Source organism: Argopecten irradians, chromosome 7, assembly GCF_041381155.1.
Source record: "Argopecten irradians isolate NY chromosome 7, Ai_NY, whole genome shotgun sequence".
In the NCBI taxonomy this organism is placed as follows: Eukaryota; Metazoa; Mollusca; class Bivalvia; order Pectinida; family Pectinidae; genus Argopecten; species Argopecten irradians.
In genome coordinates, this window is record NC_091140.1 from 12,944,519 (window position 1) to 13,004,109 (window position 59,591).

At 34.2% G+C, this 59,591-nt stretch overlaps 2 protein-coding genes across 4 annotated transcripts; one reads left to right on the forward strand and one right to left on the reverse strand.

Moving 5' to 3' along the window:
* Window positions 1–16,593: 16,593 nt before the first annotated feature.
* On the reverse strand, window positions 16,594–31,242 carry LOC138327588 (microtubule-associated protein Jupiter-like). 2 transcript variants are annotated; one of them, XM_069273786.1, is made up of 6 exons: window positions 31,078–31,242; window positions 28,911–29,218; window positions 27,223–27,297; window positions 23,394–23,492; window positions 19,321–19,379; window positions 16,594–18,881 (listed from the first exon to the last, which is right to left on the reverse strand). In XM_069273786.1, exons 1-6 carry the CDS (start codon window positions 31,125–31,127, stop codon window positions 18,798–18,800), a joined length of 675 nt encoding a protein of 224 aa, XP_069129887.1. In that variant the 5' UTR covers window positions 31,128–31,242; the 3' UTR covers window positions 16,594–18,797. The 2 variants fall into 2 exon arrangements, with proteins under 2 accessions (XP_069129887.1, XP_069129888.1); XM_069273787.1 differs by lacking the exon at window positions 27,223–27,297.
* Window positions 31,243–31,637: 395 nt separating this feature from the next.
* LOC138327589 (protein cramped-like) lies at window positions 31,638–57,855 on the forward strand. Of its 2 annotated transcripts, none has more exons than XM_069273789.1 (20): window positions 31,638–31,690; window positions 33,186–33,421; window positions 34,254–34,354; window positions 34,901–35,054; window positions 35,757–35,828; window positions 36,056–36,104; window positions 36,721–36,756; window positions 37,139–37,188; window positions 37,629–37,831; window positions 38,337–38,484; window positions 41,649–42,277; window positions 42,626–42,820; window positions 43,311–43,433; window positions 43,832–44,093; window positions 44,644–44,723; window positions 45,179–45,365; window positions 46,134–46,202; window positions 48,911–49,032; window positions 50,371–50,526; window positions 52,603–57,855. In XM_069273789.1, the coding sequence occupies exons 2-20, from the start codon at window positions 33,187–33,189 to the stop codon at window positions 52,819–52,821; spliced, it is 3,090 nt and encodes a 1,029-aa protein (XP_069129890.1). In that variant the 5' UTR covers window positions 31,638–31,690; window position 33,186; the 3' UTR covers window positions 52,822–57,855. The 2 variants fall into 2 exon arrangements, with proteins under 2 accessions (XP_069129890.1, XP_069129889.1); XM_069273788.1 differs by lacking the exon at window positions 31,638–31,690 and adding an exon at window positions 32,430–32,853.
* Window positions 57,856–59,591: the final 1,736 nt, after the last annotated feature.

Sequence of the window (59,591 nt, forward strand, 5' to 3'; positions counted from 1 at the left end):
TCTAATAAAATTACCACGACAACCAACTGTCGCATGCTAATGTTCGCCTTAGCTACGCATAGAACTAATTTGTAATTCAAATTTGGATAATTTTTAAAGTCTGATACATAAAATGATCCGTATATAACCAATGACTTGCAAAACTCCAAAGATTGACTCATAAACATGGTTCTCTATGAAAAGGGACGATATTATCGTTACATCTGCTACATGATGCGATGACAATTCTGAATGGAGGCAGAAAAACTGATATAATAATTTAATTTGTAAACGATTCGACTATGAATGGTATCTCCCCCATCTATCTGTCGATGCACAGCCCTTGTGTATCACATCGCCATCCAGAGATCATTTACTCATCATACCTTTGATATTTCAACTACGGTCACGAGATCATGTTTGCAGACGTACCCGGATGTTATCTATCGGTATCTAGTCCTGGGCCCGGTTGTTGGTGATTAGCTTAATCAAATGATAATTGACATTTTCATTTTGCATTTGATGCAAAGCCCTTCATTGCAATTTCTCTAAAATGAAGATTTCTGTAAAGAATGGAATACCTCAAAATTTTATGAAAATTTCGTCAAGTTACTTTCTCTAGGCACGTTTTTTATCTTGATTTAAAAATAGACATAAAACTGTGAACAGCCTGATCACTCTTTGAACAACAGATGCGGCAACATGTATTAAATGCCGATACAGACAATGCAAATGGCGGTTTTATTATGAGACGTATCCATCTAATAAAAGTGACATGTCAATAACGCGATACCATCGTTTCTAATTAGTAAGTATGCAGTATAATTAAATCTTGCTTGTAACAAGCAATTCCATTGGCTTAAAAATCATCCCATTACGTAAAAACTGATATCGCCATTTATAACGTCGCATTTGATTGGTCGATACGGCAAGAGTTATAATTTCTATGAAAAAGGAGTCAATAAATCTTAAACTACAAGCAAAAACTTCAAATTATAAGAATTAACTTAAATATGTTTTATGTTATGGAGATATAACACAAATACATTAGTGTTCTTTCATCATAAACCACTTTGCGGTTTATTTAAAGTGCACTCCGAATTTGGTGTTATATCTCCATAACATAGAAAATATATTCAAGTTAATCCTTAATAAATACTTACATCCTCGAGTATACAAAACAATAAACAAGTATTAATCACAGGCTGACAGAAGCTCATTTTAAAAATCACAACGGGCTCGGGCCCAACGTCAAAACAAATACAGTGCACCGTTATTCAATCAAAGAATAAAATAGTATGTCTTTTTAATACATATGTTGCTGTATATAGAATCTTCAGTTTTGCTGTGACAAAGGTCATGGGTGGACATAACTATAGTACTATATATCCTGGAGTTCGAGGATGGTGCCTACAACGACAAACGTAGAAACAAGATGAAGAAATTCACTAAGGTCACTTGTACACTGCACCTAAAAAAGCCAAGATCAGTTGACCAATTTCTCTTTATGCGATAAACTTATACCTAAACTAATGTCTCGTGTACTTTAAAAAATAATCTATTTAGAAAAAACAAGGACTTTAAACAATATTACCAAAGTTCTCGAAGTGGACCAGATAATTTCCCCGGAGCAAACAAGACAAAGGAAAACAATTGATTTCTACATTTCATTCCATCTACCCATATGTCACCATTACGAATTACAACCGTGCACGCGCCGAACAAAACATATTTGGATGTCAATTGTTGTGCAGACGCAATGTATCAGAGCGATATAGGCTCGAGCGGGACGGTGCAATGAATGAAATACATTAGGCGTCAAACTTGACAGATATATAGGTATTTCTCGGCACATTTCCCCGGAGTAAACTGCAATCTGAAGATTTTATAGACTGGGGCCTGGTTGTTAAGACGGAGAATCGGCTTAAATTAATGTTCGATGCATGTTGAAATGCATTAAATTGCTTAAAATGAATTGTTGAATTGCGTTCTGTTTCACATTTTCTAAATTATATTATCTACGACTATGGATTTCAGATAAAACTACTATTGCTTTTTGAATGTCATGTTTCACTTGATTACATTTTATATGTCGTTTTCTTGTCAGTTGAGGAAAGTAAACAATTTAATTTTTGAACTTTCTACCTATGGTGTCAGCACCAGTTTGTTGGTGCATGAGTGTGACCGACATTGCTGAACCCTTCGATTTACAACATAGATACAATCCATACTGAAGTAACTAAACGTAAAAATAAGAAATAACAAATTCTACACAATCCACAATGAGGTATTCTTATCACTTGTCGCTTACAGTAACATGCGTTTTACTTCATTGCTTGAAACATCACTTTATTAGATCATCATTATAGGGGAAGGAAAAAACTTCTTTACCTCCCCAAACAATATGTTCGAGGGATATTGTATGGTCTTGGAACATGCTGTTTATAAAGAAGCAAAGCAAGATTCTGGAATTCAGGATAAGTAAGTTATTCATAATACCTATCTTCATTCGGAAATATGATTTGCCTTAAAAGTAGTATTCGCATTTACTATATGGTTCACATTGTCCTAACTGACCACTATAAGACATTAATGGCATTCTTATTTCTAATGTCTCCCCATCGTCGAGGACCAAAGGTTTATTATAGGACGTTAAGGTAACTTATTGCAATCAGGCGTGGGTATCTGGCAATGGTGTCCCATTAACCCACTAAAGAAGGCTACAGGTTCTGTCCAAGACACACCATAGCCTATAAAATGACAATTTGGATTCCTGATTACCGTTAAACATAGATGGGGTGTAACGACTGGTTTGTCCGTTCTCAGTAATATGTGACCCGGTATATATGCTGTTTGGTGTTGTGGTAGTATGCTTCAGTGATATAGAACTTAAAATAAGACAAGAATTCCACAATCACAAAAAGACAAAACAAAAACATACTGCAGTCTCCCAAAACTGACACAACGCATACAGGGAGAAGCCATCCATATTATCCCCGCCCGCACATGACAACCCATGCTTTCTGTAGCCTCCTATGAACCATGGCGACTTATTCTATCTGCGATGATTAACTCAACAGCCTACAACTATGAAAAGACACTGCATGGATTGCATGTAAAACATATTGCATGTTTAGATAGCGTTTTATTACCGAAAAGGCCTTCTAAAATTCAATCATTAAACAAGGTTTTTGCCAGATGACTGAAGTCTCTGTAATGGGGAAGGCGATGGGCAAGTTGCCCAGAATTATTTGTAAATACTTTGAAGTATGTAATTGACTCGGGGTTCATTTCCATGATAAATAACAAAATAAAAAATAAAACATTTATTTTATATTCGTCAGCCCGTTAAATTTAAAGATTATGAAATATTTTACGTCAAAAGTGTCATTCAATGTAAATTCAAAACCGCAATACACGACACAGTGAAATCGACATCAAACCAACCGAACTATTCTTGTGGACTTTAAATGTTTTACATCAACCTCCGTACCGACAGAATTTCATTAAAATATTTTTAATACAGGTAGTTTGTTTTTATTTCATTTTCATTTGAACTTTGTGGTATAGAAACTTGACTGATGGAAATAAACCCCCAGACGAATATGAACCAGTTCAGTGAATCCCATTGACGGAGACTTTCGGTATTAAAGCTGCCTACAGTTTATAGAGGTGTGTAGGTATAAGGTCACCAACTCCCCTGGTAGGGTGTGAGGAGGGGCGCCTACTCGGTTCAGTATGGTCAAACACATCAACACATAGATGTATCTGAAGTATGCGGTGGGCGGACATTCTTTCGTCGGAATGACAAAACGATTATGATATAATCGGATTGGGTAGGAGGGCACAATAGTAACGGAGCCAGTTTCAGCAGAAGTATCTTACTGTACTCAACATTTATATAGATTTGATAGCCTGTTTTGAAAATAAAATCCCAATACTGTCAACTGAAAATAGAATTCATCTATCAATCTATTTTTTGCTGAACTGAAAAATATTGGATGAAATATTGTCCTGATATCTTGTCACAGAGTGCAAACAGAAATACGAATATGTTTAGGCACCTTGTGAATTTGTCGGCATCGGAAAATTACAACTATATATTGTAGAAGGTTACTTCACGTGAAGAATGATATTTTAGTATTTCGGTTGAGTATGATGTGGATGTTGTTGACTTGTATTTTATGTCTTTTGGTATGCGTGTGTCTTGTCACAATAGACGTCTCTGGAAATGGACATCCATCTGAAACTTTCTTTTTCCTAATAGAATTACCATAAAACATATAAATCCATTTAAAATACTGAAGTTTCATCAAATCATTGTTTTAATGTTCGATTCATCGTTAGCTCTATTTTAAGGAGGAACGATGAAACTGGGCGCTGGGAATTTTGATATTTTTTAAATGACAAAACATGTCTTTGTTGTAGTTGTATTCTTATTCACATCTCTGTTTGGATTGCTATCCACTCCGTTACATGTAAGAACTGGATCTGATATAAAATGGCGAATGGTTTAGGTTCAATAACTAACAGAATGAGATTAACATGTAGAAGAGTAAACATTTGACGGGTCTGTTTTGATTGTTACGTATCCTCCGTCTTGTAGGAAAGTATAAAATACTGAGATACCAATAACGCCTTTTAAATACACATGCAGGTCGTTTGGTACAACAAGAGTTCAGCCATTTGTTTTCCCAGTTAACAATGTAGATGTTGTCTATATTTTAAACAGTATCATATCAGCGCTGTATGTACAATGTCATCAGTCATATTTGGGGCGTTTTCGGATATGAAAGCTGGATATTGGGGCAACGTCCTTCGTCTGACGGCTCGTATGTTGTGCTCGGGTATTTGTATATGATTTGACCTTCAGTAGGGTCAAACACATCTATAGCTCATAGATCGGAATTATATACTAGCTTACATATTGTCATTTTTTTTTAAATATCATTGTTACGTTTATGGGAATAACCTCGCATAAATCAAAAGTCGGGGGTTGAGTTACAAATATGTCGGGTTTTCCCTATTAAAAAGGTGGAAAACACAAATAAAAAATGCAAATAGCTATCCATCGATATCATAATATGTACCACCTTAAATTTTAAGGACATTCTGTTATTGTGCTTAAATATTGTTCACAGAAACGTTCCTGTATGTGGGAACAGCCTCGCACGAATCACAACAGGGCTATTAATGAACTTATAAATATGTCAGGGTTTTCACGTTTAAAACTTTTGGAGATACTAAATAAAGCTATCCGCTTTGTTGGTTGCTTCCTTAGACTAACGGCCAGGTTCATTTATAAACGTCCTCCAGTGTGTGTGGATTGTTACGTGTGTGAATTGTGTGTATGTTTTGGGAGACAGCAAGTACTATATTCATGTTGTAACTCTTTGACGATATGCAATAGTGGAACTCTTGCCCGAAAATAGAGATACGGCGATATTATACTTTGTGATTCTCTTCCACTCTAAATTCTCTTATTTTGTTTAGTAAATGCAATGACCTCGAGAGTTTCGGATGTTGGTTGTTTTGCTTCTAGTTCTTAACTAATTTGATTGGGTGTTCAGTTTCATAATGTTTCGTAGGGCAATTTGACTGAAACGTAATGTCGTAGGAATATTTGTTAAGACTTTTTCCATGCATTTTGCTAAGCCTTCGGGTAGGGCAATATAATTATACCTGCTGTCTTTTAATGGATGATCGAGAAAGCCACTAAATTTGGGATATTATTCATTTTCTTCCTGCATGATTTTCTTTTACCTTACTTTTCCGTTGACACCGCCTCACATTTTGAGCGCTCGCCTCCGTGAGGAAGGCTTTGTGTTCTGTCCCGTGGACGAGACACACCAAAGTCTATGGTAGTGTCTGCTCCTGCTTAGCGCTTGGCATACAGGGAGTGGAACGATTGGTTTGCCCGTTCTTAGAACAATGTGGCCGGTTGATGCGGGCTTGTCCTGTCTCTCTGGCGACATGCTTCAGTGAGACAGCAGTATAAAAAGAGTAACAACAAGAACATACTACGTTCAACAAAAAGCACAAAACACGCGAAACACGCAAAACACGCGAAACCATCCTTTAATAACCCTGTCTATTAATAGAAAGTTAATATAATCAAGCAACTAAGGATATTTTGGCCATTGCTGACAGATAAATAGGAGTACGAATATCACTCACTGTGTATATCTTTCAAAAAGGGAAAACTCATCATGAAATTGGCAAACGTGAGACGGAATCGTCGGGATAAAGAATAGAAGTATATAAGACCATTTTCAGTTGCCTCTCACTATGCATGCAAATGAAGACATATTGAAAATGTGCTACAATATAACGACGTATCGACTCTTATAAATGACTTCCATTTTTAATTAATTAATTATCAGCTTACAAAAACGTTTATTTTATAAAGATTTAAGTTGTGTAAATTCGCCAATTGACAAAAATAACCTATCTATCAGCATGACAAATTGGTTTTAAGAACTTTTTAAATGCATGGACAGGATAGCTACAGAAGACCTTAATGCGATTTCTTTCCTTGCGGTTATGTGAGGAAACTTTTGTTTATCTAAACGTTCCCTCTTAATGTTTATAAACCACAAGCAGATTTATTGCATTTATTTTTAGATATCTAAAATTTACATAATTAATTTGGTCATAGATTTGGGGATTTGTAAAAAGTGTCAACGTTCTAGATACGGCCTATTTTGATATATATTTATACATATGGCTTATAATTTAATTATGAAACGATGATGTCATAGATGACATCATCTAATGATGCAAAATTAAAACTGCAGGTGAGTTTTGGAACGAGGAAGTGTTTGGTGCATTTAAGCATTACGGTCATCGCCATCGTCATAACAATATGATGGGATTATATAAAGACAATGTCATTATCTGGTCTTATCAAATTGTACATTTACGACATGAAAGTGGAACAGTTTTTGGTGATTCATGCAGCAATATCCTATCAATTTGAAAGCCTAATGACATCATTAAATACTCCTTTTCATGTTAATTGGACATTAAAGTGTTATAAGCCAATACGTAAGGTTAAAATACCAGGTTTTACCTTGGTAAATTGGGGCCTTTTTCGCTCTAGTTTTTAATACTCAAAATAAAGTTATTGACATTACATAATCGTTAACAGCGATAATCGCAGGGATCTGAGAAATAGTCACGTTTATGCTTGGTAACATGCAAAGTCCAATTTTCAAATATTTTATTGACAAAGAGATGTTCACATGTCGAAAGGATTGGACATTAGGCATAGCCTATCATACAATCTTATAGTTCTTTCCATGAACATGCAAATCGTGACTTCAACCTAGCGTACAAAACTCTTTTGCAGGAGAAAGATTCTAAAAAGCAAGCTATGTTATATATGGAGATAACCCTCTTAAACTCTAAAATTAACATTAACATGCAAACAAATATTTTATGATGAACAATGAGCATAGCTAGTGATAGTCGTGGCTTACAAATCGTAGTCCGATGCAGTCACACTTCGTTTATGTGTCCGACATCTAAGGGGTGCAGACGGGTTATTGCCAGGCTTGGGTGGCCTTGCGGTATCATTCCCTTGTGTCTGGGGGTTATGGTTGATTTAGGATGTCGTAAAGTTAATCTCTCTGAGATAAGGTCAGAATCAATTTCCCTAATGTGTGTGGTTTGTGATGGTGGAGGGTTCCTGAAAGACAGCTGCATCACGGCGATACAATTTATTGTCTCACACAATCGTACTGTTTCAATCACATATATATTCCATTTCGGCAATAACAATTAGTTTTAAAATACTTGATCGTTCAATGAAATGGTTGGGAACATTTAAACGAATACAGCGGTTGCCGCAATTCGCCCTTATCTGGATTTATCTAAATCTTCCTCGTTTATGTTACCAAACATGTAGTGACACTGATGAGTGCACAATTTGAGTGTTACCGATGCATATTAAGAAAGAAACTAGATATTAATGCAATCGTTTCTGATTGGTGTTAAATGATGTTTATGTTTATTAAAGAATATATTTGTTATGAACATTTGGTATATTTGATTTTATTTCTTTTAAATCCAAACTTCAATGGTGTCAGTTGAGTATAATTTACATTTTCATTTATCAACAGATATGACATTATGATGGTCATGTGAACCAATCCTATTCAATGAACCAGGTGTTGATGGGAACTATAACCCCGAAATTATTTTAACTTTAAATAATGTTTTATTATATCTAATTCACACAGGGACGCTTATAAACGATCATAATTATATGAGTATCGTCCAAGGGATAGCTTCGTCATATATTAAATATTAATATCAATAAATATCTCAGATTCACACCTAACTCCCCCTTAAATCTTTAATAGCCCGAAAATGATTGATTCATGTTGGTTTAGTAATGTTCTTTTCGAATCGATGAAGCCAAGCGAGAAATATTGAATAAATATCCAGCATTTCAAAAGTTTGGGGAACTCGGAGAGTGAGTTTGTTAGCGCTTTAGTTTATCACAGTTCAGAGTTTCCGTGAACACCCATGGTGTTATGTTGTTGGCGCCGCGAGATTTCGATCTTTTTTGTATTTTATCGTCACAGATTTCATGGCTATTGGTCCAAGCCAAGCACCTTTTTCGGCGAATCTACATACCATAGTAATTTAATGTTCCGCGAGATAATTGAATAAAAGCCGTAATGATGTGATGTATTCTACACGGAAGGAGAGCGTCCGTAAGTGTCATATAATGATAAGACATAGGTTCGTTGACCCAGATTTCTGGACACGCCCCTCTGGACACGCCCCGCTACACGGGGGTACAGGGATCCGTACCAGAGGTTAGGGGTATATACTTATATCAGGGGCAAAGTACCTGTAAACTACACGATAATAACAGTCTATTTACCATATTGTTGTATTAGTGGTTTACACGTGCTTTGTTGTTTAAAAACAGAATTTAGGTCAAAATTATGTTTATATATGTAAGAAGGGAGGCGACTCCAAATGTATACCTTGGTGTTGGATGTTTTATATTGATATTTTAATCAAGAATAGGAAATGAGAACACAAAAAAAAAAAAAATTGTCACGCATTTGTCATGGAATTCCATGTAAGCTTTTTAACGTTCTGATATTTGTAAATAATGGATCTGTTGTTTTAAAACGCACCGAGTCTACGCCACTGCACGAATATACAACAGGAACTGCTCAAAAACGATTGTAGTTGACCAGTATGTACGTATTTTGACGTCAACAAATTTTAATGTTGATAAGACGATTTCCGGAAGTTGAGAAGGCATTCAATGAACAGAACATTTCATGTGATGCCGTTTTAAGTTTAATCTTAGTTCGGTCAGTTCATCAAATTCCTGAGCAAATACCGCTGAAATTTAAGCGAAATCCTTAGAAAGATAATTGTTAATAGAAATGAAATGGAGACTGCTTCAGGTGGCTATCATCAGTCCCCCATCATCATCTGTATAGTTTCGTACGCCCCATTTCCAAACAGTTGAGATGATATATGTCTGAACGGCAGACTTTATTTCTTAACAACAGGTGGCGCGCATCGCTAGTTCGAACAGATATGATAGGTGGCGCATCATACGTTTTTAAATACACGTTTCGTTATCATAACAAGGTTAACTGCCTAATTTACTGCAAACTGATTTACATATTTGCTTGCAGTACATGTACTTACACCCTCTTTGTAGTGATTATTTTACATTTTATTGACTTTATTATGTACATGTACCACATGTTTGATGTTTTATTTGTCAAAACAAAAAGGAAATCCAGCATTATGTTCATAAAGGGTAATTAATGTTATCACTGAAACATACATATAGCTTGGATATTGATGCGTTCATGAATACAAACTGCTTTTCAGAAATTCTTATTAATCAGCTTCCAAACATATTGCATGATTTCACAAGAAATAATATTGAAAAATTCTATCTAACCGATGGTCAGTGCTTTGCCTCTCATGTATACAAATATATTTCGTATACATGTACTTTATCAATAGAGATAGCTATACGTCAATACGTCATCCTCGTGAACATTTTAACAGCTATCTCGGGTAACATGACCTTACCGTAAAGGTGAAAGGGGGAAGTAGATGTCTAATTTAGATTGACAGGTGAGACCTTCAACAGGTGTAAATAATTATAGCAACAGGTTACACCGTCATTTCAAGCTCGATAAAATCGGTATTCTGGGGCACTGTCCGGGGCCCAGGAATTAAAAACACATTACAGATACCGATTACTAAGAAGGATTAATCCCCTGCTGGTTCGATATCCAACTTAATTCTTGCTAGATTTACACAATAAATTAATCTGTATGTAGTAATTACCGAAACGTTACTCCCTATGTAGTCCATTAAAAAGGTGATATAGCGATTCCTGCAGCTGGTAGTACATTTATATTGGAAAATGAAAGTACAGATTAACATCTTGTCTTTTAAATTCTATCTCAGTGATAATATACACAATCTAGATTCATGCCCTATATCAATCTTATTGAAATCTTGTTCTATTTATGACCGTGATAGCTATTATTAGATATAAATAGACATATTGGTTAACATCAAATACCATTTAAAACATTAAGATTAGATCTATACAGGTTACTTACCTAGGAAAGGTTGCTAACTTAAGTACAGAGTGTCGTATTGTTTGTGTGTGTGTGTGTGTGTTGTTTTTTTTTTTTTTTTTTTTTTTTGAAGTTCCCCGGTTTATAATGAAGACAGGCATGACAATGTTAAGGGTGAGAAACCGTAGAATAAAAATAATATAAAAAAATGATAATTTACCGTTTTCCTCAATATAAACAGTGAACATACATAGAAGCGATCACAAAATCAATTTAGAAGCCCGTAAGGAAATATGAAATTATACTGACATCCATGGATATATATATCCAAATGTGTATACAAAATTGAATGATTTCAGCAGTTTCTCCAACTACATGCAATGCAAAAAAATGTAATTACTACATGCGTTATACACAAGTGAAATATTGTTGAAATTGGTCATTTGTGACTTCATTTGTGACTTCAATAAAGTAGTCTTATAACGCAGGTGGTCTTTATACAAAGGTGACCATTAAGGCAGGTGTTGTCCAATATCAGTGAATGTAGTTTGGAAGCGATGTCAGTATGTATACTTAATATTCACATGATGTATAGCACTTCAGAACAACATTTGTACTTTACTTAAGGAGACGATGATGTATTGCTGTATGAATCAGCCAGCATCACGAGAAAGTTACTAATGACTTGAACACCGATAACGGTATCAGCTGATTACACTCCGATATAGGCTTTGATCGGCCGTAATGCATCCACTTTCATTCACAAGTATTTATAAACATGTTCTTTCATCAAGTGATAATTCACTCTCCTCAAGCCTTATTGGCCCCATCGGATAACAAGTTATCTAAAACTTCAACAGAGTACGTACGAGAAAGGGAGGTAATTCTGATGTTTCTGATGATTGGTCTAAATGGGTTCAAGGGATTGATCTCATTAACACGATCGATTTGATAAAAATAGACTATCTAATCAATAAGTCATAAAATAGAGTACATATGTCATTTTAACCGCGTTCGTTTGAGTATAAGATAAATTAGCCCAGTCAAAGTGTCCTGTTATCAAACTGAGATGATATTTTGCTATATCAGTTTTAGCTCTTTTTGGTACGGTAACCGAACTATCTGTTTCGGCTGGCATCTTAAAATAACAAGTATACTAAGATTTAAAAAAATGTCCTAAACACCTTCCTTCTACAGTTCAACGAAATTTAATAATGCATGCTGTAGAGCGACTAAATTATTTAATCAGTGATGTCACTATTTTTTCCTTTCACCGGGGTATGAAAGAAATGTTGTTTGCAAAATGTGTAGCGGATTCTCACAAAAGTTTGCAAACAAAATTTCTTTCATTCCCCGATGAAATGAAAAATTAGTGACATCAATGCTTAAATGAATAAGGAATTAATTACAGTTTACATTTACAATTATCATCCAAATGCTTAATACTAAATACTAAAAATGATAATGTATTGAACCATTTACTGTGTTAATAAGTAATCAAGCAATCCAATAAGTAATGGAATTAGGAATTAAGAAACAACTAAGGAATCAACTTCACGCGGTACCATATTATAACCATTAAAACTTAAGCTTTAATTTCATGTCTGTACACTTCGTAACGTTCATACAGACTTCTCAAAGAATTCAAGGAGTCTAGTTATACTAAAGAACTTCACCTTAAAATTTCTTATTATTCTAGTAATAGTCAAGAACACCCAAGTCTAAAGATACATGTACACACACGAAAATATATTCTTTAGAAAGTAACCGTGCCACTATCAAAAGGTAAGGAATATTTTTTTACGTCTGTCGGCATTTTAAGAGTAAAGATTGGAAACAGACCGTCCGAGTTATTCCTACTGAAGCCCTGACCTTGAGTGAGACTAGATTGAATTCCGACACAGGTGTTTCCTGTAGCTGAACCGTAACTATGACAACCGGACACCGCCAGATGGACAAGATGCCAGCCTCGGCTGTCAAACTTTCATAGTGGTAATGGAAATGGTACCGTCTGCCTACTTATATTTAGTGAGAGTGGAAACTCAACACGGACTATTAACTTGTGTGTCTGAATTTATTTCATCAGCTCAATAAAACCTTTTTTATGTTTGAGACGTGATGACTATAAAACTTTTCGGAATTTCAAAAAGGAAGTTTCTAAATCTTAAATCTCCATAGCAATGTCCGTAAATGGGTTCCCTTCTTGCCAAGATTCCTGTATTTTGACCCTGGACCTTTTTGATCATGAGTTATAAACGAAAATGAGTTTATTGTTAGAAACTTTCGATATTTCAGGAGCGTCTTCAATAACAGTTAAACTTGACGTAATAGGGTTAAATGAAGATGCTGTCTATACTTCAAATTGTGTAACAATTCCAAAATGTTGGCATTTGTGGTTAACAATCTAAATAGATATAGGAATATCATGTTTGTTCAAAATAGAAAGTCTTTTTATTGATAGTTTTAGTATTCTAGAGATACTGTCTGTCAATCTATGAATGGGAACCAAACAAGTTCAATTTATGTATTCTTTTCAATAATGAGTTCTTAACTTTTTGTCAACTTCATGTGCATGTATTTCTTATACAAAAACCGAGACGCTGCATTGCAGAAAATTTATCAATCTACTACACTTATACTAGTTTAAAATATAAAGTTTAAATATTAATGTCGCGTTTCTTTGTTTTAGAAGATTTATCCAGAATAATCATGAAGGAATGATTCATTTTACGGGTATTAGTTATATCAGAGCTTAGTCACTAATGACCTAACTTATCACCTGTTTGTCTTAGTAATCATCCCAGGTGTAAGACACAGGTAAATTGGTCAAATTTATCCCTAAAATTAAATTTTCAGTAGGTGACATCACCTTCGCGGTGGTCAGTGACACTATGATTAACGCTGATGAGGACAGACATCGGTCAGCGTTAGGACCGTGTCCGTGTGTAAGGTATGTCGGACATTGTCTTTAAGATAGGCTAGACATTGGTCAACGGCATGGATATACCCCTGCATAAGGTATTTATCTAACGTAGACAGAATCTTATTACATAGAACTGGTAGAAGGGAGGCAACTGTCGGATTTTTTGTGATCGTCGGCTGCATACCTGTGATGTGAACCAGACCACAGGGATCTGATAATTAGTTACAGTTTGTATAATTATGAACCCATCAGAGTGCCCTAAGATCATTTTAGACATTTTAGAGGTCTATATAAAAAATCGGTAAAAATAATATAATTCTATGTATAATGATGTGACAAACGAACATATATGTGAAAAGGTCAACAAAGCAAATTCAATCATGGGAGTATTGCGGAGGACAATTGAATATATGGACCAGAACAGTTTTAAACTTTACATACATGGCATTAGATAGGCCTAATATTGAATATGCTGTTCAAGCCTGGTGTCCGTATTTGGAAAAGCATGGAACAACATTCGAAAACGTTCAACATCGAGCAACAAAGCAAGTGCCAGGTCTCTCAACTTGTCATATACAGAACGTTTGCGTAAACTCCAACTTCCAACGTTAGCATACAGACGGTCACGTGCGGATATGATTGAAATGTACAATTTTTTTACTGGAAAATACGATAAAGAAGTCGCAGATTTGTTTTCAATCAACAAGGGATCAAGTACTCGCGTACTAGTCCGCTAAACCTGCCTATATTATTATATGCCCACATTGGAAAAATCAGCTACAAAAGTATTCATACACTGAAAAAAATAAATCCGTAAATTTCTAAGAGCCGGCTGTTATAGGATTATAAAAAATCCTGTTAAAAAATCCTGTACAAATCTATTTATCAATGTAGAGTATGATTTTTACCGACTTGGTAGGTCCATAATTATATAAACTTAAACTAATTCTCAGATCCATGTGAACCAGACTTAGTGATAAGATCACAAGCATTTTATTCTATAATTGTGTTGACAATCGGTACATTTGCAAAACACACCAGTATTATAATATATGATATCATTTATAAATATATGTATAACTATGGAAACAGAAACCTGTAGTGAGACAAGAGGCCCAGAGGGCCTGTATCGCTCACCTGTTTTTTTTTTTTTTTTTAGTAATTATCAAAAAGACCTTACAATTAGAAAATTAGCAAAATTGACCCCTTAATTTGTTCAATTTTGAATCCCAACCATATAATGATGTTATGGATACCATACAAAAATGCTATCTAATACATAGTTTCAGAGAGTAAGTAATTTATATGAAAATAGTAACCTAATTGACCTTATTGACCTCATGCCTAAGGCACCGGGAGAGGGGTCAGCCTAATCATTTGTACAATTTTGAATCCCCAACCTGTAAGGATGCTACCATTGCGTTATGGGTGCTATCACATGCTTAGTTGCAGAGAAGAAGTTGTTTAAATGGTAAAAGCCAAATTGATCCCTTTTTACCCCTTCCCTTAGTCCCATCATTTGTACAATTTTGAATCCCCTACCTATAAGGATACTACCATTGCATTTTGAGTGCTCTCCCAAGCTTACTTGCAGGGAAGAAGTCTTTTATATGGAAATAGCCAAATTGACCCCTTTGACCCCACCCCTCAGGTCCCCGAGGGGTCAGCCCCATCATTTCTACAATTTTCAATCTCCAACCCTATAAGGATGCTACCATTGCATTATGAGTGCTATCCCATGCTTAGTTTCAGAGAAGTCATGTAAATGGATATAGCAGAATTGACCCCTTTTGACCCCGCCCCTCAGGTTCCCGGGGGTCAGTCCCATCATTTGCACAATTTTGAATCCCCACTCTACAAGAATGCTTCCATTGCATTATGAGTGCTATCCCATGCTTAGTTGCAGAGAAGAAATCGTTTTTTGGAAATAGTCAAATTGACCCCTTTTGACCCCGCCCCTCAGGTCCCTCAATCATTTGTACAATTTTGAATCCCCACCTTATAAGGATGCTACCATTGCATTATGGGTGCTATCCCACACTTTGTTTCACAGAAGTCGTTTACCATATGGAAATAGTCAAATTGACACCTTTTGACCCAGCCCCTCAGGCCCCCGGGGGGTCAGCCGCATCATTTGTACAATTTTGAATCCCATCCCTATAATGATGCTACCATAGCATTATGGGTGCTACCCCATGCTTAGTTTCATAGAAGTCGTTTATATGGAAATAGCCAAGTTGACCCTGCCCCTGGGGGGTAAGCTGCATCATTTGTACAATTTTCAGTAAGTAGCCCATAAGGATGCTACCAGTCAAATTTTGTTGAAATCCGACTAGCGGTTATGGAGAAGAAGTCGATTGTTGAAGGACGGCGGACTCCACGGTATCCCATAAGCTCACCTCGGTCCTTCAGACCAGGTAAGCTAATAATATATATATATGCTATCTGATGTGTTGGTTTGCTGCGTATACTTGCATGGTTTATCATTAAACACAGTGGGATGTTTCCGTTCTTCTATTGTTCAGTTTCAAACCACAATAAACATCAGAGAATGTTCCAGACATGAGGATGTAATGGCTACCACAGGCCTATGTGGGCAAATATTGCACAAATAAAGTACATTTTTTTGAAAGTCGTTCCGGCACGATTTTGCAGAAAAAAATATATAGGAAAATGACTAAACCATTCAAAATTAATATATTTTAGAATTATTAAAATCAATATTTGACAGCAATACTTTTAGATTCAAGGAAGAAAATATCCAATTTCATCCAAATAGCTCTAAAATTTAGCTTTTTCTTCCTAAAAGTGATTATGTTCATATCCATCACAACACTTTAGTCCTCTTTAATGTAGAAATGAACATCAGTTGCTATGGATAAGAGTATTTCAATACTTGCACCGAAACCTTAATCTGGATTTCCAATGCTGATGCCAGCCCGATTACAAAAGCCCCCACTCTTTTTGAGAGGCGAGGTAACTGTAATAAGAATGCGAATGTGGCCTTGACTTGCATTCAGATTCACAGGGTTTCACAGAGGCCTTGATTGTTCATCCTTTCACCCATCAGGGCCATATTCGAGCAGAATAATGATAATGAAGACCAAGTTGAATTGTATAGAATTTATTGAGTGAAACTTTGACAACACATTAGTACGAAAAGACATTCTGTTATATCACACCTAGGCTTCCATCAATAACATCACAGTTTAAACAACCACATATTGGACAAGCTGAGCTAAGATTGAACGATACCTGTACAATGTAGTTATAAACTTTTTATCACAAACTTTTTCTAAATGGAGGTCACTTTCCACACGAGTAAATACCGATATAGATTCTGTATGAAGCATCTACAATATTACTTATCGTAACATGTTAGTAATTTTTACAACCGAATCTTCAATGCATAATGGTACCTATTGCAGCTTGATCAAACTTTATCATTATGACTTGAGAATATCTGCATCAACCAAATACTCAGTGTTGTATGTATGTTTAAGTCTTGGAAAGCAGTGGAGAGAATCTGAACACCTCAGTGTGTGGTCAATAATTCCCTTCGGGAACAATAGTACTTTATCACTTTGGCAAGACACTAACATGCTTAAGAATTCAAAAACACTTATTACAATTGGTCCAGGTAACAAAATCTACAACTATCAACCAATCATAGAAATACAAAAATTTAGAAAGATATTCACTCCTCGTAAACTTGAAACATTTCCGATAAAAGACACTTACACTTTGAAATCTATACAATAAATGAAAATTCATTTGTGCACAAGTACATACATTTATAAAAAAGAAAAACTGTTTCGGTCAAAAATAAACAAAAACGAAAAATAACTAAATTCTTGGTCTTGTATAATTTGTAAAAGAAAAACAAATCAATAGTAATTTGAACACTAAACATGTGTCAACAACTCTGATCTCTGTATAAGTAACGCCTATCAAATAGACTTTTTATAAAGCATTGAAAAAGACAAATCAATATTGTGTTTCTGAGGATTCAAAATGATAGGACAGCTACAGTTACATTGAGGTCTGGTAAGTACTTTTAATTTTGAATGAAATTCTAACATTTACATTATGTATATCAGGTAAACAAAACACCACCAAGGCATAGCAGAAATACATCGAAATGAGTAAATATCAGATTAAATGTCAAACATTCATATTCTTGTTTCAGGTCTTACAACATTTTTTAAAGAGTCGACACTTTCACACAGATTTGTTTATAAATGTTTTCCCCACAAAGCAAACAACAGTGAAAATTTAATGCATTCCTATCTAATGTATCTTTTGATGTATGTCAAGAAAAAAAATGCCTTTAATTTTGAATTGCACATAATTTCTGACTTATGTTTGCTGGTAGCACACAAACAAGGATTATCTCCCTTCCTTTTGCTTTGAAGTATAATGCAACTTGATTCCTGTTGAACAAATATGACGGAGCTTGGCTTACTTATCAGATCATAGTTCCTTTACTGGTAGATGAGGCTACATAGCACTTCAACATGGCAACAAATAATACATATAAGTTACAGTATAAGGTGTATGTATATGGTCACAGGATAGATATATACGAGTAGTAGTGACACGTAAAAATAAAACTATGATATGTCTAGATCTATAGAAAAGCATGCAGATTTGTAACCATTACCTAATGGGAGAGGATGAATTATGTCTACATGATGTTGTGCTTACAAATCAATACTAAGGACGAAAAAGCAAAGAAAACCCTCTGCAGGATTTGGAAATTAGTAATAGAAGAATTAAAATGGACGAAAGTATAGCCAAAAATTGGCAATGGAACACATGTCAAGCCAAACAAAAGTCAGTAGATATTGTCCTGAACATATAATTCAACAGTATCACCATTTTAAAATATGCAACAATTTGAAATATATGCCTAACATTTTTGAAAGTTCTATATTGGAAAGTCAATGAGAAGAATAAATGCATTTATCCCCCTAAATTATAAATATCACAAAAATACACATCAATTAATGAACCCATGCAATTTATCTAAAGCTTTCCATATACACAAATATTCCGCAAAGAGCTGTTCCTATGCCAAAGCTTTAGATTATTATTATTATTATTATTTTAAGTATTTACACAACTACATGGGTATCTGATTTCATCTAAAGCACTTTGTATTGTAACAATGGTTTTAGAAAAAGTTTACATCAAATAATTATGGTTAAGGTTTGGGCGAGTATATCAGCAGATCTAGGCTGACAATCCAAGCAGTGGTCTGCCTCTCCATCCCGTCACTTTAACCCTGATGACCTAGACATGACCTCAGTCTAGAAGATTCCACTTGACTTGCCGCCTGGTGGGGCCAGGACCTTGGAGCTGTTGCGGATCTTCTGGGGACCATCGCCATTACTCTGTAAAAGAGTAGAAAGTGAGTTATATTAGTGTGAAATATCAAATCAAGAAAACATTTTATGAGTACAAGTGTATGAAAAAGGACCTAATGACTACAAATTTGCACAACATTTTATTATCAGCACCAGCTTTATACATTTCCATTTCACATACAGAAATAACCATTCAACACATAGCCACCTTCGTCATCAATATTCAGTCTTTGCATATTACAGAGTTACCTCCCTTGCGCGTAGGTGTCCATTGTGACGTCATATTCTCTAAAACTGATGATTTTACGCTCGTAAACACATGACATCATAATCAACACCTACCTGCATGGCAGATACTCTCTGACACACATAATATGCAAAGATGGAATAGACTATACTTGTACCCAAAAATATCCAGACTGCACAGACAACAAGTATTATTAATGTCATGGTGAGTCAAACTTACAGCGGCCTCCCTAGCCTGGGATTCTTTGTACTCTTCTCCAGTGATGGGGTTGTAGGCACCTGCAGGTAGACAAAGGATTTCAATTAACATATGATTCCTCTAAACAATCACCTTGTGGAATCCTGGCGTGGCCAGCTGAAACCCCAACAATGGACAATAGGATATATCTCATGCAAGATCCAGATCACATGCTTTCATCACTTTTTCCAATACAGAATAATATACTTTTCTATACATGCTACCAAGCTTATAAACTGCAATTAATATGATCTGCAGTAGCAAAACTTTTCTGATACCAATCTGTATTATATTTATGTATCAAATAATAATTTGTTCTTGAAAATTAAATTGAAAATATTGTATTATATGTGCACAAAATGTTCTTTTAATATATGGCAACATTGTGCAATCTTCTAAGAAAATATGTGTTAAGTTGTGTTTTTGTCTACTTTTCGTTTAAAGTTTGAAAATCAGTCCATGCAATATAACACACGGTATTAACTGCACACATATGGCATTCCATATAACATGTTTGCCAACACATCTCAAATATATCGGTTCTATAGGTGTTTCTTTGAGCTGAAACGCTGAAAACAGAAGAATAAAATACACAACCTACTCAACCCCTAAAGACAGAGGTATCATTGTTTCTGTCCTGACTTGATCAATCCAGCTACTTACCTGAATATAATTACACAGAATCTATACAATATACCTGACCTATGTATCAACAATATATAAGTTTTTGTACAGTAATTTGTATTTATATCTTATTTATCAAAAAAAACATTAGAAAATATTAGAAAATCAGTAAAATCAAATAATGTTAGTAAAAATTAAATCATGGAATTATATATTTCATGATAGCCAGCATCTTTCTGAAACAAAATAGAATTTTTCAAGGGATACAAATTGTAACTATCATGAAAAGAATTAAGTCAGTAATTGTAATATGGTAGTAATAATGTTAACTAAGTAGTGCGATAGGGATAAAACCTACCTAAAATCTGAAAAAAACTACCCTCAGAAATTTAAAACACCACCTTAAGTATGTTTCTAATGAAAACTCCAATTAAAAATTCATTCACTATTTATAAATGGTGAGAAAATATCAATGCAATTTTCTGAATGGTTTCCCTAACAACATGCATATAAATCCATTTCTTCCACTCATGACTAGATATTATCAAATAACAAAGGAAAATTAAAGATTACGCTGGCCCAACACAAAAAGTAACATAGTATGACAAATGCACATGTATATAGGTTTAGGAGAGGACAATGATCTGAGGACGAGAGCCATAAGCTAATGGATATTACAGACAACAACAAATGCCATTCTGACTAGCTGCTGCTATACTGTTGTAATGGGTCTGGCCACAACACCTACAGGATCTTCAATATACTACTGCCACAACAACACTTCTACCAGGCACTGTGTTGAAAACCTGACACAAACTGTTTTCATTTCTAACTGCTGCTGTCTGTATTTTCACAAACTTATTTCTTTGTCTATCACTAGCTTTCATTTCAAAATCAATCATTAGAAGAGAGTGATGTAGCCAGGTACACAGTAATAATCCACAAAATATTCAATAAATTCATGTACCATCAAAATAAAAAAGTCCACTGTAACTAAACTTGTGTAAGCAAATTGATTTTCTGATGCTTTATCAGATTATACAAGACTAAATATCAGAATGTAGAAGACTAACAACATTGTGGTGAGTTCGACTACTCTACTAGATATATGATTGTGTACATTGGGTATATATATTTTGCTTGTTGTATAGACAGCAGAAAGGTGTGCAGCTATTTGGGTAAGAGAATGCATGCCTGTATACATGTCACACATTAGCAGTCGGCTGGTATTACACATGCTTTTCATAGTCATACGGCATTTGCTATCACAACCCAAGCATAATGTACTTCACTTTGCTGGGATCTGCTGAAGTTATATATCTCAAGGGTCAAAGAAAATGTTTGGGTTTGTCTCTCAGCTGGTATTAGCCAGCTTTAGACAGGAAAGCTATGATACCGGTACTCCTGCTATCCTGAATTTGAAATTGTTGCACTGTTTCAGATGCTGACTAGAGTATTTTGAAATGGAGTTGTCATCCCTTGCAGTCAGTCCCCTATGGAAATTCACAAATATAGATGTAACAGCAGCCAGGGCTAATCAGACAAAAACAACAATAGCAGTTGTAACATGCCACGCCAATATATGTTTGTTTTCAGCTGAAGGCCATAAATAGAATCTCTTGGGAAGATCCTAGTCTGTTGGTAATAAGTTATATGGCTGTAAACATGCAGATGAATGAAGTTATTAACCTCGCCTCTCCATACCACTAATGCTAGCAGATGCACAACCCAACTCAGGCCTGCCTCCCCATTCAAAACTCTTATCTCTGATCCCAGAAAAAATACCTCTTATCTTATTCTCAAAGAGTGTAATTCAGTAATAACTCCCCAGTGAAGCCTTTGAAGGGTTACTTCTATTAAAACTTTACTTGTTTAGAGTTAACATTAGCCTATATCTTGCATTTAAAAGCTCATTGAAGTATTCATGCAGGTATATATCTATATTTTCCTCTCTTGATACTTTGCAAATATCAGTTCTTTTGTGGTAGTATAATGAAGAGTAGGTATATATACTAGCTTATACATGTAGCATACCGGGTAGTAGGGTTAACATCATTAATGTTAACATCATTAAGAAAATTGGCTTAATTAATAATAGAATTAGTATGTATACATATGCAATCATTCTGTCAGTATATGTGAACACATTTAATGTAATACATACACACACACTCACATTATATTGTGGTATGAACAATCATGGGGATCACATTAAATATTTAACAACATTGACCTACATTGGGAAACAAGGAAATAGTCCTGTGTAATACAGGGCTCTCTATCTAACAAAATGTGTATGCCTACTGAGGTTAGCTAGTACCATTCATCCACAAATAACCTGAAACAAGACAAGGTCTGCTTTCATAACTTGCACCAGGATAAATTTAGATTGTTGATTTAAAGATAGCTTATTTCAGTGTTACATGTTCTCCTTTTCTAGTGAAAGAAGAAAAGTGTCAAATCACAGGAGTTATAAGAATTATTTAAGCTCTAGCAAGAAACACTACAGCAGTATTAAACTCAAGAGTGTCAGATTCTGAATGTCTGATATAATAGTTATCTCAGTCTATAGTTACTGTATATATCAATTTTCCAAGCTTCAAATTGGATTTGGCCTCCATTTTTTTTATAAAGCATCCAGAGAATATCTGGCCCCAGTTTCATGAACATTCCTTAAATTTAAGGAATCCCTTAACTTAAAATTCCCCATAGGAAAGCATTACAAATTTTAAGGAAGCCTCCTTAAAGTTAAAGGGCCACTTCCTTTCCGAAACGGCTTTTAATTTTTAAAATAGGAATGTGAAACGAGATCAATAATTTTGTAGAGGCGCAGAAGTTATTAACTATACGTTTACTAGCACACTTATCACCACCTTCAGAACTGTTTAATTAGAATAAATAAAATGTTAATTTTCATAACGTGGGTCGTTTTATGTTTCCCGCCGTCGTCCTAAATGCCGCGCGGTAGTTGACTATCACTGCGCCAGACGGCAAAACAGCGAAATGAATCTCCACTGTTATCGTACATTAGACAGGAAATCTTGCATATGTTTGGTGTTGTAACCTCATCTTAAGCCATCAATATATATTTTCTTTTGTTATTAATGTTTTTAAGAAACCTTTAAATTTTGCTCCGGAAAGGTAGTGGCCCTTTAAGAATTGTTCATGAAACTGGGCCTGGCAGTGTAGCAAAATCAAGTGCACTTTACAGATTTATCAACTTGAATTGAATGACTTTGAAAACATGTACTTTACGTTTCAGACATCTGACACTTTTGAGAGCTCTGCTGACCAAAATATCACTGTAGGTGAAAAGCCACAACACTAAAACTCACACAGAAAAAGAACTAAGAGAATTAAAAGAGGAAAGAAAGCAGTCAAATAGACACTAATAGTGAAAATAAAACTCTGTCTGTCGAGCCTGACAATACCTATGCTTTGTGCTCCTTTCCTTTTGCCAGTGTGGGAGGGCTGCATTTCCTCTTCTGAACCGGTATATGTCTCCCCCGTGATGGGGTTAAAGGAGGAGGCTGAATTTATAGTGAAAATCCATACAATGGTCTGTCTGGGGGACAAACAAAATCAGGGGAGACACTCGGTCAGTTCTTGCAAACTAACATAGCATGCATGAAAGACATGTCCATCTCCTCACATGCAACATTTCAAATATGCATAGTTCATAGATAGAAATTGTTTGTTTAAACAAGCATTTCTTTAATTATTTTTACACCCTGTATTTACAAAAAATTATCTTTGGAAATTAGCTGCTTCAATTGCTTAAAGTCACTACTATCATATAATTTCATTCATGATTTGATTATAAAACAATGTTTTTATTGGGTCTAAATGAAATTAACATAATGACTTAACAATAACTGTTATGTAGAAAGTAGTTAACACATGTACACATACATCAAATTTGAATTCCGAAGACAGTAATTACCATCTCTGCCTCCGTGGAATTCTAACATCATTTGCATGAGGCATGTACATCACATACAAGATATTTGGGGCTTTATTGGGCAGGGTTATTGGGATGGGGGTGTCATTCTGGCTTCATGTAAACAATCACTCTCAGTGAGGTTGATGATGATGATCTGCACAATTACTGTAAATGTGAGTGTAAGGGGTATCTATTATTACTAATTAATACGCTAGATATAGCTGAGTGGTCTGCCTTAACCATGAGTGATAGCTTTAAATTTAATGCTTCCACTAAGCTTAGGATAAATTCTTACATTTACATTCTATTGTTACTTTTATGTTTTTATCCATGCAATTGTGAATGTTACTTTGCATCCATGCATTATGAAGCATCTTAAAACAGGATGATGGAAACAGTTCTCTGAATAAATGATGTCATTAAATGATAAGTTCTTACATCCAGAATTCATTAGTCATGTGTTTGACAGATGGATGATGTTGATTAAATGAGTTGAGGATAGAATTAATTATATTAGATTATCAAAATAAGAAGAGAAACATGATCTAAGATTATGTATATATGGTAAGATTACTCCTACTTCATAAAGGATAATTTTATATCTTTGACTTTTTTTTCCACTTTATTTTTTAAATAAGCTGAAATAATTATCTTCATTTAAGATAACAAATATCAAAGAAATCATATGAAATAAGAGTAATCAGAAGAAAACTGAAATACTTTCCCTGATAAAATAGGAAAATGACATCCAGCCACCAAGTGCTATAACCTCTGCCCTACCAAGTTTATAACAGACTAACGAATGGGTAATTAATGACTTTAATGTGTGATCCAAGTACTCAACAAATTTTAATACTAAATAAATAGAATACTAATGAGAAATAATGTTTTTTTTTTAAATTTAAATAGGATGTATACCTTGACCATGTAATAACTATAGTGATTGATTTGATGTGCCAACCGTTAATGTTTCCGGGTATAGCATTCATGATATACAATGTATCTTATTTCATAATACCATATTCACCAAGGTTACAATATTCATGAGACTCATACCAAAGTGTTACCATTAATCCAAGGTCACAGGTGAGCAGAGCCTTATGAGCCTGTTCTTACCAGTATAAACATGTAGGTATTGTCTGGCAAATTGTTTAAAGTATTTAGTGGTCAGACAAAGACAAATTCTATTTTCAACAACAATAATGCCATTCTTTCATACAGCCTTGAGTTTCTACATGTTTGTCATGGTCCAGTGACATTTGTATTTTAAAACTTGTTTTTTGTAAGAGTAAGTTCTATGGAATTATATTATAAGTTATTTCTACTTCAGTGATTTTGATACTTGATAATTTCAAGAGTATGTAAATTAGGAAAATAATAAATATTCGAATGAAATTGAAAAAAAAAGCAAAACAAAATACAGCACCAAGGGGAAGGGGCATGCTATTTGGTCACACATACACATGCACCCATATTAAAAGTAACTGTGCTTATAGGTGACATACAATAAATCCTTTCTTCACTTGGCATTTTTATAATCAGATATTGTCAAAGATAAAGATTATTGAACACATGACGTGACATAACTGGATATTTATAACTTACACCTTATCAAAATTAATAAAGTACATTCCTAGCAATCACAGGAGAGTCAATCTCGATACAAATCTATCACTTTAATTTTATTCTTTTCCTTTAGCTTGACTATAGATGTAACTGTTTTTATCTAAACATAATAAATCCTTCACTTCTATAGCCTGTCTGATTTAAATGTTGAATATTAAAGACTGTAACTGATAATACACCTGTGTATCTTAGCTTCAATATTCACATTTACACTACCTGATGTCTACTCGACATGTCTGGGACAGAGCCTTTTCAATAACGGTCCTGGACATGTTCAGTAGAGTAACACAAGGTTATTACATCATAAGTTTACGCTAATCAGATTTTTATGCCTTGATTTTACTTCTAATCTAATCCTTAACATAATTATCTTCATGTTAATTTCTAAAGCCAGACTTATGAGTAAAAAGAATTACGTGATTTATATCATTTGAAGTAATAAAACTTATCTTTGGGGACAGTTTTAAGTCTCTTTCAAACTGAATAAACAGCATTAGATGAAATGGTGTTTTTATGTTATAACATTGCCATACTTAATGAGTAGTGATTGTGATAGTGAAACATGGTACATATGACATTTCTGTTTTGCAAATTCAAGTGATACAAAATCAAACAATCAATTTGTGACTTAAATATCTGGGACTAGTCTCTGCTTTTGATATTACAAGCTTAAAAAGCTAGCATACTAAATTAAACGCCTAGAGGAAATATCTACTGCTGTAATAGTGTTTTCAGTGACACATGGAATGAATATTAAATTCTAACCAGATGTCAATCTGGTAAGTCTATATACAAAACACATACTACATGTTCCAGTCCAGATGGCCCATTACTTATATACTGTGCTATATCAAATAATTACAACATTCTTACAGCACCCGTTTATAGCTAGATATGTAATGCTATACTCCCTAACATGACAGACAGTTTCCAGTCCCTCCCTCAAACTTCATGTTTTCTGTACTTTGTGAGAGTTATATTATCTCATAAGTAATAATATATTATTCCTAACAGATTCTCTGTCAGATGTCCCTGACAACTGCTTGTTTACACACTACATCATACATAAGAGTACATATGTACCGGTAAGTAACAGTGATATGTGTGGCACAAAGTTGTTGCCGTCAATATTATCACTTATAATTATTTCCTTGACAGTTAACTACAATTTTTGTAATTGTTTGATGACCAAGTGAAACTGGAGACGGAGTGAACAAATTCTTCTGGGGATTACTTTCTGTCTTAACATCATTTTGCTAGCTTTGAATTTATAGAGGAAAAACAGATTCCCTATCTGAAGGGTTCGTCCATCAAAGTTACTCATTAAAGTATTATAATTAGACACTGAAGTATGATATCTAATTTCTTATTTCCATACACTTAAGTCTTGACAGTCTTATGTGCTAAATTTTATTTATTGAAAACAGTTAAGTTGAATATTCTATGAATATAATAGTTTAGTTTACTGGTTTACATTTTGCCATGTTGACTTTAGCGTATATATGTCAAAATGTGACCACCTCATATGTGCCAAAACTAAGCTATATTGGTTCAAATTTTTTCAGGTATATGTGTCTTCATTTTTTGTAAGCGATGTTTATCTTAAAACCAGTGACACATGTGCAACGAGGAAGTGGTGTTTGGGGTCTCCCTAACAGGTGTCACATTTCACAACACTAGTCCTCATGTACCTCTTTGGACGTTGCTTTTCTGGTGGACCATCTGAGCTGCATATACAGAGCGGTCATAGGCTGGAAACTCTTCACCTAGTCAGTTACATATAAATGTTATGTTAAACAGCTAAGAACATAGGGTTCCATGCACACATTTATCTCATTCTGACCAAAAGATCTGTTATTCATTGGTTACTGAGTTATATATTTTCATTTATGCATGTGTGGTAAGCACAATGACCACCTTCAATACCCCCTCCCCCATTCCAAATATTGAACACCCTAATATAAAAATGCAATACATGAAAAAGATGAAAGGACAGTGAAAGAAATATTTTTTAAAAGTATATTTTGTATGTACTGGAACATGCTTTTAAGCTTACATCCTAATTTTTTTTTTTTTTTCAATTCCAGAAGTCTTGATTCAATTCAGCAAGATGCAAGTACATTATAAATATACTAAACCATTTTTTTAAAAGAATAACCTAGATCTTTTGGTCAGATGAGGAGCTTTCAACAGGTGAAAATGACAAAATAGGCAAGTGTAGAAAGCACGTATAATACAAGCAAGCACACAACACCCAACATGAGTCATGATGCAACAGAGCCTGACCACCACAAACTGATTGATGTTCTTCCATTGATGTAGTAGACAGTAAGGATGATGGTTTAGTTGCAAATGAATTGTGAATATAGTACAAGTATGGTGCAGTTAAGTACCAGTGAAACAGGCTAAAAACAGACTATTGACTAGGACAATAAAGTCTTTTTCTTGGATCAATTTTTATATTGGTTCAGAATTATAATGTACAGAGAGTTGCATTTTCTTCAGCTCAGCTAGCTAGGGACATATTGGAAGGGTTTGCGTTTACGCTGTCCCAATAACCTTTTTCGGCACAGAAAATGAAAAGGAACCCAATTTTTTTTTCTTAAAGTACTTTCAAATTATACAGAAGAATCAATCCCATTTTATCTCAGGTGGACTTCATTTATGGTACACCCAGCATCCACCCAGGTAAAGTGGCATCCATTGTACTGTAGTAGGTGTCTTAGTATTTGACTTACATCAGACTAAATGCCTCCAGGTGATCAAATCAGCAAATGATGATTAATATAAATGAACTAATGATAATAACTAATTACTGAACTTATAATTAGAAGACCTTTCACAGAAGAAAACCTAAAATCATCATTATCATATTATTAGGCCAAGGACTATGTGAATACAAGATTGAATAGATAGACATCAATTGAAAGCAAAGAGGTTGATGCTTGTACATAGATTTATTATCTAATAATATGATTATCTTATTCTTCTTAGACTTAAGATTATTAAAAGCAAACTGAACCAAAAATTGTTCTTGTATACTGGTATGGCAGCATATTATAGATTTTAATGTACAATGGCAGAGTACATTTTGTTGTTTTGATATAGCAAAAAAAACCCAGGTTATAGACAAAAGCTATATACATACAAAGACAAATGATAACTGGGATAATAGACTAACAGTATTTCACTAGTAAATGATCTAAATTATTTTTTACATTAGGGTATATCAAAAAATATATTCTTTAAGATAAATATTTCTCAAGTAAGTTTTGTTAACACCCTGAAAGACATCTACATATCTGACATGTAACTGGTCAGCACATCATATCATACTGTAATCATTGGTTAATTTCTACAACAATCAACGCATTCCTACCTTGTCCTTTTCCAGTACGTCGAGACTGGTTTGTATCGTCACCAAACAATTTTGACTGTGTATCCTCCTGTGGTTTTTCGGCTCTGACATAAGTAGGTGTCTCTATAGCTAGCTGTCCCTGTTTCCTTTGTTGTTCTTGTTGTGCAGCTCTCTGATCACTCCTTGTCACATCTGTTGCGGGATTGTACGGGTCACCAAATATATTGGATGATGTCTGTTTTGATCTGGACTGGCTTGCTGATTCAGCAGCAGTAGGTGTTGGAGCTCCAAAAAGATTACTTGAACCACCACCAGGAGGTTTCAAAACCCTAAAATAATGTTTGTATTCATTAATTAATTACTTGGGACTGAATAAATACATTGACATAAATATCCTAATAGGTGCTAGCTAGCTCTTAAAGTAACTTAGTTACATACCTATATAGATATACTATCTATACTGAAACACCTTTCAAATTTCTCTGTTCTTGAGTTTCAAACGTTATTACCATACATACTAATACAATGTAATGTATATACTACACTTATGACAATGGAACTCGCAAAGACTTGTATTAAGTTCCGGGATTAGATGTTGACATCGCCTATCAGAAGTTTCTCAATAATGAGCATCTAATGTTATTGGATCATGTATCAAGTTGTACAAATTAGTGAAATACTGTACCCTTAAAGGACCAATATTTGTCATGGTAATCAAATCCTCCCAGTTATCAACAAACCAGCAAGAAAATAAAATGTACCAATTTTATCAACACAAATATATGATATTTTGTCTTACTTGTACAACAAATTATCTTATCAATTCTTTTTTCATCTATCGGAAGATTTCTATCCGCCAGTCACCGGGTGATGGGCAACACATATAGGGACCTTTTTTCTTCAGAGGGGCTGTTTCGCTTATTACGAAAATTGAAGTCATTCCAAATAAATGTTGAGCAGTAGGCACTTGTGAAATCTTGTTTAAGCTGAAAATTTCTTGCTGTTACATCTAGTAGGCACTTGTGAAATCTTGTTTAAGCTGAAAATTTCTTGCTGTTACATCTATTTAGAGTCTACCTATTGGTCATGGAAAGTGGCAAACACCTCCGCTTACATATAATAACGTTATGTTTTCAACAGTACTGTACCAAAAATTTCGGGTAAGTTGGACTAAGTTCAATCGCCAAAATAATTTGTAATAACCCAAAGTCTGGGTTATGAATCACATGATCAGACACTTGACTTCTGGTACTTGACATACTGCTGATCAGTGCAAGTGGACAGTCAAACGCTGACTGTAGGGTTTTAAAGTGTCATTTAAAATGGACCTAAGAAAATGCCTTCGTCTCGTGTTATATTGCTATATTGTTTTTATAAAATCACTTGTTTATAACACACACTCCATTTTGAGCAATACAAATCTTCCTGTCCAAATCCACTTTGGCAGACGACACTCTTAATGAAATCTTGCGATAGTACATGAGATATAAGCAAAATTGTAGACATGACGAAAACAGGTCCCTGACAAATTTAAGGCACTTGACCATACCATACGTCCACTTTATTGGACACAAAACTTCACGAAAATACAGGTGTTTTCCAATCGTGTTTTAATAATATTGAAATAAAAATATATGGTCTATTAAGAATTTAGCAGTGTACTAATCTCTATTCTCAATGTTGTTATCTTTGAGTATACTGTCAGAACAACTTCAGCACACAACAATCAACAGTTTTAGACCAGATGATCAAAATTCTGTCGTTATTTCCTGATGGCAATATAACTTGTTACTTATTGGCTGCCAGACAGGTCACCAAATAAATTCAATTATCAAAAATTAAAGAAAGATCTATATTCAGCGAATATTTAGTCTCGATCTGCCTTATAATGTATGATAAAGGGACATAACTCAAAAATACTGACGAATTAACCGGTACCAATGTTTTTAGAACCAGGCGTGTGCATTTAGCAAACTTTCTTGAAAAATACAATAAGGAAATATCAATTCAACGTCATTTCGGACTTGAAACGTGTTCAAAAGACTTCGTTTTTATGAGTAACCTACGTACAGCGGCAACACCTTTCAACAAAAATTCGGGTCGTGCTTGTACATGCTAAGAAAATTGGAAAAAATCGAATATTTTCCGAAAATATACTCCTAAACACAACCTAATAATAATACTATACCTGGAAGAGTTCTTGTCGTCTCTTAAACCTTGGAATGTATGTGTTGACATGCTTTTTTCTGTTCGTAACTTCTTTACCGGTAGTTGATTTTTAACAAAGTGGCTGTGATCCTGCGCCTTTCGAATTTCACGCACACGATGATGTCATCACGAGATATCACCGTAGGAATGACCCGAGGTCACCGGAAAAGTTTTTATTTCATCTTTCTTCTTCAGCCAAAATCAATCTTGTTTAAAAAATAAATAAAAATGTATTGACTTGTTTACCTTAATAATGTTTTTTAAAGAATAAAAAGTTTTTGATATTTCGGAAAATGAATCAACCAATGAGAGTACGTGTAAGAAAATCGTTAACCTTTGAACTCTTACGACAGGTTTTACGTTGTCATTTTTAGTCAAATAAGAATATTTTTAATTTATATCTGAATTGTGATTATGTCCCGACATGATTTTGTAGAATGTATTGATAGATATCTAGTAATTGTCATTAAAGATGTGTCGTATATTGCGACATATGGAGTTTTCCATTTGTCAGTAATGCTCCGACCAATCAAAAGAAGGGAATCCCCTATTTGACTTCCCGCCAAGACTTCTTGCCATAACATTGACACGAGGTAATTGTTTACTGTTTAATTTGCACGTGTGTATGTCTTTCGTATGTTCCATTTTTTAACTGTCGCATTAAGCAATGATTTTTATATTATCTGAGCATATGTAACTCTAACATTGGCCGCTCACAACTCATTCAAAATGAGATTATTTTCTTCGATCCGAAGTAGGTATATTCAGGAAATGACTCGGCATGTCACTTTTTCGGTATGACAAGCGAAACCAATTTGTTTACGGCTAATCTGTTACGCAACAAGGATGATAACAATTCGATAAAATCAGTGATGCAAGGGAACAATGAGTAGTCGGCTTGGTAATTTCATATTTATTTGATTTATCATGAAGTGTTGTTGTTTTTGTACATGTATAGATTTACAATGAAATTTCCTACTCATAGGCTAGTTAGTATTTAAAATTTGTCCCAGTTGTTTATAAGGAGGATAGTATACAATAGTCAAGATATAAATTCACCGTTATGCCGAACAAAAGATCATTTGATTGTATATGAATTTTTGATTATTTTCAAACTTAATTTATTGTCATGCAGAACAAAATGTAAACGCGTGCAAGTAATTTTACAAATAAGGTCATTGGGGTTTAATTTCACAACAATATGTCTTTTTCGAATAAAATGATGATTGTTATTAATGCAAGATCATCATTCAGTCTCACTTTCGCATGGAAAGGTTCTTTTAAGGATATTAGGGATTATTTTGGCATGAAGAAATAATGTGAAATTGAGTAACTTCTAACTGGATAAATGTGTCACATGACCAGTTGTGTGTTAATGGCAAACGATCAGCTTCTGAACTGCAGATACTGGGAAAGCTCATTATTCCAACATTTCGGATATTTGCTAGTTTTTGAAAGGATATTTTGTGACTCTTTGTCACCAGAAACTAGATGCATCCATTGATTAAGTTTGGGTTTAGAAGATTGGACGGAGAGTTGGGTGGCGAAAAATGATCATTTCATGTTGCCGCACTAAGAACAGCTGGGTGTAAACAAATGCAATCGTGTTTTGTGAAACTTGAACTAAATTCCACATACATAAAGGAAATGAATCGAAGGATTGATCGCGGATAAGTATATTCATCCTCATGCCTCTTGGCAGACGACGTAGAAGTACACAGGGGGACGCAAATTCGAAAGAATGCATAGAAAATCGGTAAGAAAATGGACCGCCATTTTGATTTCTCTGGTTGTGTTTTGCACTTGGGATAAATGTATTTTATCCGACACTTGTGCACCCAATCATACTTTACTCTATCATGATAAGTGTCTGACATCATAAGTAAAACGAAACGCATATTCTGACGCACTTGACTCTTTAATTTACTTAAAATATTACCAAAACATTACGTTTGATGGCGGTTGATACATCAAAGACGGCAGCCATTTTGAATTATTTCCTTCGTACCACAACACAATAATTTTGTAAATATTAAATAAATTTTACTTTTTTTTCTTGCCAAATTATTGCATTGTTGGTGTTTTCAGAATGACTATTGATCACAACGATGCTTTGACCGACGATAAAACCACAAAGGGAGGTAACAATTGCTCTGAAGTCTCGGATAAACCGGAAAACACAGCAGGACCAAGTGGAGGACAGAATGGGAAGAAAGTTACTAAACGGAGTGGGGCGATAACAAGATCAAACTCAACAAGATCGAGAATTGTCAAAAGGCCAAAAAGAGACCTTAGTCCACCAGAATCACCCGTAAAGAAAACGGGTATGAAATTAGAAAAAAACCACTAACTTTCTAGAGTTGCCATGGGAACTAAATACTTGTCTTGGGCATAGCAGTAAATCAATAACTACCCAGGGCTGTTGTGGTTTTTTTTAACTGTGGCTTACAGCTATATAGGTCTTTATCACTTAGATAATGCTTTAGCTTGATATGAAAAATGCCATTTTGATGGGGAAAATTAAACTATAGTAATTAATTTAGAATTTATTAATGAATATAATATATAAAATGCAAGCAAATAGAATATCTATAATTTTTACATTTGTTATGCATTGAATTTGGCTTGCATAGTTACTGCCTTCGAATAATAATTATTTTGTGGCGATATTAATTTCTAATAATATTTATTTGGACAAAACACATCATACATTCACATATTATACATTAAGATAGATTTAAATGATTTATATTCACATTCATTTGTAGTCTTGTACGATCATAAAGGAAATTTGTGTTAAATTGGGAAGTTGAAAATGATGAAATGGGACTTTATAAAGATCAAATAACTTCTCCAAAAAATCCTTGATCGATTGTGTAATATTAATTAAGCTTGGAGGTAAAATGTAGATAAATAATTAAAAAAAAAAAAAAACTTTTAGTCTGCTATTTATATTTGACTTATTTTAATAGCATAACAATATTCATTTTTCTTAACTTCATAATAAAATATCTGCAACTATTTAATTCAATAAAAAAAAAATTAAACATGATGATGAGTTACAAAATAATGTTTTTAAAAAAGAAAGTGTTTCATCATGCTAAACCTCTGACATTGTTGGAAAAGCCAATATTAAAAGTGAAAATATTTTTACAGTAAAGGTAATCAAAAGTGCTACGCCAGAGACTAAAACTAAACGTCAGTGGGAGTTATGGAGTACAGAAGACAAGGCTACATTCTTTGAAGGGTTGTACGAGGTAAGTAATTTTGAAACTTTAAAAAGACATTTGTTATATTTTAAATAAATTATGATTTGATGAAAAAAGACTACAAATCAGTGAAACTTTAAATAAAAGCTATAATTTAATATTAAAAATTATAAGGCCATATTTGTTTTGAAAAAGTGTGATAAAATAGCTAGGGTTGGAAGAAAAAACTAGGGTAGGTAGGGGTACCTGAAACATACATTTTTTTGGGGGGAGGGGGGGCCTAATAAAACTCTGATTTATTCATATTATGGTCATGATGCAGTAACTTAACTCAAAATTTAACTTTATTGTAACCATGAATGACAACAGTATTACAAACTATAAATTACAAGCTTGAAACATATACAGAAGATAACAATTTAAATTGTTAAATTGAAGAGACATGTATTGTGTCAGATTGTATGACAATTCGTTATCTCCGCAGACTAGTTCTGGAAGCAAAACAAATACTTCTTAGTCTAAAAATTTGGCAACAAATATTGGAGATTTATCCTCCATTATAACTGCCTATATGACATTAATTTTATTTCACAGCATGGTAAAGATTTTGACGCAATTCAAAATGTGATCGCACAGAAATGCAAGAAGAAGGGGGTGGCGCCTCAACTGATCAAAAACAAGGACCAGGTGCGCCACTTCTACTACAGAACCTGGCACAAAATATCAAAGTTTGTTGACATCGACAAAGGTAGGAGTCTTCACCAAACGAAGGTTAATTCATTCACCCCAGGAGACGCATTTAAATTCTTCTCAATCAAGAACTGGAACAGTTCATTATGAATTTCCAGGGATGATTGAGTTTTAAATGAGATGTCCAAAGAAAACCATTAGAAAATTTTATGGAAAAAAACAAACCCGAACCTGTATAAAACAGTTGACTGGTCCATGGTAACATTTCAATTTATATGAGTACTCCCGTAAATTTTACTAACTTAATATATATAGAAAGGTGAAACTTTAGATTAAATGGGTCTTTTAAATTTTACCAAACCCAAATTTGACTGTAATGGGACTCATTCACGTACCATGTGATACCTGATAACATTTGTGCGGGACTATTGTTTCTATTGGTGATGGAATGATGTTATCCCGGGATAACGTCATTTCAGCGGGAAGATTACAAAGAGTTACGTTCCATCACCACTGGAGATACGAGTCCTGCACAAACGTTATTAGGTATCACATGATACATGAATTAGTCCCATTAATTGAATTAAATGAAGACTATTTAAATCATAACTTCAAAGAAATTCTTAAATCTGTTTATGTCCTTTAATTTCCATAGATTTCAGAAAATAATATTAAAAAAAAAAAATTTATTTTCTGAGATATGATCCTTATCGCATGCGGTTATAATAATATTTTTGATTTGTTGTATTTTAAATTTCAGAAACGAAAAAGGAAACCCAGGAGTTGTATGGCCTGATCAATTATGGTGTGTTGTGGAAGAAGCATAAAGCAGGTATGTGAAATGTTGTTTTCTCTAGTTTATGAATTACTTGGCACCACCAATGAAAAAAGTCTGTTATTCAATTTAGCTTTGTAACATATTGTCCGTTCAAAAAGTTTTCGAAACAATGTGCAAATATTTAGCTAAAAAAGAAAGAAAAATAACATTTGATAGATATTAATTTTATTTCACATTTTCACTTATACTGTGTGTCTCAATATAGCAATGTTATTTTTCAGCTTTAAATGAAAAGAATGGTTTAAAGTTGGATGAATTGATACACACTGGGTAAGTTTGAATATTCTTTTAGATTAATATTATATTTATCATGATCAATTATAATAAAATATGAATAAAATCACAATAAGTAAACAATATCTCAATATCTTCTTGATAAACACTTTGAATTTGAAAACATCATTCAACTTTTTGGAATAAAAATTGGATTTGTGTCGGGTAACTAGTATAACATTATGTTGTTCAAAGCCTTCAGGCTACTACGAAGAAGTTCTAAAACAAACTCAATTTATATAAACCTGATTATTTACAGAATTTTCTGGAGAGTATAAAGGATTAATGCTTGTATGTTTATAAATGAAACACTGAAAGACACATCACGAGTATTGTAAGATAAATTGCATATCATGAGGCACAAAATAGTATAGAATAAATAAAATGGCTGGGAATCCCAGTTTTATCTGGAGGCATTGATCCCGACACGATCTGATGTATGCAACCGGTGTATCCAGTTGTATTCCCTACCTCTTATGATACATGTTGAGTAGGAAGGGCCAAGTATCGATGACCTAGTAATAGTATAGAGCTTATCACTGGCAAGGCTTATACATAATCTGATATGATTCTATTTGATTTTGATAATTAATTCCACTTTTATTAATTACAGGTCCACAACTATAAAGATCAAAGGAAAGAACTTCAGGTAGTACATATCATATGACAAATACTAATGTCAAATTTGAAGAAATCACAAATACTTGTACTGTCTTACCTTTCGATGCAATGAAGTCTGAAATCAGTTGGCATACACTTAAAAATACATATAGCAAGGGAACATGTCCTGAATAGGATTTTGTTCAATGTTGCCAGTGCCAGCAATAAAGAAGGTATTATATTTAAGTGAAATATTTCCTTAATTCTAGAATGCTTTCCTACGGTGATTTAAATTTATAGGAAAATTATAGTTAGAGTTATTATCAGGCTCAGATGTTCACTTGGTGTGTGAAATAGAACTGGTGACAATTATTAACCTCTCTTATCACTGTTTTACAACTTGTTTCCCCATTTACATTTTACGTTTTTAGGATAAAAACACCAATATGTAACGCTTTGAAGAAAATTAACAACATCGATGGTGAGTCTCTTATCTGTATGCTTAATGTTGTTAATTTACATTTATTTCGCACAATACAATATCTCTTTAATCTGTGAAATTTACAAAAAGATAGTGTTATGATGAACATTTGATATGTTTTTGATTTGTAAGAAAATGCTGGTTAGTAAGCTTTTTAACTTTGAACTTGAAGACACTGTTAATGTTGATTTTGAGATAGCAAAATGACATGGATGTAGTACGAATAACAGTCGATTATTCCCACCTTGCAGTGAATGTGACATCATATTTTAGATTGACTTTTGTGAAGTCACACTCTCCATAAGTTAGGACTAATTGACGGTAAATCATACTTAACCGAAGTCGTTATATTTAGAAACCAATTATATTTAGAAGTGTTTTTGGTTCTGGTTAAAAATTTCATAGTTGATTTCGAGTTAACAAGGTAATATTGTATATAGATCCTAAACCAGAAGAAGAGGCAGGGGTCCAGGTGCCAGAGAGAATCTACCTAGACATCAACCCCAGAACAAATGCAGCATGGGCCTATGTACAGGAGATGTCTCAAAACCCCAGGCTACGCATGATGTTAAAACCAGAGAAAAAACTCTCTTCTATTATAAAGTTCCTCAGCCAGAAGTGGAAACCGCATTCTGTAAAACTTGTATCCTAACCTATTTACACCAACAGTAGATAATTTATGAAAATAAGTGTGCACCATACGCGCAAAAATACGCTACTCAAGGTTACAATGTTGATAGCTCAATTTTTAACTTGAAAAATGAATTTGATACAATTATACTACATATGGCTAATGAAGCAAAATCATAATATTGAATTTGAGGTTTTACTGTCATTTTGAGAAGAAATAATCAAATTAGGTCAGGTTTATTAAGAAATACAGAACATCAGCAAATCTAAATTCTTTGCTGAGATTCTGTATAACATTTTCACCCCTGAAATGTTCTATCCTTTGAGATGGTAGAGCTCAAAGAGGTTTGAAAGGGTGTATGATTTAAATGAAATGATAATATTCACAAATTCAGGTAGTAAAAGTTATATATACTAATTGTGAAATTTTGAAAAGAAGTTGGGTTCAAATATAGAGATAAGGATAAAAAATAAAATCACGTTTGCAATGTGATTAAATGACCTTGACCTGTACCAAGCGTGAGGACCTGGATGGGGAGTGTCCACGAGACAAGGACCTGACCTTGTTTCCCCATCAGGAGTGCAATGTGGTGCCTGTCTCACTCAAAGCCATAAAAGAACGAAGGATTCCTCTAGCCTTCAACAACTACAAGGAGAATTTACTTAGTATGTATTTTGGTAACATTTCACTTCACTAAAGATTTTTTTATCCCCAGCCCAACGAAGTTGGCGGGGGATATACAAATGGGTTCCGTCCGTCTGTCAGTCCGTACGAATGGTTTCCGGAGCATAACTCTAAAACCAGTAGAGATATTTCCATGAAACTTCGTACACACATTGGTCTTATGGTCTAGTAGTGCCTTTTGCTATTTTTAGGTTTTCATTTTTTGCATTTTTTCCGTAACCATGGAAACATTGCTGAAAATATCATATTTTTGTACCAGGTTTGTTTCTGGAGCATATCTCTAAAACCAGAAGAGATATTTCCACGAAGCTTCATAGACACATTGGTCTTATGGTCTAGTAGTGCCTTTTGCTATTTTTAGGTTTTCATTTTTTGCACTTTTTCCGTAACCATGGAAACATTGCTGAAAATATCATATTTTTGTACCAGGTTCGTTTCCGCAGCATAACTGGAAAACCGGTTGAGATATATGCACGGAACTCCATAGGCACATTAGTCTTAAGGTCTAGTAGTGCCTTTTGCTATTTTAAGGTTTTCACTTATTGTACTTTTTTCTGTAACCATGGAAACATTGCTGAAAATGGCAGATTTTTGTGTAAGAATCGTTTCCGTAGCACAACTCTAAAACCAGCAGAGATATTTCCATGAAACTTCATAGACACATTGTCCTTATGGTCTAGTAGTGCCTTTTGCTATTTTTAGGTTTTCACTTTTTGTGCTTTTTTCTGTAACCATGGAAACATTGCTGAAAATGTCATATTTTTGTACCAGGTTCGTTTCCGCAACATAACTGGAAAACCGGTTGAGATATATTCATGGAACTCCATAGGCACATTAGTCTTATAGTCTAGTAGTGCCTTTTGCTATTTTGAGGTTTTCACTTATTGTACTTTTTTTCTGTAACCATGGAAACATTGCTGAAAATGGCAGATTTTTGTGTAAGAATCGTTTCCGGAGCACAACTCTAAAACCAGCAGAAATATTTCCATGAAACTTCATAGACACATTGTTCTTATGGTCTAGTAGTGCCTTTTGCTATTTTTAGGTCTTACTTTTTGTGCTTTTTTCTGTAACCATGGAAACATTGCTGAAAATGTCATATTTTTGTACCAGGTTCGTTTCCGCAGCATAACTGGAAAACCGGTTGAGATATATGCACGGAACTCCATAGGCAGATTAGTCTTATGGTCTAGTAGTGCCTTTTGCTATTTTAAGGTTTTCACTTATTTTACTTTTTTCTGTAACCATGGAAACATTGCTGAAAATGTCATATTTTTGTACCAGGTTCGTTTCCGCAGCATAACTGGAAAACCGGTTGAGATATATGCACGGAACTCCATAGGCAGATTAGTCTTATGGTCTAGTAGTGCCTTTTGCTATTTTAAGGTTTTCAGTTATTTTACTTTTTTCTGTAACCATGGAAACATTGCTGAAAATGTCATATTTTTGTACCAGGTTCGTTTCCGCAGCATAACTGGAAAACCGGTTGAGATATATGCACGGAACTCCATTGGCAGATTAGTCTTATGGTCTAGTAGTGCCTTTTGCTATTTTAAGGTTTTCACTTATTTTACTTTTTTCTGTAACTATGGAAACATTGCTGAAAATGGCAGATTTTTGTGTAAGCATCTTTTGTGGAGCACAACTCTAAAACCAGCAGAGATATTTCCATGAAACTTCATAGACACATTGTTCTTATGGTCTAGTAGTGTCTTTTGCTATTTTTAGGTTTTCACTTTTTGTGCTTTTTTCTGTAACCATAGAAACATTGCTGAAAATATATTTTTGTAGCAGGTTCATTTCCGGAGCATAACTCTAAAAGCAGCAGAGATATTTTCACAAAACTTCATAGACACATTCTTTTTATGGTCTAGTAGTACCTTTTGCTATTTTTAGGTTTTCTTTTTTTGCACTTTTTCCGTTACCATGGAAACATTGCTGAAAATATCATGATAAATGGTAAATGTTACTTTGCAAAACTCCACCCATCTTTGTGTATATAGTCTAATATAAATGTCAAGGCTGTACACCTGATTCAACAATTGCAGCCCCGCTCTACTTGAATTATACTCCATCTTTCTTTAGCTCAACTTCCTTTTTCCTGTTTTTTTTTTCATACACGTAAGTCTCCAAAATCAAACTTACTTCAGTTTTGATATCTCCATTGGCAGGGGATCTGAATGACTATGTCCTTGTTTTGTTTCATATGGATCCTTGGTCATGTTCCTTGTATCATTTAACATTCTGATGTCTTTACAGTAAAATATGTTTATAAAGAACACGCTTACAACAAATCAATGGTTATAAACGTAGCAGTTTTCATCCCCAGACATGGTTCCTATACTAATCTGCATCACGTATATAGCAGACTATGCTTGTAATGGAAGTGATTTTGAGGGTCCCCAGAGGTTCGTTATAACTGTGTTTAACTGTATATTGTTAGCTTTGTATGTATTTTAATAACTTGAACTTGGATATGAATCTTAGTTTTACCAATTGCATCATTTATTAATCTTCATGTCTTTAAAATTTTGTCTTAATTTCAGTCTTTTCTAATTCTGGATAATATTATATAAAGAGTTAATAGTATGATTCTGAATTCTGCAATATTGAAAAATATTCTACAAAACTGAAAATACCACATTGTTAGTTTGGTTTGTACATATTACTAAATTTGCCTTCAAAATTATTTTTGAAATGTTTCAAAGTAAGTTGTATTACATTATCTTGATGTGACTATTGGCTTAAATTGAACTAGTGGCTCTTTAAAAATTTTAAATTATCTTTAAATGCTACATTTACAATTGCATTATTCACCACTTTTGGAGTGCATTCTTTATGCGATTATTTCAGTCCAGATGCATCATTTTGTGAGAATTTGTGTTCACGAAAGCATCCAGACTACAATTTGGGTAAAAAATTGTATTAGAACTGATCATAAAGTGTTGAAGCAAAATGGCTGTATATTTAAATTGGACTAGTGATTGAATAGTTGGACTAGTAAAATTTTGGGGTTTACTAGACCAAATGACTAACAGCGAAAAAAATTAGCATCACAGACTGTGCTGCAGTTTTGAAAAAAAAACTGAAGTTGGAAAGAACAAGAAAGAACATGATCATACTGTGATTGTCTTTGATTTTGCAGATTCACCTTCTGTAACCAAAGGAAAGAAGGGAGATGTTGGTAAAAACCATACAGAGAACTCGTCAGAGCTGAATGCATTATCTGTGATATTTGACTCTCCTCGGTCCAGTAAAGGACATTCGAAGGACTTGCCAGCCCAATCTGTGGCCAGCTCCTTTGATGTCAGTGCCATGGTGGACGATGAAAATGCAATGTTTCCTGATAATATGATGTCTGGTGCTAAGAAAGTGTCCGAGACTGGTGAGGAAAGGAAGGGAAGTGTCTGTGATACAAAAGGTTCGTCGGCGAGTTCTGCCGAGGAAAACGCTACGGAGAAAGGTCCGGATGGTGGGAGTAACGGAGATATTCCACAAGTGGCTAATGATAGTGGGGATAGTGAAAAGTCCAGTGACGAAAAGGAACTTATAGAAACAAAAAGAATGCAGGAGATTTTAGAAAAGGGTTGGAACTTGAATATGGCTGATAGCCTGACAGTGGCCGAGTTATACCTAATGTTTGGAAAGGATGGAAAGCTGCGTCTGGAGTACGAGTGGTGTGTTACTCCTGACAACCAGTTAACATCTAAACTGACCAACATGCTGAGGCGACTAGTTCACCTCGCCACGACTGAATTCACAGACTTTTCTAAGGTAGATATTGCTTTGAAGTTTAACTAAGTACATTTTAAGTAAATTTTTTTTTCTTGACAGCAATATTTTTTTCTAGGTAATTTCAATTTGTATAAGTCAAAATGATAATTTCATTATTTAAGGTTTTGTGGAAAATAGAAATGCTTTATTTGATATGTTTCTTATAAAGGAAGTTGATTTTCAGATTTATTTGTGTTTTTAGTACAAAATTAAATACCTTCTAAGTTCTTACAAATGCAACCTGAGAGATGATTTCTTATTCTTATTTCTAAGTCAAATATAAGATAATAAACTACCATTGTATTACTTTTACAATAAAATCTTTCTATTTACATTCTTTATTTTTAGACATCCAACAATTCTAGTTCACCCTGCCAGACCTGTGGGGCCAGTAAGGCTAAGGGATCTGGTGGACGCAACACTGGGGGGAGTAAGGGCCAGAAACCCCTAGGGAAGTACCCCCTGGTGTCAAAGATGGGCGGTGAAGGATTAGTGGACGTCGGTACTCAGACCACAGCTACACTACAGAACAAACAACATGAAGTAAGATCTGGGAAATTTTTTCTTCTATGGCTATGTCTTTACATTTCACTGAGTTTTGAATTATTATATACCCCCTGCAACGAACTATTAATGGAGTTATTACTACATTTGTGCAGCGGGGGTATTAGTCGGCAACTCTGACGACAGCTCTAGTTTTTGAAAAGTTTATTGGTCTTTCAGGGTTTATTTTGAGATTCAACACAAAAATTGCATAGTAAGGTATGAATTGTTTCAGATGTTGCTTTTGACAAAAGATAGATAGAGCAGTAGGTGAAAATCCATTTTAGCTAAAGTAAATTATAGTTATTTTTTGAAAAAGCTAAATGCATTTCTGAAATGATATTGGATAGCTTTATTTCCCTCGTATATGAAGAAGAAAAATAATATTAGCTGATAATAAAGAAACTATTCATGTTAAAATTGAATTTTGTGCCAGTATTGTATTTCCACAGCCATATGATCTGAGGTATGCATTTGTTTTATTAAACAGAATTCTAGTCAAGGCGGCAAGGATGCTGTTTTCCGAGTGCCAGTAGCTGGTCCGTCCTTTCTACAGAAAAACACTAGGACAAGCGTCAATCAAATTTCACTTCACCAGATGGAGCTCTATACAGTATGTTAAATACAAATGTACAAATACTCATAATCGGCACCTCCTGCTATGTTAATGAAGCTACATTTCTTTTATTAAACTTATACATGTAAAAAGACATTGGCTAAATTATGATTGCCAAAAACAGAAATATCTTGTGGTGATGGCAAACCATATTGCTGCATTTATCTGTTACATATTGGTAGTTTGATAAAATTTGAGTTTGTACATCAATAGTGTTCACTGTTCAGAAGGAACAAAATAATGCAATCATTATTTGTAAACATGATTAAATTTCATTGATTCTGTTTTTAAAGACAGTTTTTAATCACTCTGTCAAATGTGGTTTTGTTATGTTAAAATACAAAGACAAATTTAAATATTTGATTGGTGAGAATAATTATAATAATGTTTAACAGAACACCCACAAGGGCCGGAGAGTACGTCCAGTCAATAGGAAGCCAATGGTTGTCCAGAGAACTTTATTACCGAAAACGGCACCAAGACAGATGTTAACAATTGTTCCCATGCCAACCAGCTCTTCTGCCACTGGTGTTGCTAATCCTAACACCATTATTGGTCAGCCGATGGGTATACCGGTCAACATACAGGCACCAGGTGTATCTCCAGTTAATATGCCTAATACTGCAATTAGTAACCAAATCCTACAAAGTGCTACAGGTAGGTGGTCAAATAATGAAGCTGTAATGCCCAACACAGTAATCAGATACTACAAAATGCTTATAGTAAATTGTCATGTAATACCCAAAAAGCTTCCCAAAATATGGCATGAGTTTTTAAAGGATAGGGATATTCTAGCCTCGGGATTACAAAATGTTGTAAAACCAAAACCTGATTGAAGCCTCTGGTTTTACAACATTTTGTGATTACAAGAGAAAAAATATATTCCTATCCTTCATACCCACATATGATAGAGTCTTATAGAATAGGATGATTTGTCAAAACCAGCCCTTGTCTAATCCATGGCAAATCCAAGTGCATTTTGGGATAATTATATGGCATCTTCCCTGTGAATTTATTCCAACTCAAACCTGTATAATACAGAAACCTGGCTATACCGGCCAAATAACCTGGTCCCGGTGACATCTTGTTTAGACAAGTCATGATATTACTTTATTGAAATAAATGTAAAATTTTGTCAGATAGTAAAAAAGTTTTAACGGCTTATCATAATTGATTAGAACCCAGGTTATAATCTCTTTCATTGCAGTGTCTGGAGTAAGGAGTCCTGTTTCATTAGCGACCGGCATTCCTACTTCTATTATACCAGGATCACCAATATCTATACAGGTATGTCACATTGATTTCCATTTATCATTAGTTTCAAATGTCACACGATTTGATCTGATTTGATAACTGTTGAAATGACATTGTTTTCATAGAAGATCAAAAACGTTCCTAGGTTACAGTTTTAAATTCATAGTGGATCTGAAAAATAAAAAAAATATCAATATGCTTCCTATGGCTTGATTAGAGTGAAATGTTGAAAAACGTTCGTAAACTAATGAACGTTAGTAGTCTATTTTAAATGATACCCATAGGTCATGGTGATGGTCTGTAGTCCTTGGAATGCTATAGATGATATTATTATGATGTAACATCATTTCATGCTAGGGTAGTTCACCCCTGAAAATTTCATAATGGACTGGTCTAGTCTTTGATTAACAAGAGCCTAAATGTGTCCTCAGGGGTGACTGTATTGAAGCGAACAAACTTTCCTGTATTAATATTTGTCCCTTTACCAGAACAATATGGTGAACGGTATGAGTGGGGTAGGATCTGTGGCGTCCTCGTCTGCCTTCAAGACATGTACGACAGCAAGGGAGGCTATCTCTACAACATCTACTACAGCAGCTAACATCATGCATCATGCGGTCTCACCACCGAGTATCTCATCACTTCTCGATATCTCTCTGTCCAACATACCTACAGGTGAGTTGTCAGCTACATAGAGCTTGATAAAAGTAACATAGACGCTAAAACATTTTTTTATTAAATTAAATATGAAACTTTCACAATTTGGCTTTCAGTGTATTTAGTATATCAAAAGTTCGCGATCATAGCGATATTATCTCTTCGAAAATAACCATCTATATGGTATTATCAAGCTCTACATACCAGTAGTGGTTTTGAATAGTTTAAAAACTGTAGAATGGTTCAAGTTTATAGTTATCACTGTGAATTCATAGGCAAAACTCGTGCATATACATACTTTTAAACCTTGTTAACTGAAACTCCTGAAAAGGCAAACTTTCTGTTTGTATCTGATTGCCTTGGCGGTCCTGATCAAATATTTCACTATTCAAGTATGCGTAACTTGAATGCTTTAATTATTCAAAAGTGGAAAAATGGTATTTATCTAAAAGTCAGGGCATGGTTTGTAGTATCAGCAGAATAGTTCAAAATACCAAAAATATCAAAATTGTGTATGCAATTAAATTGAGCTTGCAATCTTGTTATTCTTGTGTGAAGGCACAAGATGCACGATATGAAAATCAATATTTGGCAGATAGTCTTTCCAAACAGCTTAATATTGAACAGTACTGTTATGATTGGACTGTCAATGGTAAAGAAATATTCAAATAATGAAAATGTCCTGATAATGTACCTTTCCAAGTTTAATTACAGACTGTGTAAATTGCACTCACTTGATTACGTTTAAGAAGTCATTATCTAAAATGATTCTCTATTCTTTCACAGATACAGACAACACAGAGAAACTCCTTGAACTTGCTATGGAAAACTCTAATAACACAAACCATTTTGGAGGTAAGTGCGGTATAAAGGACCTACAATTTATTGCTGAGCTTGTCATAACTTTATTCATCTGCATGTGAGAAATTTCTTGAACACCAGTAAAGCACGCATTGATATTTAACATCATTTTACTGGAATCCTGGATATAGAGTCAAACATAGACTGAGACAGTCAGACAGAGGGAAGGGGGTTGAATGACCATAGCTTTAGTGGATTTCTACCACAATTGGCGGTGTTATTCAACTCTTGGGGTATCAAATCAAAGATGCAGCTGTTGATTTTGTTTACACCACACGTGGTATAAACACTGTACGCATTCTGTTTGGCTGACACAGTAAACTTTGACAGATACTAATTTCTCAGTGCCACATCATCATCGTCGACGTCATAAATAATCGAGTGACGTCATGCTTTTATATATAGTCCAACAATGAGAGTTATATTCTTTAAAGGGACAATTCACTCAGGCTATTTCTTTTACATAACAAAGAAGCAAAATATGGCGTAAATGTATTGTTCTACATTTCTTATGAAACATTTAACATAAAATATTTACGAATTCCACGTCATTGTTTAGTATTTTAATAAATATCGTTGAAATATCAAATCGTTGATCAATACGATTAAGCAGGTACACTATGGACGCTTTACCCATACCCGAGCCAAAGTCAGGCACGTTAAACAAATAAACTACATAACCACTGAGAAGGTCATAAAATGATTTTTAGACAAGACAATTCACCTAATAAGGTTAACACACTACTGTCAGAGCAATTTAAGCAGTTTTGACAACAGTTGCATTACTCTACGAGCAAGGGACAGGGTTCGGCATACAGGAAGTTCGACCACAATGTGTAATGGCGGAAAGCGAGCGAGTTTGAACATCTACACACATGTCACAACCATGGACTTTTTAGGCATATTACAGTAAAACCGACTGATCTAATTTCCATTAGGACTGTTTTTTTCCGATATATGTACACATTTTAATGTTCTCTTAGACTGAATTGTCCCTTTAAGTAACTTTGAAAAATTAAAGCCACACTATACGTAATTAAAATCAACAAAAATGCAAGTTAAATTCGACTCCGATATTGTCAGTATTTGTTTGTAGTGTTCCGATTAATCAATTTCATTGAGCATTGTAAGTTTTGGGTGATTGACCAATTAATCGATTAAGAAGTCTGTAATCGAGTTTTGTCGGAATTGTAAGATATCATCATAAATGAAAGTGTATAATTAGCCGTTCAGTAAAACATGCAAGAAATGACATATAAAACTTGTCGCAATCAATCGCTTGTGTGTGTTGTTGCTAATATCATTTCAAATAGCAAACGTCTAAACGAATTAAAGAGCGCATATAAGCACTATGTAGTAATGTAAACGTTCAGAGGAGTATGAAAACGTAAGCGACCTGGGAACATGGCAACACTTGAGCCCGTAGAAGAAAGTTTGTACAATTTTCATGGAAAACGTACGCGGTCAAATATAACGATTTTAATCGATCATTGATTGGTTTCACAAAACTGATGATCGATCATAAAATTTCAACCGATTCCCAACACTAGTATTTGTAGATGTAGTTGAAATTAAGTATATGTTAAAGAATATTTATAATGTTTTTTTAAATAACTTTGGTACAGCAGTTGTTGATAGCCTTTACATGTAAACATGCTTTCATTTTAAACTTGTCGCCATAGAAGTTAGGATTATTGCCAAACTGTTGCCTAATGGAAGAGTTCGGACAGACGTTATGTATTTACAGTAGTCACATGACGTTGTCAACAACGACGTAGCAATGTTGGCTAACTCCAGCTTGTTTGACTAAGTGGGACCCACCTAGCGATGTTTAATACTTATTTGATTTTTATCAAAATATTCCGAATCATAACCGCTCATCTTGACTTCGATTTAGTCCAGTCTCTGCATGATTTTCAACAGGATTTTTTTTTCAACATTCTTCTAAATCATGAAGAAAATAAGAATGATACGGATATTGGGCCTTTAAATTAAATTATGTTAATTGAGAAATATTTCATCCTTAAGTTGTTTCAATGGGAAGACTTTTATATGAATGGATTCTCAATCAAAATATGACTTCAGAATATTAATAATTAGTAGTAGTGCCTTTTTGCTGATGAAAATATCACTACATCTTATTTGCATATCCTGCATATACACGTTACTTTATCCTCGCCGTATTTCTATTGGCTGAAAACGGAAATAATTTTGGAAGAAACAGGTCACATAGCTTGTGGTTGTTGGACATGGAATTTATTCCACACTCATAAGTTGTTTTTAAATGTTACAAAAGACACTTGCAAAAGCTCATGTCTTTTGTAACTTAAAAAAATAACTCACTCGTGTGGAATAAATTTCATATCCAATAACCACTTGTTGTGTAAGCTCTCTTTATATATCCTTTGCATATCCATTGCTGACAATTGAAAAGTTTTTGTAAATTTCTCTTTTGAAATCTCTTCCTGGTATTATACTTCATTCCCAAGTGTTAGAGTTGCAATTGACTTTTACAAGGATACCACTCGAAATTACCTTGTTCATAAGGTGTTGTATCAGTATGATAATTCCTGTTTGATATATCCAAACTTGAAATTGACCTTAATTACCTAAAGATATTTTGCCTGTGTAAAGGAGACCCATATACAAGATAAATGTAATAACAGTAAAGTTATTATCGCTGTTTTGTTCTGTTTTTGCAGATCTTCTTAGTGCAAGTAACCAAAAGAAGTACCCCAACAGTGCTTTGAACACACCTGTAAAATCTTCAAACATAAGTTTGTCACCGCCACATAGTCCTAGTCGGTCATTATGGCCTAACGAGGTAAGTGCTCTAAACACACCTGTGAAATCTAAACACACATCACCAAACAACCATCACATCTCGCGAAAAAACACAGATATCGTAAAACCATATTCTTTACATACCTATTCAATCTGTAGATGTTTAGACTTCAATGACCTGATGCTTAAGTGTTCATCCTGTTTATACTTAACATTGTTTGATAATATCTCAAAATACATGCCTACTTTTACAGGATACAGGTGATGTTTGATAACGTCTCAGAATACATGTCTACTTTTACAGGATACAGGTGATGTTTGATAATGTCTCAGAATACATGTCTACTTTTACAGGATACAGGTGATGTTTGATAATGTCTCAGAATACATGTCTACTTTTACAGGATACAAGTGATGTTTGATAATGTCTCAGAATACATGCCTACTTTTACAGGATACAAGTGATGTTTGATAATGTCTCAGAATACATGTCTACTTTTACAGGATACGAGTGATGTTTGATAATGTCTCAGAATACATGTCTACTTTTACCATCCTCTATACTCCAGGGGTTCCGATCACTTACGATCTCTACACCCCTGGACTATCTCATAGTGAAATTGAAGGCAGCTCAGCTGAAAATATTTGACCAATCACAGACCAGCAAAGATTTCCTTTGAAGACTACAGAGAGAGCGACTCCCAACTTCAAAGCCACATAGTCAACCACAGTGTACCGTTATACGGCTCTTTTGATGTACATCAAAGGACTAAATTACCTGTTCTGTTCTGTTGCCTCCAGTTTTACGATGAGATAGTCCAGGGGTGTAGAGATCGTAAGTGATCGGAACCCCTGGAGTATCGAGGATGACTTTTACAGGATACGAGTGATGTTTGATAATGTCTCAGAATACATGCCTACTTTTACAGGATACGGATGATGTTTGATAATGTCTCAGAATATATCTCTACCTTTACAGGATACAGGTGATGTTTGATAATGTCTCAGAATACATGTCTACTTTTACAGGATACAGGTGATGTTTGTAATGTCTCAGAATACATGTCTACTTTTACAGGATACGGGTGATGTTTGATAATGTCTCAGAATACATGTCTACTTTTACAGGATACAGGTGATGTTTGATAATGTCTCAGAATACATGTCTACTTTTACAGGATACAGTTGATGTTTGATAATGTCTCAGAATACATGTCTACTTTTACAGGATACAGGTGATGTTTGATAATGTCTCAGAATACATGTCTACTTTTACAGGATACAGGTTATGTTTGATGATGTCTCAGAATACATGTCTACTTTTACAGGATACAGGTGATGTTTGATAATGTCTCAGAATACATGTCTACTTTTACAGGATACGAGTGATATGCTGATGACCCTCCTAGTTGAATCTCCACTGAAGAGAACGTCAGATGCTGTAGCTAGTGCAAATGTCTCATCGCTATCCAACTTAATCAGCACCAACCTGTTTAATGAGAATTCCAGAGACTCTATTATGGGTCGCTGTGATGTAAGTTTGACAGAATGGATACAATGTTGTTTGTAGGATTTTCAAGAAACTTTATTGTTGTAACGTGGAGCTGTGTATTTCTCAATTAGCATTTAGCTTGATAAATACTTGAGATATGTCAGTTTCACCCCTTTCACGTTTAGCTTGATGAATACTTGAGACATGTCAGTTTCACCCTTTCACATTTAGCTTGATGAATACTTGAGATATGTCAGTATCACCCCTTTCACATTTAGCTTGATGAATACTTGAGATATGTCAGTTTCACCCCTTTCACATTTAAACTATTTTATTTCAAAAGCTTGAAGGGTTCAATATAAGATTTCAAAGTCGAATGACTTTAGGAGATAATGATATAGCTCCAAATAGTTGGATATGACCTTTGCAATTGTCAATCAAAATGCAGCTTGCCATATTTTGAAAACAATGATTTTGGCACTTCTTTTAAAGTAAGAAACATTTGTTATTAATAGTCCTCTTATTAGTCAGTGCTAGATCTTTGTCAAGATAGAAAAGCAATCAAATTAAAATTAGATTTGTAATTCCACTCCACTTTGATGCTTTACTATATGCTCCAAGCCTCCAAATATAAGATCTAACAAGTACCTTTTTGGGTCACCTCAGCATGACCCCTGGGGTTAACCTATCAGTAGGTTGCATGAGAAATTTTTGGTATGATTAAATCTCTCGGGAAGTATAAAGGGCTCTTGAGATGTTTCGATTCAAGACAAGGGGTCATGCTGAGGTGACTCCAAACGGAAAGCATAATTTTGATTTTAATTATATTGGGTAGAAAAGTGTAGTGAATAAATGATGATTTTTCAGGGCATCCATTAACCCCAGACCTCGGGTCATTGACGCAGCAATATTTATTTTGAGGCATGATCTTTGCATGACGTGCGTCAATCTGATGCTTCACATTTTTACCACCATTGCCCATCATGCTTATATGTGTATGTGTGTATTATGTGATGTCCAGCCCTCAATATAGTGTATGTTAGCTAGGGTCAGTGACCCTAATTGGAAGAACACTCCCCGCCAATTAAAAGATTCATTCAACTGTGACGTAGTTCGACCGTAATCTGCTAATTGGAGCACTTGTAGAGAAGGTAGCCATTTTGTTGTTAACCTGAATAACCCTGCATGTACATAACCCACAAACCATCAGCGTTAGAGTGTGAGAAGCGTAAATTGTTTATGTTACCGCTTCTAATTTGTTTTTGGCGGTAAATATAAAAAGAGGATTGACATGGAAAAGAAACACAAAATAAATAAAACCATTGTAGTTATCTTTAAAAGATCGTTTTAAAAATACTGTTGAATTAATAACATTTTGATTTCAAACAAAAAATAGCAGTATTAACTATGAATAATAAAACAGACTAATCATTATTATTTTTTCACAAAAAATAATCATTAAAAAAATAAAGTTACCCCGGTAATAATTAAATAATATATATATGATCTGCAGATAAAAAAAGTCCTTTATTTTTTCCAGAATTTAAATAATCAAATATGATAAAATAGTATGAAATTTGATTTATATTTTTACATAATTAAATTATTTTTCTTCATTTTCTGAACCTACCTAACCGGTAATCTATAGAAACACAATAGAAATATTTACTATTTTACTGTCAGTAAAATAATAATCAATGTTATTGATAATAAAATCTGGCTTATAGAAATATTTAAATAACCAAATTTTAACGCAATTTTGATATTTTGACTCTCAGGATTTTGATTTGACCCTCAGGATTTTAGAGCCAAGGATCACTGACCCTTGAGATTTTGATCCTACTGGATGCCATGATTTTTATTTTAATTCTGATTTGCTACAAAATATTCCACTTATTCGCCACAGCTAGATCTTCATCAAGGTAGAAAAGTTTAGTGAATAATGAAGATTTGTATTTTAGTCAGAAATATCAAAGTTTGTGTATAAAGTCTGTCAAAAACCTTTCTTTAAGACCTATAAAATTTTGTTTGCATGTACTGTTGATGAATGTTTTTGCAGATTTCCTCTGAATTTCTAAAGCTATATATTCACCATCCATGTTTTGTGATCTATTACAGATGGATGCCTCCTTACAGTGTATGTTAAATGAGAACAGTCTAGACTACGTAGCCAAGTTCGCGGAACTGGCCAACCACATAAACCAGAATGAAAATACACAAGAAGCCCAACAAAAAATGCCAAGCAATTCCTTCAGCTACAATGATATAGAGGAAAATATTTTATTAAAAACCAGTGCTGAGGAAGCGAAACTAAGGGGAAATGTGACACAAAGGTGAAGGATTTATTGGATATCATTCAAGAAGAGGAAATGTAGATGAAGAATGTATGGATAGCATTCACAAGATCATACCAAGAGTTGTGTGTAGGCCCTAGAATGTTGTGCTAATATTTCAATAGAAGATGTGTGTTAGTAAAAACTCATGGATGAGTATGGGTAACATAGTAATAAGTCAAGACTAAAATGACTGTAATTTAAATACAATGGCATTCTTAAATAGATTGAGTTTAGAATTAAGGTTGTCTTATATTTGGTTTAAGTTTTAAATTAAGAAATTAAGAAAAATGATCTATGATTTTTATACAAGGATGTTTGCAATAAGTTGTCACTCAACTGATGGTGATTTGTGTCATCCTCAATACTCTAGGAGTTACTATCATTGTTGTTTTATCTACTTCTGGCCTATGTCATAGCAAAACTGAAGGCAATCCAATTACAGGCCTATAGAGACTTTGAAGATTACAGATAGCGACACCAAACTTCAAAGCCATACAGTTTACCAATATTTGATTCTTTTGATGTACATCAAAGGACCAAACTACATGTCCCATCTTGTCCCACACAGAGCTTTCAGTTCCGAACTGAAGTCTCTGTGTGTGACAAGATGGGACATGTAGTTTAAACTTCAGGGGTGGATATTAAGAGAGTGATTTTCTGGATATTGAGGATTCTTTGTATTGGATTAAGAGATAAGATGTCCTGATAGAACATAAGGAACAAGGTTTTATAAACAATTCTTGATATAACTTGTCTTAAAAACTGCATCAATGAAGGATTTTCCTGACAATATTCAAAGGAGTTTTGATTTTGAAATTAAGTGCAAGAACATTTTTTGCCCGCATTCAAAGCTATGTTGTAGAAGATGTCCTCAGTAGAAATCCAATGTTGTGAAATTTATATCCAGTAGGAATAGGTTGTAAGCTAGGTGTCCGTAGAGGTCCCACATAATGTTATAGATAGCTAACATGCAGGATTATTTATCGTAATACTCAGTTTGAACTAAAGAAATAAAAGGTGTGAAAGGTGTATCACTAGCAGTATAAAACAGTCTTAATTACTTGTATCAGTAAAACATTTAGTCCACCCTGGCATAATGGTACAAAATATACTGAATGTAAGGATTGAAAGCAATTTTAATGTTTAAAGTTTAACAGGAACTATTCAGGATGACCAGACTTCAAAAATAAAAGTAACTGGAAAGATTGTCTATAGAAAAAAATATTTAATAGCTATAATTGATGTAGACACGGTTATCATTAGTGTAATGGGAGTTGTAGTGTCAAAATGTAAATATAATGATTTAAACAATTTTTTTGATTGAGACTTTTCATTACCTTTTACACTGTAACATTACATATATGAAAATAGCAGAATATATATTTTGAGGATAACTTTAATAAAAAGAACAGTGTATGCCTTCCATTAACTGCTTTGCATCAATAAAATTATAGTTTAATATCGAGTATTTATATAGGTTCTCAACAAAATCAAACAGATGACAGAAAACTTAACTAACTTGTCAAATAAATCCCTCATTTACTCTCAAGCTGCTTTCAACATTTACCAGTAGATAGGCAATTCTGTACTTTTTGTATTGACTGCAACAAAGCACAATTGTTCAGCATTATTTGCACCTGTTATATCAAACCATCTGTTTGTAGAATCTTTCAATTCTCTTTTAATGACACACAGACACATGTTTTCTGAGACATGAATAAGTCAAGGGAATGTATCCATAAGCATGTATGTTTCCTTATTGTTCTCACTTAACTGGCAAGTTATACTAAGTTTTTAGCTCGCCGGTGAGCTTATGTCATGGCGCGTCTGTCCGTCGTCGTCCATCCGTCGTCCGTCCGTCAACATTTCCTTTAAATCACTACTAGTCATAGAAATCTGCATGGATTCTAACCAAATTTGGCCTCAAACATCCTTGGGGGAAGGGGAACAGAACTTGTATAAATTTTGGCTCTGACCCCCCCGGGGCAGGAGGGGCGGGGCCAAATAGGGAAAATAAAGGTAAATCCTATAAAACGCTACTTGTCCTAGAGTTCTGCATGAATTGTAACCAAATTTAGTCACAAACATCCTTGAGGGAAGGGGAACAGAACTTGTATAAATTTTGTGAACCAGGTGAGCGATACAGGCCCTCTGGGCCTCTTGTTGTGGTAGACACATGGGGCATTGGTAGTGTGCACATTTAAAATTAAAACTTGTATGAGAGGGTATTATTAGTAGAATAGAAGGTTGATTTGAAGTCTCAGTTTTAGTTTTCATTAGTGCCAATATGTGCAATAAGTTTTGATTTTATTACTCTGGCTATGGGATCTAAGATTTCTTGTGATAAATGGTGTGTCTTCTTGTATGATTTTGTGGAAGAAAAACTATTTACAAAAAAAACTTGTAGAGAAACATGTACAATTAAGCAACTATTTTCAAGAATCAAGCACTCGCTCACGATTCTCAATCTACGGTAACAAACATTACTGACGTTATCTTCTAAATATGAGATTAATAGAAACTTTGATGATCAAAAACTAAGAAATGTCTATATCAACTATTAAACTAAAATCAAATTGACATTAATATAAATAGGTTTATTTTGTTCAACGTAATGCATGATATATAAATACACGCCATATATATTTATGATGCTGTATTAAGAAATGAACTAGTGCAAGATTTGGTGTTTTTATTTGATTTGTGTAAAACAGTATACCAATCATGTGTTTGTTAAAAGGTGTTCTAAAAGATTTTGTTTGTATTATGTGGTAATTCCTTACCCAGTATTTTAAGTTTAAACCTGTCACAATTTGATACTGCATTTAGCATGTATTTACGGTATGGCTTATGTTTTCCTTTTTTGGTAGTTATTTGTCTTTTTTTCCAGAGTTCAACACTGATTGCAATGATTCAAGCTAGAAAATTGTCTTGAATTGAATGTTCTATAATATTCAATTAATCAAGAAAATTAATTACTAAAAATTTGATGTTTTGTAATAAATCAATAAATTTGATCTATCAAGAAAGAATAACTTTTACAATTATTGTGATATCTTTTATAATTGTAATTAGTCAAAAACCTGTCTTATAAAGACCACCCAAGGAACAAAGAAAATTCGGAGTATGGTTCATATGTAGATTGAAATGGTCGCTAAAGCAGGTTTTGCTGTATATCTTGAACGTTTTTTGAATTTTGATTTTGTTGACTTTGTGGCATAGATTACATGATCAATCTTTGTACATTTTTTTGTCCTTAAACGTTAACATTTATCCTGCTGGTACTCTCAAAGAGATTGTAGTGAAATTCAACAGGTTTTAAATGCAGTAGGAATCATTACATCATGACATAAAATAATCCATTTTGTATAGAATCATTCATATTGATTGTTTCATATTTGTGGCAGCTAGATATAAATGGTAGAGAAATTTGTTTGGGGGCAGAGGGAGGTCAATTTGTTTGTGTCACTTTAGTTAAGCTCTTGAATACTGGTAAGTGATTTGTCTTACTTTGAAAAAAATAAAATGAGTTTAATGTTTGAACTTATCGAAAGAAGCAAGGGTTTTGCTATGGAAAAAGAAACCAGACTATCAAGAGGAAAATACTTGTAATCAGTGTGGAAATAAGTGCCTGTTTTCATTAAGTATAATGGTCACGCTACCAAATGTGCCATTCTGCCACTAAGTGTGTGTTCTATTTACTGGACCGTTGTTCAATTGTGTTATGCATTATTAAATGGATTGAGATACAGTTTAACTGGACCATACTTTATAGAAACCCCAAATATGTAGTGTTTGTAGTAGTGCAAATCATATACTGATCTGACATTCATTGAACACTTTTTTGGATGTACCTAAGTTTAGATAAAATTATGGTGGTAAAATTTGAAAAGCACACCATTTATTAAATATATACACATATTTTAAGTTTAAAAAAAATAAATTATGATGATATGGGAGAGAGAATTTTACCTTGTCGTACCCCAATTTAAAAAGGTTTTAGTATTGTATTTTGCGCATACAGTAGAAAATCAAGGTCAAGTTTGGATTACCTTTGTGTTAGTCAATCAAACGGCACCATTCTAATTTGAAAACGATACTTAATCACAATTCTGTCCTCACTGACAATTATTCTTCACACTGCTTATAATTTCTGATTGTCTAAAAAAAAATCTTGTCATATGGTAAATGTTAAGGTTGTTTGAACATAACCTTGTTATGTTGGTTATCGCCAGGTCTCCATCTGATCAGAATTATGTATAATGAAGATTTGTGTATTTAGCCTTTGGAAACAAATGCCGCTTACGTACATGGGTATTTTAATTTGTAGATCAAACGGGATACATCCCCTTTTCCCATTTGATTAGTATTTTATGCTTCATTTTTTACCGAGTTAAAACCAAAATACGTACTTGTGTGTTCATTTTTACAGTGTTACATATTTGGTGGTTGAAGTGGAGATTGTTTCAATGTAACCCTGGGTTTTTATTAATTTGACGCAATGAAGTATTCTTGGATTAAAGAATGCCAATACATTTTAATATGAAATGTTACAAAGTTTGTACATTTATTAGAATTATGTTTCAAATGCAGTTAACATTAGAAAGTGTTATAAAATATGCTGTTAAAATCAGAAGATGTCTGCAAGATGTAGAGCATTAAATGTTTACCTGGGGTAAGTCTTTCATTAATACAATTACCTGGTATGTTGTAAATTTGGCAAAACAAGGAAACCAATATTTTTGTGAATTTTTGTTCTATGAATTGTTTAAAAAGTTAATATTGATCCTCAATATTAGTAAAAATAAGAATAATACAATTTTTTACACATTTCTGATAAAATTTGCTGAGTATTATTATTAGAATATTTGATGGCAATTATCTACTAAGATGTGTAGAATTTGTCTTGCAGCATTAAACTTGATACTGAGCTTAAAATGCGACAGATTCAGAATATTTATGTACGGATTCGTAGAGGAAATGTTACTAGAAGCCTCAACTGCTTACATAAAATGTTGATAAATTATTAATGGAAGATATTGTCTTGTTGTTTTTTTAGCTCACCTAGCTAGCTTCAAAACAAATTTATTAATGCTCACTGCTTTGGTGAAATAGTTGGTCGTCAGTAAGTCACAATAAGGCTCAAATTTAGATGGCTCTATTCATAGTAAAGTGATAACATCCCATTACTAAACAGCCAGAGTCATTTTGCAGTAATGATGTGCCAGGTATAGATGGTGGAGAAAAGCTGGATTACCCAGAGAAAACACTACCCACAAGCGGTTAGTACCCGACAACTGCCCCACATGGTAGTTGAACTAGCAACCCAGAGGTGGAAGGCTTCCATAAAGGGTATACAACCATCAATTTAATTTGCTAGAAATATGACTGAACCAATCGCACAGAATCTGTCAAAATGAGGTTTTTTGGCTGAGCACACCTTTAAGTGTATCATATTGTAGTATAATCAACCATTGGTGTCCAACGATGTACTGAAACTTCCCTTTGCCAAATCAAATTCAAACATAATGCAGATGTTCCTGCACAAAAGTACTTACAGATAAACAAGATTGCTTCTCTGGTTCCAAGGTCAAGGTTACCAAAAGTAGGTTTTTTCCGTGACAAGTTACAGCAAACATGTGTAAATTCACTGTCACTGTCAATTATCAATAAATTGTTTCTATGCAATGATACTAGATCAACACTGGGTCAATGAGTTTGACTGACAAAATTGTGTCTACAGACATACAGACGGAAAACCAAATTCCAGTATACCTGCCCAATCTCTAGAGCAATGTTCACTTCAAAGCCACACAGTCAACCACAATGTACTGTTTACAGCTCTTTTGATGTACATTTACATCACTAAATAACCTGTTCTGTTGCCTCCAGTTTTACAATAAGATAGTCCAGGGGTGTAGAGATTGTATGTGATCGAAACCCCTGGAGTATTGAGGATGAAGAAACCTGAACATAATATGATGCTTACTTCTGAAAATGTCTATACAGTATAGTTGAGGTCCCCAAACCCAAGTTTAGGTAGGGGGAGATGTGGTATACTGGAATTGGGTTGTCCGTCTGTATGTCTGTAGACACAATTTTGTGCAGCAAACTCCTCCTAATCTACTCGATTGATTTTGATTACACTTGGTACACGGAACCCTGACATAAAGGGGAGCTGAGTTAAGTATATAGGGTTCTTGTACACAGAACCCAATGACATAAAGAGGAGCTGAGTAAACTATATAGGGTTCTGGTACACAGAACCCAATGACATAAAGAGGAGCTGAGTAAACTATATAGGGTTCTGGTACACAGAACCCTGACATAAAGGGGAGCTGAGTAAACTATATAGGGTTCTGGTACATAGAACCCTGACATAAAGGGGAGTTGAGTAAACTATATAGGGTTCTGGTACACAGAACCCTGACATAAAGGGGAGTTGAGTAAACTATATAGGGTTCTGGTACATAGAACCCATACATAAAGGGGAGTTGAGTAAACTATATAGGGTTCTGGTACACAGAACTTGACATAAAGAGGAGCTGAGTAAACTATATAGGGTTCTGGTACACAGAACCCTGACATAAAGGGGAGTTGAGTAAACTATATAGGGTTCTGGTACACAGAACCTATACATAAAGGGGAGTTGAGTAAACTATATAGGGTTCTGGTACACAGAACTTGACATAAAGAGGAGCTGAGTAAACTATATAGGGTTCTGGTACACAGAACCCTGACATAAAGGGGAGTTGAGTAAACTATATAGGG

What these genes read in the sequence shown, in the direction of transcription:
- LOC138327588 (XM_069273786.1), bottom strand. Translation starts at nt 31,127, where the DNA reads ATGTCAACACATACATTCCAAGGTTTAAGAGACGACAAGAACTCTTCC. An exon ending in GACGACAAGAACTCTTCCAG is followed by an intron (nt 29,219 to 31,077) that starts GTATAGTATTAT and finishes ACATTATTTTAG; the next exon opens with GGTTTTGAAACCTCCTGGTG. An exon ending in ACGTACTGGAAAAGGACAAG is followed by an intron (nt 27,298 to 28,910) that starts GTAGGAATGCGT and finishes GTAACTGACTAG; the next exon opens with GTGAAGAGTTTCCAGCCTAT.
- LOC138327589 (XM_069273788.1), top strand. Translation starts at nt 32,786, where the DNA reads ATGCCTCTTGGCAGACGACGTAGAAGTACACAGGGGGACGCAAATTCG. An exon ending in AAAGAATGCATAGAAAATCG is followed by an intron (nt 32,854 to 33,185) that starts GTAAGAAAATGG and finishes TGGTGTTTTCAG; the next exon opens with AATGACTATTGATCACAACG. An exon ending in GGTCATTATGGCCTAACGAG is followed by an intron (nt 49,033 to 50,370) that starts GTAAGTGCTCTA and finishes CTACTTTTACAG; the next exon opens with GATACGAGTGATATGCTGAT.